Here is a 71,596-nt window from a genome sequence, read left to right on the forward strand (position 1 = left end):
CCTGTCTTTGAATGAAAGCACCATTGAACCCAATGAAACTTACTTCAGACTAAACATGCATAAGAGATTGGGTTTTGAGCCTTTGATTTGGTCTATGATTCTTTGAGGCACCTTCTGTTTTTGCTTTCTCCAGTGTTCCCACCATTTCTTAAAAGAACAGCCTCCTATTCAATATCTCCTCCCCACTTGTTCCTGATGTAGATCTTCACTCAACCCTTCTTCCCTGGGGGTGGGGAGTGCTATTGTGTAGTTTGCCATAGGTGCCAGCCCTAAAAACAATGCTGTATTGTGTTGCTGTTTGTCTTTCCGTGATCAACAGTAAAATGAATAGAAATCAAATTATAATATTAGCAAATGTTTTTCTTTATTTTAAGCAAAGAAGCCATGTCACCTAAAGGGGGGGGGGGAGAGACACTTAATATTGTATTGAAGCCATAGCTATTCATATCTAGTGTGTGTGTGTGTGTGTGTGTGTGTGTGTGTGTGTGTCTCAAATGCTTCCACCAGCATACAAAGTCATTGGGGATTATTTGAACAGTGATCAAAACATTGTTCAAACCCAATGTGTAAGGTAAAGATTTTCACCAGGAACTCCCAACCTTGCAGCCTGGGCTCCAATCAAACTTGGACACAAGCAAAGACCCTCCCCCAAGGAAGAGGTTGTTATTAAACTGCTGAAACAACCTTGGGGCATGAAATTTTGCACTTTGGGGCTCTGCTTGTTCTGGTCATGAGCACAAAGCAGGTCACCTTTCATGGGCATTCCCATTTAGTTTCTGAAACATCATTCAGTTGCCAGGTCTGTGGTTCAGGTAGCAACAAAGAACAGCAACAAAACCACACTGGGAAATGGAAGGTGAAGGAGCCGCCTTGCAAGTCATGGTTCATGCCTATTGTTGTTTTGGAGGCACCTTGATTCTGCTTTGAAGTCCTTCAGGCAGACACCTTGCCTGCTTTCTACAAAGCCTGAAGGTCATGATTTAGGCATGGAACAAATTGTTCAAAAGCAGTAGAAAGGGTTTGGCAGGTGGGAAGGGAAATTAAATTGCAGAATTTATTGCAAATTGTTTTACAATGGACATTTTCAGTTGTCCTTTATTAACGTATTTGAATTGAAGAAACAATTAGAGCAAAATGGTTGCTGCCTTTGATATCAATGTAGGCTGTTCAACATAAGGTACTGTGTTTTCCAAACATCTGCTAAGTGGGGCACACTTTTTCTGAGTTAATATTGGAGGCATGTTTTTGTTGTACTCCTTGAGAGCATTTAAAATATGAGCTCAAATGAGCCCATTTCCATTTGGCTTCCCTATGTGCTGCAAACTGGGCAACCAATGAATCAGACATGACTGACTGATCCAATATACGCACACCCAGAGCAGTGGCTCATACTTTCTTTGCTTTCCCCTGCTCTTCCACGTGTACTATTTTGTTATCCTGTAAATGAAGTTTCTGTAACATAGGTTTTCTACACACCTCAGTATGCAGAGGTATTTGCAATCCCATAAATTGGCAGGTGAAATATGCAGATAAAAGGAACCATCAGCTGCAATCCATGACACATGTTCCAGGAAGAAACGCCCAATGAACATAACACAATTTACTTCCAAGTAGACATGACTAGGGTTGCACAGTGAGTTTCTTTCCTTGATGTAACTCTTTATGCCCTGGGAAGTTGAATTGACAGAGAGGCACAGCATGGCAAAAAAATGAAATGTGAATTTAATCATGGAAAAGAGTACCTCCAGAGAAACAGGCATCATCTATAGCTCCACAAACAGTGAAGCCAGTCTGGACTTTGCATAGCACAGCATTTTGTTATGGATGTGATGTGCCCCTAGGTCTTTTAGTCCCCTTTAATCCCAAAATGTTAATTGACCAGACATTCTCTCCAACCCATCAAAGGCTGGGATAAACCAAGCTTTCTCTTTATATGACAGACATCCCTAGCAGTTCAATTATAGAAGGTAACGTACAGGAGAAAAAATACTGCCAGCATAATTTCCTTGAAAAATGAGGGATGGCTGGTTATTCATTTTAGGTATAAAAACAATGACTTTGAGCTACTTGAAAAGAGGTCACGTGAGACAGATGCTTCAACAAACACTCTAATCAGAAATGCCAGATTATCTGACATTTTGGAAGGTAACTATTGCCATTTTTAGACTAGGAATTAAGTCAGACTTATTCTTGGCTGCATATTAGTGGGGTGCGGTTGTTCCACACCACTGCATTTTTAATGAAGGTGCAGAACGGAAGGGAACGGCATAGTGGTAAGCACAGGAAGAATATATATGAAAGAGGGTTTGGTGGGGTGGGGAAATGGAAGGGGGGAGGGGAGCAGAGATCAGGAGACATATGCTGGAGCAGAATAACCTCTGGGATGCAGAAAAAATAAGCGGGGTAGTTGAGAAATGGTGACACAGACAGACCTGTGGAGAATTGGTGGGGTAGAGACTTGGTCCAGAGAGACACAAAGGAAAGAGGGCAAAGGCTGTGAAGCACAGAGAAGAGACCAGGCATTATGGGATGGGAAGAGCAGGAGGGATGACTAAGCAGAAAAGGGGGGCAGACAAACATTTTGTGAAGTAGTGCCGAGAAGGAATCAAGTGCATGCTTTAGGGTGCAGAAAGATAAAGAGGGGTAGCAGAATGGTTTAAAAGAAAACACAGAGGAAACACTGTATTTTTAAAAAGGTTTTCCAGCACTTAAAATATTTTATTTGTTTCATTCACAAATGTATACCCTGCTTTCTCTCTCCACAAAGGGGTTGCTTCAACCAGTGTACAAATAAAAAGCAGGCATATAAGCTCCAATGATCCAACCAGCCCTCTCAAGTTAGCTAAAGTACTGATGTGACTCTCTGGGTGATCTGAGCTGGGTGCTACTGCAAGTGCAATAAGCCATTCTTATGGCTCCAGAATATGCTTGACTATTATTCCTCCCAAGGAGGAGAGCAGGAAGCTGTCACAGAGCAATAATCTGATGATGAAATAGTAGCATGATTCCTTGTGGATCACAAGGACCTTGCGGAAAATCAGCCTTAACCACTAATGAGCCTTGCAGTCTCGCCCACAGTGGAAAAGCCCAGATCCTGCATTATATGGTCAACTGGCAGAAGCCAGAAGAGACTGTCATACACACTCCTAATACATTATCCCTTTGTGTTGAATTATAATTGCAGTGTGGTGCTTTGGGAGCTAATCTGGGCTGAACAGTGCGAGTGTAATTTAGGACTACAGCAAACACTTCACAGCTGCCTGAAGATGGCAAATTCGGAGCAGCCAGCTTGTTGCCTTGTCCTGGGGTATTAGGAACCCCAAACCAGTTCATGTGATGCAGAGGTGATTTCCTTAGCAGTGAGCTGCAGAAACATCTGCTTTTCTGTTTATTTAACATTTTAATGTGTGGTGGCAAGCTACTCCTATCTCCACTCCAACACTTTGAAATGAAACCGTGGCCATGTTTCTCCACTCCCCGTTATTTCCGCTCTCCCAGAGGATGCCGTCTGCTGCTAAGGTCATGCATCTCCCTTGCTCTACCTGAACCAGAAAATCAGTTGAGGCCAGCAGCACTTGCAATGGCCACCTACCCCTGTTTAGGAGGAGGGGGAAGTAGAGTCAAAGTTCTGCAGCAAATGCCAGCGCTTTTAAAAGTGCCCCCAACCTAAGTGTTCTCTGTAGAGAAAGTATTTTCAAACTTCCCCTCTTCAGAGAACCCTTTCCATACTGACTTGCCTACTGAAGAACCCCCAACACATCTGTCCTGTGCTGCCCAGGATTTGGGCTAACATTCTTAAGCACGATTCTTGTGAGATATTGGCCAGGCCTGTTATCCATGATGACTGAAACCTAGAACACACCCCAATCTCCTCCAAAGCTGCAGTTTGTGAGGGCAGATTAGTAGGGGTGGGCAAGCAGTTATTAAGGGAAGATTGTCGTTACAGGTCTTTTGATTTAACAGACCTCTAAAAGCTTACACACTTGATCACAAGATGCAGTGCGCAGGTCCTGGCCCACTCAAATATTTTAATGGGGGGGCAAAGGCACTTGGCCCCAAGGAGTTGGCTCCAATGCCCCTCAAAAACATAGTTTGGAAACCACTGCTTTATTCCACATGCTTTATTCACAAGGCTCTGTACCCCAAAGAGGCAGAAGGATACATGAAGGTATGTCATTTTGCTTACAGTATAAAACAGAATGTCAGCCTCTGTTAAGGAAACCTTTCATGGCTCTAAATGCACAGCCTCATCCACTGGCTCTCTACCATTCTCTTCAAGGCTCACAGTTGGAGACCCTTGAAGAGTTGAGTTCCTGACCCAGAAAGGGCCACATTGCCCAACCCTTAAGGCAGGGCAGCCTTCTGCCTGTCAGAGGTAGAACAGAGTTGCAATGGAGGCTATAAATAACTTGCCTAAGGGTTATGTAAAGACTTGTGCGCTGGAATTGCACTTGCATCCTCAAAGACAATGGGGCCGTTGCGGTTGATTCCATTGTGCTGGATCAAACCCAAAAGCCTGTGATCACAGACAAGCTTTGAACCTTTTATTTTCTCTGAAGTCCCAGGTGCTTCATCTGGAAGTCACGTGTCTTTTAAGAGATCTGAATGCATTTATTCCATCAACTGTGTTTGTGAATGAGCACAGTACAGGTTTGTTTTCATGAAAGCACCAACATTTTCAATTACTTTATTCATTTTCTTCAGTATCATTGCCACCCAGTGTAAGAGGGCAATAAAGTCCACAGCACTTTTTTGTTCCTGAGGCTTCAGTGGTGGAGATGGTGTTAATTCTTTTCTTTGCATTCTCATTACAAAGCTTGTCAACAAGCCAACTACCAAAACCACAATTGTGACTGTTTGTTTGTCCCCCAGGTTAATAGAAATGGGTTAAAATGGAGCAAGAAGAATTTTAATCATATTTCATATCCATAGACTGAAGGATTCTAATGGGACAATAGTGTTGTGTCAGTAGGGGTTGCTTCACTCTCAATTAGCTTAATTCACATTTAAAAAATGAGTGGGGCATAAGAAATGTTTTGAAGGAAGTGTCATTTCCACCTGCTGGATCCAGTTGATCTTTTCCCTTTCACTCTCTGCCCTCCCTCTTGATCTGGCCCTCTCATACCATTCCCTCCCCTGCAGCCCATCTCCCCTTGAGTTTGCCATTCTCTCTCGGTTGGATCCCCATTCCAGCCTTCTCCTTGTTTTGCAGTTTGTGTGGAAAACTCTTTTAGACTGGCCCAAAAACCAGAACATCCAGCTTGTCTTTCTAGGAGCTGCACAAACTTGTTCTATGTTGCATCATCCTAGAGAAACCAAAGATCTTTCCTTCCTGAAGAAGGGGAAGGGCTGTAACATGGAAGTGGCATTTGGTGCAGTGGAAAAGAAAAGAAAGATGGCAGGTCTTTCTGGTGATTCCTCTTCCCAGGCTGCACATAAATCTATGCATTGACTAGGTAAAATGTAAAGGTAAAGGACTCCTGGATAGTTAAGTCCGTCAAACTTGACTATGGGGTTGCAGCGCTCATCTCACTTCAGGCCAAGGAAGCCGGTGTTTGTCCACAGACAGATCCGGGTCATGTGGCCAGCAGGACTAAACCACTTCTGGTGGAATGGAACACCGTGATGGAAGCCATGGAAACGCTGTTTACCTTCCCATTACAGCAGTACCTATTTATCTACTCGCACTGATATGCTTTCAAACTGCTACGTTGGCATGAACTGGAACAGAACAACGGGAGCTCACCCCGTCACGGGGATTCGAACCCTTCTAAAACATACATAAGAGATTTGGGCTGTTCAGTGTCACAGGAGGTTTTAAGAAGGAATCACACCACTAGACATTTTGAGCATGAATTTGATGTAAGGATAGAGTAGAATTTTAAAAATAATAATATAAATAAGAAGCTTACTCTCCTCATGCCTCAGTAAATAAGCAAGTTTTGCCTTGTCATCAACTAGCTCTTTAGAATGATATGGCTGACATACCGGTCACATGATTTATGGCTTTATTTTCTACCTAACCCTCTATCAAAAATATAAATGTGCTGATACAGGTATCCTTCCTTATATTCAGGGCTCATAAATAAGCATGATCTTGTCATGACAGGATTAGAAGGCACACAGACTTCTCATAACTTTTTACATAAGTATCTATAAGGGCTGAGGCAGAGGGGATAATTTCTATATTCCATCACAGGGTTGAAAGGCACCTCTCCTTTCAGTGATTTCTTGACGTTTACTGTGAAAGGGCAGATAAGTATTCACTTATTCCAAGGATATCAGCATGGAGCAAAATAAGATTGGTTATGTTGCTCTGTTTCATCATCATCTTCACCATGTGATCTCTCCTTTTCTAGAATGGTGACCTGAGAAATGTCAGGTGAGAATTCAACCTATGTGTTACCACCAAACTCTGACTAAAGGAATGAAGAAACTGCAAGAAGACTAGCCATCTCAGCCAAGGAAAATCCCCTGCATAAACAGGCCTCAGCTGGTCAGGTGATACTTCCCAACTATAAAAAAACAGCTTCCAAATCAGATTGCCCCTCCAGCCTGAGCAGAGGTGCCAACTCTAAGAGGCCCCCAATGTTGAGAGCAATCCGTTGCAGAGGAGGCCTATCGCAGAGCCAAGTACAACAGGGAGAGCCTGGTGGCCCCTCCTCTTCCTCCTCCTGGCATGGGCTGGTGGTGGTGGCAGGAGGAGGAGGAGGAGGAAACTGAGCACCAGAAAAGACAAGCCGCCAACCATTGAAGCCATACTGCCCCTTGGCTCCTCCAGCACCTCTGCGTCCCTGCACATTGTGTGTGTCATCGCGCACGCGCATGCCCCCCATCTTTTTCTCAAGTTGGTGTTTGTGAATTTGAGAGACTAGACAAAGGGAGCCCCTTTTCAGTTTGCAACATGGAAAACAAGGGAGCCGGCCATGGAGGAAGATTCTTCCGTGGGAAATTTGCTGTGCTTCTGTGCTATGCGCTGAGAAAGGGGTACCTTTATAATCAGGCAGCATTAAAGTCAAATATGTGTATGCATGAGAGAGAATGTGATGTGTCTATGTATATGTTAAAGGGGGGTGTAAATTGAACAGTTACTAGTCATAGCAATGAGCCATTGTATGAATTCACCAAGCCTCATGGAGAAGGTGCCCTTAGTCTGCCCATGAAGAGGGAATCGTGCACATTTCCTGGTCAATATACATAAAGTGTTGTGGAATGTGCATAGCTTGACTGAATTTTGTACATGTGCTGGGTAATGTAGAGTGTCCATTCAGTATGTACAGTCTCAAAGAAACATGACTTTTTCTAGCTATAGTTCAGAATTGTGCTTTCTAGAGCAATGTTGGTTCCATCTTTGAGTTAGATATACATTTTCTCACAACCACTGTGACATTTCTCATGTGTAAGGAATGCAGGTAAAGCCTTCTATGACACATGGTGCATCATCTAAAACCAAAGTCTTGCTTCAGGACTATTGTTTTTACTCATATGCAATGGTGGAAATATAACTGAGCAATCCATCAGCAAAGCCGCATTTGATTACAGTGTGCTGCAAACATTCTCTCTCAGAAATCACATTGACGTTGCATACCTGTGCTAAGTTCAAAAGTCAGGTGTGCTAAGAATGGTACTCAAGACTTGGCCTCTTGCTGCAGTCCTTGACTGTGGAGCCATCAATGCCAATTCAGCTTACTTCCTAAAACAGAAAAGGCACATTATATCATAAGAAAGTTCAGGGGAACCCTTTTTTGGCAGTACATTTGAAGAAATTGAAAGTATAAATGCCCCATTAAAAAAGCAAAGAACCCCCCCAAAAAAAAAATCAGGAGTTTAATCTGCTAGCTGATGGAGGCGTGGCATTGGTAATGAAGCCTCTGGCAGTAACTGATTGGCTGAACTTCTCCAATCCTTAGATGATCAGAGTAGAGATAAAGCTCTAAGGGAAAAGAGGTACAGGAGTGCCAACTTGGCCCCACAACTGTGGGTGCCTGGGGCCGTGGGTGCCCAGCCGCTTCATGGGGAACTTTGTGGGTGCTCAGGCACACAGGCCCTCAGGGAGCTGGCACCTATGAAGGGGTAGAAGAAGTCAGTAACTTATTTCAGATGTAACTCTTCACTCACCCCTTCTTTCCTGGCCAGGGAAGGGGGCACCATTTTGTGGTTTGGCCCAGGTGCCAAAACGTCTTCGGCCAGTATCATGAGCTGCGGCAGGAACATCTTATGGAGTGAAGAAAGGAGACAGAAGAACATTTGCTTCTCTAAGCTTCTAACACCCCTTAACCATTAAGGGAAGGGAGCTAGGAGCATTGCAGTTGATACAGCCTGAGTATGGTTTTTGTCATTAACAGCACCGGGTAATCTGAAGAAGGTTGTTAAAGAGGCTGCTCATCTCCCTTGCTGCAAGAATCCTCTTGGATTAGCAGGATATTAATACTTCTCCCGTGTCAGGATATGTTTCATGGGATTTGTCAATCTCTGTCGTTACCCACATTTAACTCTGATCTTATTATTGAATGATATAGATTGTGTGGTATACAGATATTGTAAAATTAAATGCATATAAAACATCCACACCATAGTTTAAAGAATCCTGTGAACTGTTGCTTGCTCCCCTCCACAGCACTGCAGCACCCTTGACAAACTACAGTTCCCATTATTCTTTGGGCGAAGCTACATACTTTAAAGGTGCGGTGTGGATAGCCATAGATTCTGTGCCCAGTCCTGCCTATGCTAGCATGGAGCTGAAACCAGCATTCCAGAGGCCAGTCTGGCATGTTGACTATGCAGGGTGAGGCTGCTTTATATCTTCAGGAAGTGAGGGGGCGAGGCGAGTTTCCTGCCAAACCTGTTGATGTCCTTTCTATTAGGAGGGTTTCTTCCAGCCCCGCTCTCCAATCCTTTTAGAGCTCATATGGGTTTTATCTAGTTTAACCCGAGTGGAAATCCCGATTAAAACCCTATCCTGATCATGTTTATTAAACATACACTTGACTTAAGTGTCACCCCTAATTTAAACGCTGCATAACTGTATTTGCTCCTTTAATTCAATCATTAGGGACTCAGCAGTCTCTCATTGCCTCCTGTTTTGGAAATTAGCATCATAAGTAACTACCTATAAAGATCATCCAACAATCATTATGTCTGGCTAATTAAATGTCAGGAGATAGTTCTGCTTATTCTTCCTGAGAAAGTTCAGCAGCCTTTCTGAAGCTGATTTGCTTCTGAAGAGGAAAGAGTCATTAAAAAAAAAAAACCTGCAAAAATTAATATTAGATGCTGCCATTGGTTCATCACTACGGTTAGTATTATTAACTTGCAAAATACTATCACAATACACACCACAGAATTATAGCATTGTAGAGTTGGAAAATACGCCCAAGGGTCATCTAGTCCAACCTCCTGCAATGCAGAAATCTCAACTAAAGCATCCATGGTAGATGGCCATCCGACCTCATTTTGTTAGTTTTGGCCCAGTTCTCCAATCTGTTAATAGCATCTTGAATCCTGATTCTGCCTCTATGGCATTGTTACTTCTCCCCCCCCCCCCAGTTTGGTGTCAAATTTGATGCGCATCCCCTCAATTCCTTCATCCAAGTCATTTATAAAGACGTTGAACAGCACCACCCAGGACAGAATCCTACATCACCCCACTTGCCACTTTTTCCCAGGATAACGAGGAACCTTAGTGAGTCCTCTTTGGGGTCAGTCAGTCAACCAGCTACAAACCCACCTGACAGTGACCTGGTCCAGCCCACATTTTACCAGCTTCTCTTCAAGGTTATCATGGGGGACTTTGTCAAAAGCCTTAGTGAAATCAAGATATACTACATCCACAGCCTTCCCCTGATCCACCAAGCTTGTAACTCTAGTTTTCAAAAAGAAATAAGATTCGTCCGGCATGACCATCATGGCAGATAACCTCTCTGCTGCAGGGATGTGGGAGCATACATGTGGGGCAGTATATATTGCACTCCCCATGGAGTGTCTCTCAATGAATGCTGGACCTTGCATTATCAGCTATGAAGTGTGGGTAGGAAGGAGTGGGCAATGACTATGGGCCCTTCTACTAGTTAGAAGAGCAGGTTTTGACACAGTTTTGCCAAACTCAGATAATTTCGTCTCATGAAACTTATAGGGAACCACTAGGAATGAGGGCTGGTCTTAGCGTAGACATCTAGGGTCATCTTTCTTGTTCATGGTAGAGTGACTAGTATGATGTTCTAATATGGTCTCCCATCCAGGCACTTGCAAGATTAAAGTCACGTAACTTTAGCAGGGTTGCTACACCATATCCCTAGAGAGCATGACCTCAGACTGATTGAGGGATTGCATATTGTTATGAATGGGGGTGAGGTAACATCCCTCTAAGTATGGGCCATTAAGGTAACAAAGGAAGTGGCTCTGTGCCAGGCCTCCCTCAACTCGCTGGTAGTTAGCAAGAAAAAGGCCAGAGTTGAGAGTTGATTTACAGTATTTGTGCTAGAAGTTAGGAGCTGGCAGGCTGCAGGCTGGGCAGCTGGAGACAGAACTATGCCTGATTTCTGATGGAATCCAAGGCTGCGGCTATGAGAGAAGCAAGACCCACTTTGGGTGTTGACGTTGTGAGCTCCTCCATCATAGGTTGCACTATTGTGTAAATAAACCATATATCATAAAGACACCACAGTCTCTGCTGTCCCTCATTCTGAAGAAAACCAAACATTTATAGTACAATTCATAACTGCAAACATAATTTGGACATAATGCCACCAAATCAGACCATTAGTCTATCTAGCCTGGTGCTGTCTACGCTGGCTGAGGCCCCTCCACACGTCCGTTTGTCCTGTGATTTCAAGTGATTTCAAGTCATGGGTCTGAGGGGGGTTGCTTTTTGTTAAAACATGTATATGCAACCCTTCATCCTATTTGGATTTCAGAGTGGTGTACAGTGTAGATAAATACAATAAAACAGAATTCTTGGAAGCAAATGAAGATTTGCACAGATAAAAATGCCTAGTCAAATAAAAATGCCTTTGGCTGCCACCAAAGAGATTATTGTGATGCTGGTGCTGAATAAGCACACACTCTCTACTGGGAGAAGGTATAATTATTCAAAATAATATATAAAGAGAGACACAGCAAGACAATGGATATGCAATACATGCCGCTGTTTGTTGGTGTTTTTTGCTGGTAAAATCAATTTAATCTTCTTGTTTTTGGAAATAATGCCCAATCCCATGTACTTCCACTACACTTGATTAAATAAATAAATAAATAAAAATTCCTTCCAGTAGCACCTTAGAGACCAACTAAGTTTGTCATTGGCATGAGCTTTCGTGTGCATGCACACTTCTTCAGCTGAATCTTTTTTTTTAAATTTGTTTCGACTATGGCAGACCAACACAGCCACCTACCTGAATCTTGATTAAATAATTTGCGATGCCACCATCATCCCAAAACGGGTATGGTGCCTTCAAGGGACTTCTTCCTCCCTTATGGTGGAGCACCATATTACTCAAGACATGGAGCTGTTGCTGAAAATAGCATCCTTATGTCAAGCTCTCCTCCTTTCCCAGATAAGCGGCACATGTTAAGGTTTTGTTATCATTTCAGGTATCCCCCGGTCCCCACCAGCAGCAGTTATGATGTGGAGGGGGAGGGGGAAATGGTACCTTGCAGTGACATCACATGAATTATCTGCTATATAAGGAGGGAGAGAAATCACATTGAAATCCCCCCCCCCCCCCGCGCCATAGCAGCCTCATGTTTTGCATAATGTGAAATTCTGTCCTTTAGTGAGAGGAGCAAAGGACTTTGCTTCTAACAGGTTTCTACATGTGGATCCCCTTGATGAATGAGAAGACCCCTGCTCAGACTGGAGGTGTCTTCAGGACTACTCAGGATGTGGTGACAGAGACAGAGTGGGCAAAGATTTCCAGCCACATTGGAAGTGAGCATCCTGAAACAATGTCTTGATCAGTGTATGACTATATCTGGGTCAGGGCTGATGTGGGGGTTTTCAAAGCACTTTTAGAGATACTCCCCCCCCCCGCCCCCGCCAGCCAAGGAGCCTATCTCTGTGGGGGTAGCTTGGTGCTCATAGAAGCAGGGGATAACTGGAGATAAACAGGTGCTTTCTTCTTTTTAGAGGCACGTGAGGTCAGCTGTTAAGACACAGCAGAGGACAATAGGAGTTCTTTTGCCTTTCAGCCTTGCCTCCTGACCACCCAGTAGAGGAAAAATCCCTGCAGTTTCAGAGGTTTCGCACTGGAAAAAGTGGTGCGCAAACATTGTGTTTCCTGTGAGGTTACACATTGACTGAGAATGTTCAATTTGTTCACAGTAAATCACTCTCTCGTGTTGCTTTTAAAAAATGACTTTCTGCCTCATTCTACACTCATTCAAGTTTAATTAATCTTCTAACAAGCTATCTGGGGTTTAAATTTGGAGGAAGAAGAGCCCTATGTTTTTCACTGGTGTTATGCTGTAAAGCACTGTACATTGGTGATACTATAGAAGTACAGCTTTAAGGTCAAGACATGGAAACCTATACAAAAATCAGCACAAATGCTTCTTATGTTGGTTTACATGAAAGGCAATTTCCCTGGTTTTCATTCCACATAACAGATCATTAGTAGCTTTAGTATTTAAGCACTCCATGCAGATCTGACCAGAAATCAGATACTCAGTGAACTGGAAGTTCTGGACCAAATATAAAAAGCTAACACAGAAGTCAGACCACTTGCACAAGTCCACTAGTGCAAACAGTTCACATGTTACATTTTAAACTGTGGTTAAGAAAATACCAGAAAGAAAATAGCAAAATATGGTAACAACTATCATAATACTCACACGTAACCATTTACATAAATGTAAATGGTTGGGTTTCCCCAATTGTGGGTGGTGTACAGATACTTTCATTACTGTTGGTTCTGCATTATTGTGGAAGAATGTGCCCATATCACACTGCAGTGGCATTTTTCATGAAAAACAGCATATAAATCTTTTAACGTAGGGAAAATATGTAAATGCACACATACCATTCATTCACAAACAGGTGGCACTGTATGTGTACTTGGGACATTTACATTTTTAATACCCCAAAATCAATTCAGTTTTCTATATGTGAACCCTGTGTTTTTTATATAACCCTGTGTCCTCATGTATATGTATCTGTGGTAAGTTATTTTGCATATGTGGAAGCATTATATGTGAGGTATCTATAAAAGTCTGTGTGCATATATAAGCTATTGTGTGGGTGTCTTTTATGTGCTGGCAATTACTGAGCAGGAGGGGGGTCCATTTGACACCCTACGCTGCATGTTTCACACCACATATGATGATTATTCCTCAGGAGAATTTTATCTGATTGCCATATAACCACCTCTGAAATCTCTTCGCTTTTTCAATGAAGCACGAAATAGGGCACTGCTGAAAACCCATTGCATTCCTATTCAGTATGGTAGACTTGCATTGAAAGTGTTTTCCATCCTACAGACATTTTTTTAGCACTAAACAAAGAAAAATTAACCGGAATCTTGAGGACTTAAACCTGCAGTCTTATGCACATTTCATGAAATGTTCTGCAGAATGGGCCTGATCCAGCCCCAGGTAAACACTGTAAATGGCGGAGACTGTGTACTACTCACTCAAAATCGACAAAATTGATATTGCTTAATTTTGGCTGGAACACTAACTAAGCAATTTTAGTGGGGGATCTGGTTAAAACCTCTCTGTGACTCTTTCCATCTCTCTAAGAAAGCAAAGGAAATGGGAAGTAGCACAAATACGACAAGAAGCTGCAAATTTTTTCTTCTTTTTCTTTTACAGAATATAGTTCTCATTTCGGAGTGGGAAAATGAAACCTACATTTCAAAAAAAATAGGACAGGAACTTATGCAGCAAATAAATACAGTAAACATGAATGGAGACTTCTGTGAATAAAGCCAGGCCCAAAGTTAGCTGGACTCTCTGCAGCTGTGTTCTTATCTGGCCGAAGGAAGTAGAAGAACAACAAAAGAGGCTAAGAAGCCCTGGCTGATGCATGGGAAAGCCATTGGCCGGCAATTGTGGCTGCCCTTCTGCTGAGCAAATAGTTCAAACTGTTCACTCCCATCTCCCATTCTCTCCCTGGGACATTGTTTGTGTCCTTGCATTTCATTCTGCAAGGAAGATTGCTCTCTGGGCCTATAAGCAAACAGTCCAGAAAAAGAGCCAACTAGCTGCCTCTTTTCCCTGGAGAACTAGCATTTTTAGTCCCAGCTCCAAGCTGTCAATGAGCTGGAGAGTTAATGTCAGTATCCTGAATTAATTGCTTTAAGCTGCAGCAGCCAAAATGTGCGCCACCAAATGTCCAGAAAATGTTTTTTAATAATGTTTCCTTTCGTTTCTGTTTGGGGTTTCTGTTGTTGTTTTTGCTCCAAGCACACAGGCCCTCCCTCTCCACTGGAATTGCCTCCCCAACTATAGGTTACGCTGGCTAAAAGCAAAGCACTTATGGTGAATTACAGTGAATGGCTCGCAAGGTATCATCAAATGGAGAGAGAAACACTTACGTGTTCTGGGCTTGCAGCTGCCGTTGTCATCCTATCAGATATTTCACATTAGAGCCTTGACTATAGGAAGAAGGTGATGGATGAGAGAGTTAGGAATAAACAAGAGCATGTTTACATGTAAATATCTTTGAAAATTAACTTCCCAAAATGGTGTGGAAATTACAAAGGGAAAAAAGGCATATGAATGGTAAATCAATTTATGTTTAAACATGCTATATTTTAAAGTGCTCCCCTGTGCGAATGGCCCTCTTTAAGAGAATGAAATAATAAACCAATTTATATACCAATAGAGAGCTGAGATCCTGAGTGCCGTTGTGTAAATTTTCCCCCTTGACTTTTCATTATCTACCTGTGCAAAATCAATCTATATGTATGGGATCAACATACAATTGGAGAGATAAAAGGCGAAATAAAATGTGCTTTGCATATCCCCAAGATAACAGGCACGGTTCCTCATTCTCCTTTGGTTTCCAGGCAGATGCTTCCCCCCACCCTTTTTAAAAAAAAAAATCAGGTTGTAAAGGTAAAGAAAAATGAGGGGGCTGTGTGGTAAGTGTTTACTTCTTCCCCAGAAATATTGATTCTGTTAAATGAACTATGATTAATAAGTAACCAAGGAAATACCAGGTTAATTTTGCACATAATTTATTGTACTTCAGGAGAGTGAAAGGTATCTCGTATTTTAATTTTACAGGGTATGCTGCATGTGTTTTAAAGGAAATTTCTATAAAACACAAAGCAAGGGAATAAATCACTATTAAAAGAGCCCCATCTACTGCAACAAGAGAAGTTCGGCACATGCTTAAGTCACTATGCCTGAAATAGATTTGACATAAATCTGCACAAATATAAGATGGAGAACAAATATAAGATGGCTTGCCCATAGTACATGTAAAAAGGATCTAGGGGTCTTGATGGACCACAAGCTTAACATGTGTGATACAGCAGCAAAAAAAGCTAATACTATCAAACAGAAGTCTAGTGTCTTGATCAATGGAAGTAATAGTACCACTCTATTCTGCTTTGATCAAACCACACCTGGAATACTGTGTCCAGTTCTGGGTGCACAATTTAAGAAAGACATTGACAAGCTGGAGCGTGTGCAGAGGAGGGCAACTAGGCAACTAAGACGATCCAGGGTCTGGAAAGCAAGCCTTATGAGGAACGGATGAGCGAGTTGGGTATGTTCCAACTAAACAACAGGAATAACTTTATGACAGTAAGAGCTGTTCGACAGTGGAATGACTTTTAAACAGAAACTGGATGGCCATCTGTCATGGATGCTTCAGTTGAGATTCCTGCATTGCCGGGGGTTGGACTAGATGACCCTCCAGGGTCCCTTCCAGCTCTACAATTCTGTGATTCTATTCTGCTGGATTCTGTCCTCTGTTACCTACGCACTCACAGTAATGCTGTGTTCTCAGAGGTTGGGGAAGCACCATAGATCCATTGTGTCCAGGCTCCTAAATTTCTTGGCCACTTTTGAAGGTCCATTGGGCACTGGGAACAGGAAACACTTATAATCAGTTCTCACGTATATGTTCATGTTTGGTAGTAGTTGTTGTGTAAAAGAGCATTCACAGATCGAGCACCAGAAAGGAGTGAGTTAAGCTGCAAGGCAGCAAGCGTGCAATGGCTAAAAGGTACATCAAGAGGTCTATAAGCATTTGTGAACTATATCATTATTTGCCCCTTAGAGTGTGTATGAAAATAACTGAATGTGAATTAATTACTTAGTTAACACTCTTGAGTGTGTTTTTAACACGCCCCTTCTTACGGCTGGGGGAAAGCGGCTTCCTCTGGTGCACAATTCCCCAGCACTGAGGTCTGCATCTAGATATGAAGCCTCAAAGTGGAGTCAGTCATCTTGGTCCTTCCCTCTCAAACACCATCTTCCCTCTCAGCAGGACAGCATTTCAGAAAGACATGTGCAGCTGGTGGGTCCAGTATTGCAATGTACTCTGGCAATACTATATCACAATACTACATCACTGCTGGGATGTATGAATCAGGCGTAGTACAATCAGAGCGGTTAAAGCATGTTAAAAAGAGAGAGAGACCTTTCAGTTAAGAGGTAGGAATTGTTTGTTACATTTGTGTTAAGATGCAAAGGTGAGACCTTATGCATGTAGCCAAGGCTCCACACTCGTGCACCTAAAAATATTAGGAGACACAAACTCACACAGGAGATTATAAATATTTCAATAAAATAAATAATATAAAATAGAGTTGTGCCATTTATTAAGCTCCACGAGCCAGAAGTTGCCCCCACATAGTTTGAAGTCTGCAAATCTTTCCATTAAATTCTAATGGGCCTGAGATCTTTATTTTCAGTGGTTTCAGATTCCTCCTACACAGGGCTTTAAAACTAGAACACTACATGCATCACCCAGTACTTGAGCATTTGTGAAACTCCTTCCATCTTTCTTATTTGCTTCTTTAGTCTGCAAACCTGCTTTGTGTCAGTCTGGGGTGTGTGGATTGGCTCCCTGCAAACTTCCATCAGCCATCATCACTTCTTGGGCTTGGAGTTTCTCATTCCACCTGCTGAATGTGTGGGTGCAACTACAAAAATCTCTGAAGTGGGACATGGTTGGGAATGACTGAGCCATCACTTGGCAACATCAGTCTTCATTTGGGTCCTATTGATGCGCCAACTCCAGGATGGGCCAGCTATTTGCCTGCCCACTTACCTTCTGACCGGGCCGACATGAGTGACGGGGCTGCAGGCGTAGTAATTTCTCCACCAGTCCCCCATGCCCCACCACTGCAAGGCCAGGGCTTGGATTGCCCTGTCTCCTACTGAGGGTGGAATCCAACATAGTGCTAAGGCAATCATTCTATCAGCTCAAGGATTTCTGCTTGCACAGCTGAATGTTCTTCCCTTCTTCTCCTGCTGTGCAACCCCTAAATCTGTTCTGGTTGTTCCCCCAACCCGCTGGAGAAGAACTGGTGGTTTGGGGTGCATGTGCTGGGGGGGGGGGGAGAGACAAGGGAAGGTCCCTTTGCACAACTAGAAATCTTTGCTCTGAGGGAGCAGGTTAATAAAAGACCACCCTTAATTTGTCCATCAACATATGCTCTCTGGACCAGTGGCGTAGTAGCGTGGGTTATCAGCACCCGGGGCAAGGCAAGTAATTTGCGCCCCCTAACCCATGGATTTGCGCCCCCTAACCCATGGATTTCCCTAACCCCCAGATGTTGCGCCCGGTGCGGCCGGCCCCCCCTGCACCCCCCACGCTACGCCACTGCTCTGGACTGGAATGAGAGGCGACACTCAAGTACAAAAATACAACAGTTAAAAATACAAAGACAATAAAATGCAGCATAAGAACTTCCATTTCTAGTGAAGGGGGAAATAAAAGAAGCCAGCAGCTTGGATTATAGAATAAAACACAATGGGTGGCATGTTTGGTCTGCACAAGCATTTCAGCTTGCCAAGTGTAAAGATTTCCCCTCTCCTCCCTGTGCGCTTTTTGTGGGTTTCTCCTGACCCCGTGAGCCAATTTGGGTGGGACATGGAGAAGGAGAGGGGAGAGCTCCATTGCACTAGCAGAAGTCCTTGGGCAGGGCTTCCATTGGCAGGACATGTCACGGGAACCCAGTGGAAACTCTGAGAAAGAAGTTGTGTAAAAGTGCTAGGTGAATAAGAAGGTATTTGCTGAACAGTCCATGGAGGAGAGCCTCATGGGGGAGGGGGCTATGCAATGGCCAGGATGGCACCACGGAGACGGCCTCTCCCTAGTGTCTTCCTGCCACTGTGGGGCAGACAGATCAGGGCTTCTGAAGAGAAAGTATGGGTAAGCATATGTGGGAGAAGGCACCCTTTCAAGTAACCTAATCCTAAAATGGAAAGGGGCTTCAAGATTGAAACAACAGCACTTTAAACTGAGCCTGAAAACAGATTGGGAGCCAGCACAGCTGATAAATCAGTGGCGTATTATAATACAAGGTCTCAGTCTGCAAACTTTGTGGCTCCGTTTTGAACCAACTTGTGGTTTTCAGACTGCTTTGAAAGGCAGCCTAACATAAAACACATTGCAATAGTCTCAGCAAGGGATTGCCAGAGCATGGGTGACTATGGCCAAGCTATCTCCATCCAGATATGATTGCAGCTGGCGTGCAGCTAATAGAAGGCATTTCAAGCCATGATGTTTCTGCTGGAAGACCTACTGCCCTGACAATGGACTCAGTGGGCAAAACCCCAACAGAGTAATCTGGTTATCTTTTGAAGCAACATACACAAGGAGTCTCAGGTGTATTAAGGAAGAAGCTTTCATGGGCTACAGCTCAGCATCTGTTGAGGTGGGCTCTAGTCCACAAAAGCTTCTGCCAAAATAAATCCAGATGAAGTTGTGCTGGCCCCGTTGTGTGTGCCCTCCACTGCCTGGGGTGCACACATGTATTTAATGCATTTATTCATTCATGAAATTCATCTCCCACCCTTCCTCCCAAGGGAGCCCAGGGCAACATGGAGCCTTGTCAGACAATTGGCAATTGTGCTGGTCAGCTGGCTGGTGGAGAAGTGGGGCCAGCCGGGCAAAATCCACAGCTAGGCAAATGACTGCTGGTTTTCTGCTTGGAGAAATATGAGTGCAGCCGGAGCATCTGGGTGGGGATTTGGGGTGAACTACGCAGGCAAAACCAGTTTGCATATAAAGTTCCTTTTCCAACAAGGGATAAGCATGTCAAAAGCCTGCCTCACATGATCTGAAACTCAGGCAACCACTTTTACTTTCTATTGCTTTTTTACTGAGAGACTTACATGGGGGATGTGCTTCTCAGCTCTGCCCCTGATATCAGGTGAATTTAAAAGTGTCAGACTTTGCGCATTGTTCTATTCATGTCTATTTAGAAGGCAGACCTGTTTATAAATTTAATGGTGAGAAGCTGAGGCTGGAGAATTTTGAACCACACCATCTCAGTCTGCAAGTGAAGGTCACATTTCTGAATGCTTCTTCCCTCTGTAAAATACCTCTTGCCTTGACCAGCACACCAAGGAGACACCTAGACTAAGCCCTGCCTCCTAATTTTCTACATGTGGCGAGGTTACATTTTTAAAAGTTCAGCTCTGTATCTGTGGTCTGAAGTGGAATATTCCAGAATTCAACTACCTTATTCTGTATAAACGGTGGATATGGCTCTACGAGTAAATGGGCATAGAATCACAGCTTCAAAGGTCAAACCCTGCACTTTTAGATTCTCTACATAAAATAAAGGTTACCTAGAGACTCTCCTTCAATACCTGCCCCCCAAGCAGCCACCTGCCACATTATGGATCGGATGAAATTTGTAAACCCGTTTTCAAGAGCTGGCCCATTTTAGATGTTTCTTAAAATCTTATGCATCCTGCCTAAAAGACAGTGACTGAAAATCACCATGCCTTTATTGTAGTGCAGACCTGATTAAATTCATTCCTTTATTTATTTGAACTATTTATAGAATTCATTTAAGGGTTCAAACCTGTCTTTAAATTGTTGTATCGAAAGGTTACATAAATTGGGCAAGGGAGGGAAAGATATTTAGTTCCGGAATGGAAGGAGTTTTGCAGCTTCACAAATCAGACTGACGGGTTTGTACCATTTGAGAAATATTCCCATTCCAATCCAAAGCCTCAAAGGCAATAAACACAATATTCTCCTTCCATTCTACATCCTCTTTTGTGGTTATTTCTTCACGTGATCATGTGTATTACTGTGCAATTATGATCCTATTATGATCAAGCCTTCAGTTTTGTGATTTCAGAGTTGACACCCTAAAAATAAAAAGCCTAATCCAGCACTGCAATTTAACTTTTGGAAATGTGGCGTTATCACTTGTCCAAAGTGCTATAACAAGGGTTTGAGGGTTTTGTTTAGGTTCTTTTTTGGCAGTAATTCAAAGCTGAGAAGCTTTCAATGTGAAATATTATTCCAAAAAAATCAAACTGGAATGCTTTAGACTTGATGCATCCCTTTGTTTGTTTGATTTTGGCTGCTCCCAGTTAAGTCCTGACAAACCCCAAATGCTGCTGCCAGTTACATACAACTAGTGTATATTAACTATCAGATCTGGTCAAAATACTACATATCATATAAGGTATGGAATGTAGTTAGATGCTTGGTGCTATTGCATGTCAGCTATCAAATACGGGCAAGTGCTAAATAGGTAGTTAATGACGAGGCTGGAGATTTTTGAACTGCACCATCTCTAGGGTCATGGTGGTTTAAGGGCCTGACTCTGCAGAATGTCAATCAATGAGTTCTAGTTTCTTTTACCATTTACTTGCAACAGAGAAGATTACACTCTCATGGTTTTGCTTGTTTGCCCAATTCAGCTGAGTGGATGCGATCCTCTTCCTCTGTCAACCCAGCTACCAAAGCAGAATCAAATGCATCTTATCTGCTGTTAACTCAGGCTGTGTTTGCAATATCTGGAGCCACACATCCAAGACATGGGAGGGAGAATCAAGATACAGCAGGTGGGATTGCAGCCCAGAGATACAGCTAAATCCTACCCTCAGCTATAAACTGTAAGTTGCAGGAGGGGCAAGTTGTTCTATAGCCAACAGTGGGAAAGCCCTGGATGCACAGTTGCATGACTGCAGCCCATAATGCCTTCTTCACGCAGGGCTCGGACACACTTTCTCCTGGTTTATTCCATAATTTCTAGGCACAGGTTCAAGAAGTTCTCTTTTGTCCCACCACTTTCCCCAGGAAAACCCACTCCTCACTGCTGAAACAGAACATACGTCAATCCTCAAAAACCTGATTGTCATTTGTTCCAATTCAGCAGTAAACAGCAGGCTTTTCCTGGGGAAAGCGAGAGGACAAAAGAAAAACAAAAGAAATACCTGTGCCTGGAAATCATAAAATAAACAAATAAACAAACAAACAAATTATTATTATTATTATTATTATTATTATTATTATTATTATTATTATCATCATCATCATTATATAGAAGTGTGGGTGAGCCCTCAGTATACATTTTTTAACACTTTCCCAGTTTATTTAATTGTATTGTGATCCCAGTCTGGAACTCTTGTGATTCAGTAATGGGGTGTGGGATCTGTAACAATCCAAACCTTGGACTGCCTGATCCCTTACATCCCTGCCCGATCTCGTAAGATTTTTAGGGGAATCTCTGTTGGTGGTCTGCCATGCGTCAGAGGCATGCCGTGTGGGCCTGAGATTAGACAGGCCCCCTCTTTGCTGAACTTCAGGCACATGGCAAATATTTCAGCAGGCATTTTCAGACAGTATTCGGGTTCCTCTTTAGTTTTATGAAAAAAAATCATTGTTTTATTCTCTGTATGGTTTATTTTTATGTACTCCACTTAGAAATGCTAAGTGGTCTATAAATGCCTTAGCTAAATTAAAATAAACTGTTTTCCACAAAATTGCAGTTCCTAGGGCTTAGGTGGGAGCCAGCTGGTCTCAGACCAAAATCTGTGTCATAAGAGCTTGAATTTCTACCAAGAATTTTCAGCACCTTCAGAAAAACCACAATTTTCACTATTCTTGAAAAGGTGTCTGTGACAGTTACACTGGTTTCAAATGAGTTTTACAATTTAAGGTCTTACTCTTAAATGAGAACAGAACAATTTGTTAGTGAAGCTATAACAAATGCTAACCCTGCTTGTTGGTTTTTCAGTATTTGCATCCCACCTTTAAAACAAACAAGCAAAGAAGTAAATAAATACCATGGCTGATTACGATGCATCATAAGCACACAGCACACAGAGGAACTGAGCCATTGAGCAGGATTTATGCCTCCACAAGCACAGCCCAAGTCTGCAAGGGCACTTGCTGACAAGAAGGTCAGGCGAAAATGGGACACTTTTGATTAAGCAGCAGGTTCCAAAGTCAAATGGCTGATACCCCCTTCTCAAAGAGATGAAATAACACCAGCTTGCTGGGCATATAATTCAAATCAGAAAGATACCCCGATCAGCACCTTGTTTTAAAATGGGGGAGGAATGTGCCGATACAAATGTAGGGCTATGCACTGTGGCATCACCTCAATAGTGTAACAGGGTGGCAAATACCATATTTTTCGCCCTATAGGATGCACCGTCCCATAAGGCGCACCTAGTTTTTTTGGGGGGGAATAAAGGGGGGGATTATTTTTTTTTTCCCAGGCACGGGGCTGGGGCGGGGGAGGCCAGAGCTTCCCCCGACCCCAGCCCCCAAACAGGCAGCTCTCTGCAAGCCGTGGGAGCCCAGCGCTGGCTCCCGCTGCTTGCGGAGAGGTCCGCGAAGCCTGGACACGCTGATCTCAGCGCGCACAGGCTTCGGCATGAGGGCAACTCTCCGGAGAGGTCTGCGAAGCCTGGAGAGTGAGAGGGGTCAGTGCGTACCGACCCCTCTCGCTCTCCAGGCTTCAGCGAAAGCCTGCATTCACCCCATAGGATGCACACACACATTTCCCCTTCATTTTTGGAGGGGGAAAGTGCGTGCTATAGGGCGAAAAATACGGTATGTGGTGAACTGCCCTGTGATCATCAGATGAAGGGCATAATATAAATGTAATTGATTAATTAATTAATTAATTAATTAAACTTGCCAGGGCTGCAGGCCTTGAAGTTCCCTTCCTTCTTTAACCACAAGCATTGAACGGCACTCTTTCCCCCTCTCTGGCCATGCGTCTTGAGGAAACATGTCATCATAATATTATATAATACAGAGTAGTACCTTGGAGCAAGTAGAGAGTGCCTGTCCTTCACACTCGTAACAGAGGAGCAAAGCTTCCTTTTGGAGGTAGCAAGGTTCCCAAGAGGTCCTGTAACATCTCTCTTATTTAAAATGGAAAACTCCACTTGGTAGCCTTCTGCAAACACTGCCCAGATATTACAACTTTGGCTGCTGCTCTCATAGCACTGCGAAACATCATGTTGTTGCTCCATACCACAAGACTTGCCAGGGAAGGCATGGACCCCAGGCAACTCACCTCTGTGGAACAGCCCCTCTCTGACATGACTGAAAGCAATTTATTTATTTAACAATATAAAAGCACAATACATACCATAAAGGTAAAGAAACCCCTGACCATTAGGTCCAGTCGTGACCGACTCTGGGGTTGCAGCGCTCATCTCGCTTTACTGGCCGAGGGAGCCGGTGTACAGCTTCCAGGTCATGTGGCCAGCATGACTAAGCCGCTTCTGGCAAACCAGAGCAGTGCACGGAAACACCGTTTACCTTCCCGATGGAGCAGTACCTGTTTATCTACTTGCACTTTGACGTGCTCTCGAACTGCTAGGTTGGCAGGAGCAGGGACTGAGCAACGGGAGCTCACCCTGTTGCGGGGATTCGAACTGCCAACCTTCTGATCGGCAAGTCCTAGGCTCTGTGGTTTAACCCACAGCGCCACCCGCATCCCTCAATACATCCCATAGTAACAAACAAAAACAATACCATGGCGGGGGGGGGGGAGCGGAGTTTAAATGGCTCAGGATGACAATACATCAAAAATCACTTCCTCCATGAAAGGCCCAGAGGGTGGCAACAGGAGATTAGGACCTTTTCTGCATTGGCTCCCTGTTTGTGGAATGCTCTTCCCAGGGAGGCTTGCCTGGCAGTCTCGGAGCAACATGCTGCAGCCCCCAGAACGGAGAACAGGCATAGGCGTGGCTGGCGCGCATCCCGGGGGCGTGGTGTGTCGCCTGTGGGGTCAGTCATGGTGGCACCCTTTCCCCAAATTGTTCCCAGTGCAGGTCGCTGCCCCACCCCCTTCGTACGCCAGTGTTGCCTGGCACCTTTGTTACACAACTTTCGGCCAAATAAATAATCTATGACCTTTATCGTTGTTCTTGTTAAAATTTGTATCCAGCCCTTTATCCATAGATCTCAGGGCAGTTCACAGCATAAAAATACAAGATAAAAACATAAAATATATAGTAAGAACAAGAACAAAACAATAACACCCCCCAAAAAAAACATCCTACAAACACATTTAAAGGGTATAAGATGTTAACCAGCCCAAGGCCTGGCTGAAGTGGAACATTTTTACCTGGTGCCTAAAGGTATACAATGAAGGCATCAGCTGAACCTCTCTTGGGATTGTAGAATAAAGTGAGAATTTGCATGCTTTAAAGCTTTGGGGTGGGGACCACCATGGGAGGGGAAAGAGGAAGTACAAGGTCTGGCTTACCTGGTAAACCCATGCCTAGGGTGTAACTACTTCCCCATTTCTGAGAATCTAGTTCAGGCTACTGATACACACACACACACACACACACACACACAAACACACACACCTGCACATAAAAATTAGCACTCCATGAATGAGCTTTGGCTTACTTGCTAGTTCTCTAAACAGACCTGGGGGTTTTTATGGAGGAGTATTTATTTGTGTGAGACCTAAAGTAAAGGTAAAGGTACCCCTGCCCGTACGGGCCAGTCTTGACAGACTCTGGGGTTGTGCGCCCATCTCACTCAAGAGGCCAGGGGCCAGCGCTGTCCGGAGACACTTCCGGGTCACGTGGCCAGCGTGACATCGCTGCTCTGGCGAGCCAGAGCCGCACACGGAAACGCCGTTTACCTTCCCGCTGGTAAGCGGTCCCTATTTATCTACTTGCACCCGGAGGTGCTTTCGAACTGCTAGGTTGGCAGGCGCTGGGACCGAGCAGCGGGAGCGCACCCCGCCGCAGGGATTCGAACCGCCGACCTTTCGATCGGCAAGTCCTAGGCGCTGAGGCTTTAACCCACAGCGCCACCTGTGTCCCTTGTGTGAGACCTACCTGTAGTAAAAAAAAAAAAAGTAAAGGTAAAGGACCCCTGGGTGGTTAAGTCCAGTCAAAGGCAACTATGGAGTTGTGGCGCTCATCTCGCTTTCAGGCTGAGGGAGCCACCATTTGTCCACAGACAGCTTTTTAGGTCATGTGGCCAGCAGGACTAAACTGCTTCTGGTGCAACGGGACACCGTGACGGAAACCAGAGCGCATGGAAACGCCGTTTACCTTTCTGTCACAGCAGTACCTATTTATCTACTTGTACTGGTGTGCTTTTGAACTGCTAGGTTGGCAGAAGCTGGGACAGAGCAACGGGAGCTCACTCCATCGTGGGGATTTGAACTGCTGACCTTCTGATCCGCAAGCCCTAGGCTCTGTGGTTTAGACCACAGCGCCACCCACGTCCCCTTCTACCTATAGTATGAAGTGATGACCCAGCAAAACCACAGTAAGAACTAGGCCTAAGCTGAACCTTTCTCCCCAGCCTGCATTCCACAAAACCTCTCTGGAGAAGCACTATAACCATGTGATGCTGCCTGAAAAGGGATTTCGCTGCTTGAATTCAACCATGCAGCCTGATTCTATGGACCATGTGTAGCCCCCCTGCGCCCTGCTCTCTGGGCAAATCAAGTCTCACACTGAAAAGAGATGCAAAGGGACTGCATAGAAAGGGAGGGGCATGAAGGCAGGGCTGATCCTGGTGGCCTATTGGAAAATGATTGGGGTGCTGTAGCTCACTTGATAATGGAAAGCACTTTTATATTCCATTTTTATTTTTTAAACTCTGATGGTTTGCCATAGTGAAACTCCTGAAGCAGCTATCCTAGGCGTAGCTTATTTCAAAATAAAGGACTCGAGCAGTTTTTTGCTAGCCTGGTGCATCTTAAGGGGAATTCAGAGACTGTATTTTACCATAACAAACTTCAGACATGGACAAAAGGCACAGAAGGGTGGGGACCATCTCCAGCAGACCATCTACAACCAGGTAAGATTTATTGCAAAGAGCACTGTCCTCTCAGGTCTTCCTGCACCTTAAGCAAGAAAACACACTAAGGAACACTTTAGCACAGATTAGGGAGGCCTTAATTGCTTTTGCTTTCTAAAATTGAAGCACCTAGGTAGACAAGGAGGTTTCCATTTTAAAATTAAATAAAGTAAACCTGGCAAGACTGAAATCACACCACCCCTAGAGTAGACCATAAACCTGCTACACTGAAGGCACACCCCTAGGCATATTTACTAGGATGCACGTCTCCTTGGATTCAGTGGGGCTCCCCCTCCCGCGCCCCAAAGAAGTCTGCATAGGATTGCAGCTTTAAACAGGTATTGTCTTTCTTTTCTTTTTCTAAAAAAAAAACAGGGATCGAAGTGTCTGCGTGAAAACTATTTAAGCCCGTGCTTAAGTTTTCGCTCGTGTCATCCTTGGTGGAGCACGTTCGCGGATGTCAAGTCAGTTACTAATGAGCTAAACAATTGCGCCTAGCAATTAGCCTCCCGGTAATTAAATCGCATTTATGGGATTAACGCCCCGCGGTTCGAAACAAAGCTGAGACATGATAGGGAAATGCGTGCGTCCCGAAGCCTCGGCTGGATCCGAATCGCCTCTTGTTTGCTTTGAAATCAGACAAAGGATGCGGACAAGAATGTCAATTTCCCGAGACGCCTCTCCTTTAAATGCCGCGCCGTTTCCAGCGAGGCCAAGCGCCGCTTTCGCCTCCTTCTCCTGCGACCAGATACCAGAGGCGATGGGGGGCAATAAACCGGGAGATCTCTGTTTTGCAGGCTACTTATTACTTCTTCCGGCTGATAAAAACTTTTACTTTCCACTAATTTCACGGCGGGGACCGCGAGGGAGGCTGCGGGGGGAGGGGGCAAGAAATGTCAACACAGAACTTCCCGGGAAGACGCGAAAGTTGATTCAAACGGAAAACGAGGAAGTTGGGATTGTGAGAAAGAAAACGGTTCCACTGTAGGAGGAAGAGCGATAAGGAAAGGAGAATTAACAGCGGCTGTTTCTCCGGGGAGACAGAGCCTCTTTCCGATGGACTTCTTGCCCAGTATCTCCAACGATCTCCGCTAGGATGGAAGCAATCATTTAAAGCAAACGACTCTTCTGGCTGAGAAATGAAGGGTACGGTCCAGCCATGGCTGAGCATTTTCAATTGCCGAGGCGCTCAGTGGAAGAGAGAAGCAAGCGTCTCCGTGCCTCCCAACGAAATCGGCTGAGACGTGCAGCCCGATCCTATGCGTGTCTCTTCAAGCAAATCTCGCCGGATTCCACGCAGGTCGCTCCCAAGTTAGGGTGACAGGACGTGGAGAGTGTTGACTTGCGCCCCAAAAGGCATTGCGATTAAAACACCATAGAACTCTAATAACAAAATGGTGCGGAAATCTAGACGTCATTAAACCGTTCTCAATTCAGCCGAGATGTTAGGTTTCGTTGTGAACTTTGAGCGCTGTGGAGGATCTGTCTGAATCCCTCCCAGGCCCGTGTCAAAGGAGAGCCCAAGCTTCCATAAGAGATGCATGGATCGGGAAACAGCAGGCCGGGAGGAGGGCTTTGGCACTTCCTCGCCCTTTCCCAGCGCAGGTCACGAAGACAGATGGAGCCAAAGCGTGGTTACTGGGTTGCACGAGCGCGAGCGCTGCAGAATGCGGATTCATTGACCCCTGCACACCTGGGCCTTGACCCGCGCGGCCTTGGCTCGTCATTGAGTTGCGGGGCTGGTTTTCAAAAAGGGAATTTGGAGGATAGGTTTATGGTCAGTTACAAGTCACAGTGGTGAGTAAAGGGATCCTGCCACAGGCAGAGGCAGAGCCAGACTGAGGCAAATGGCAGGCTTGCCCGCTCATGGGGGGCATCTGATGAGCCCCCGCTGGAAGAGCCAGCAAAGCCACCCCTCTTCTGCTCCCAGGGTTAAAGGAGGAATAAAGGACAACCTTCCTTCCCCCGCGGGGCCTTCCAACACCTTCGTCTGAGTGCATTCTAATCTGCGTGGAAGACTGATTCACACAACTCAGGGTGGGCATAAAACCGATTAATTACATCGCAGGAAGAGAGAAATCACCTCCTAAATGCCTCTTCCTGGGGCGACATTATGCGTGTAGAGCAGTCTTCCTTTAAAACAGGGGTGTCAAAAGAGGGCAGACGTTCTCTGGCTTGTAGGCTGCCGCGCATGCGCTGAAGAGGCGGCTTTCTTGTGTCAAAAAAAAAAGCGAGAATAAAAGGTGAAGGCCGGTGGCGGCTACACGGGCCACATGATGAGGTCTGGCGGGCCGGATTCAGCCCACGGGCCTTGTGTTTGACACCCGTGCTTTAAAACTATATTAAGGCAATACCTTAATGGCTATGTCAGCTGTTGTCAGCCCTCTTTGTTGGGCTCTCCAAGGCTTAGCAGCTGGAGACGTGTGTGGAATAAAGGGCAGGTCTGTAACAGTTTGCCAGTCCTGATAGAACCTCCCTGTACCCCTGAGCAGGGGACCCTGAGGACACCGAAAGGGTGGGCTTTTACCTCCATGCAACCCTTGTAGGCTTCCTAGAGACATCTGTCCTCCTTTGAGAACAGAATCGCTGCTTGGGTGGCCCTTGGCTCTGACTCACGTGCTTCCGTTCATCTGTAAACTGCCAGAGATCCACTGACAGTCAACTGATGTCCTTCAGCCATGTGGTCCCCACTGCCAACACAGAGCTTAAGGTCCACAGAATTATGAAAAGCCTCATCCTGCAAAGCAACTACAGATGAGGCAGTCAACCTCTACTTCGAACCTTACATGATGGAATGTCTCCTTCCCTGGCAGATGCATAACTAGTATATCTGCTCAGAAGTCTCCCTGACATGCTTATTTTCTACCTACAGGGAGTCGCTTTCCAACACAAGTGCCTCACCTGCAGTCTGAAGTGGTATAGCCCTGGCGGGGGTTGCCAACACCCTCCCACCCCCAATCTCCTAGTTGTGAGAACAGGGAGATAAAATCCAACCTGTAGAAGTAAATCTAAAAGATTAGCACTGTCACTCAATCTAATTTGACAAGCAAATTGAATTAAAGTGGACTGTGATTCACTGTCGCCAGTTAACAGGCTTGGGATGGCAAGAGAATTGTTGCTCTCTGGGGGGCAGTGAAGAAAAGGAGAAAGACACCATAGAAGAACTTCTTCATCTAGGCGATTCCCCACCCCCTTTTCCCTGTGTAGTATTACTATTTCCAGAATATTCATACCCTACAAGATACGGTACTTAAAATTCCTTATTCATTTAAACATGAAAGGGATCTTCTTATTCCAGATGCCAGAATATCTCCCATTTGTTGTAATTTCATCAGGAGATCCTAAAACAGTTGTATACCATCCTTCATTGTTTGGGGGATATCAAAGTGGTATACAATCAATAATCATAATAAAAATCAATAATAAAACAATTAACTACAGCCTCCTTGATAGCTGTAAATCAATAATGAAACAATAACCACAGCCAATCAAAACCAGCCTAGAACAAAAGAAGGTGTCTGCATCAAGGAAAACTGGTGCTGGAGGGATTAAGTGGACATTACAGTATTAGACTAATACCCCCACTTTCTTCTATGGAGCTTAAGGTGGCATACATGATTATCTCTTCACCAGTTTATCCTCACCACAACCCTGTGAAGAAGGTTAAGCTGAGAGTCAGTGACTGGTCTATGTAACCCAGTAGACTTTTTTATGGCTGGATGAGGACTTGGACCCCATCTTGCGATTACATGGCAGCTCTTGAAGGGGTGGTCCTAAACTGGGGTGCCACGCCTGAAAAAGCACCCTCTTTTGTTGTGGGGCACGGTTTCTTTTCCGATAAAGGACGTACCTAAAGCAAAGCTGCAACAGAAGATCTCAAAAGCATGTCAGACAAACCAGAAGAAACATGCAGCTCCAACCTATACAAGGCCCTTTTTGTTCAATGCAGCTTATCTCAAAGTGTGGGTAGGATTGCAGCTGTAGGAAAAGGAGCTGTTTGATTACTCCTTTCCATCAATGGCACTCACTGAGCATTGGGCTACCTTGGAGACAGCATGGGTCGTGGGTTCAAGCCCCATGCTGGACAAAACAGCCCTGCATTACAGGGAGCTGGACTAGATGACATTCACAGTCCTTTCCAACTCTACAATTCTGTGAAAGGCTCCTTCCACCCTGTTACTGATTAGAGAAAATGATTTCAGAACATCTTCTAGCTATTTCCCAACCTTATATTACAGATTAGAGTGAAAAAACAATAGTAATGAGCAGTTAACTTCTCCTGGGTGAACATGGTTTTCAGCTATAAGATTTTAATTGTGGTTGATCCTCTTTTTGAACAGAAAGTGGAAAAGAACCATTTGTTTTATTAATCATTACATTTATATCCCATCCTTTTCTCTATGGAGCTCAAGATGGCATACATGATTCTCACCATCCTCTTTGAACACCCACAACAACCACCATGAGAGGTAGATTAGGCTGGGAGGCAGGGACTGGCCCAAGGTCTCCCCATGAGCTTCATGGTCGAGTAAGGATTTGAACTCTGGTCTCACAGGTCTCCAACATTCTAACAACTACATTACAAACATCTGCAATGCAAATGGACATTCTGGGGATTATTTCCCCCATTTTCATTATAAACCATATTATGTGATGGCAGTGCACATGTTTGCTCAATAAGATATATAGACCACAAAATATGTTGGTATTAAGCTTTGTGTGAGAATACACATTTGTTTCCAGCATGGAACATTTGGGCCACCATCCAACTCTGTAATATTATACACAGTAAGTCCAATTGGGAATGAAGTCGAAGCAGACTTAGGGTTCCATTGTTAGTTGCTCTCTTTTCTCCCACGTGCTTAATGGAAGATGTACACTCATGAGAAACTTCAACACACAGGTGCAAAAATAATGTTGGAGGGCATGTCAGGTGTTAATTCACCCTAAGGTGGAGGAGCTGTCTCTGTGGTCCATCAGAGGTGCTTGGACTGCAGCTCCCAAGATCCTGAACCCTGGCCACTGGAGCTAAGGGATCCTGGAGTCTGACAATCTCTGGAGGACCATGTTAGCTATTCCTCACTAAGGGCAGGGCCGGCCCACCCATGAGGCAGGGTGAGGCAACCACCTCAGGCAGCAGGATCCACAGGGACAATAGTTCCCACTGAATATCATAGAATTGTAAAGTTGGAAGGGACTCTGAGGATCTTCTAGTCTAACACCCTGCAATGCAGTTGTCCTATAAGGGGACTGAACCTGCAACCTTGGCATTATTGCCACCGTGCTCTAACCAACTGAGGAGCTATCTTCATTCTCCCTTTGTTTGATGTGATCTTCATTCCATCTTTCTTCTCTGGAGGGGAGGCACCATTTGGTGGTTCACCACAGCTGCCAAAATGTCTTGAGTAGGCCCTGCCTAAGGGATTGGCCTGGAGGCTTTTGGGAGCAAATGCCCTGGAGATATTGGCAGCCTGTAAGTGAGCTAACATTTTTAGAAACATCACTCAAGCCCCCAGCCCAACCCTTGCTGGTCGCTCTCCCAAGGGAGACTATAAAGGAGGCAGCTCCGCTTTTTAAGAAATTGAGATCCTGTGCACACTTATTAGGGGTGGGGGTGGGGGTGCGTTTCTTTTGCAAACCATGAAAGTTAACTGGTTATTTGCAAGTAACTTCCTTATGACTGCTGATCTCAACTACCTGTTTCTCGATAGACTTCCAGAACTTGGCTTATGGTCACAATGAGCAAGAGGTTAAAAGTCTGTCCAAGGGAGTTAAATTAGCTTCGTTTGACCTGGATCATCCCATGCTTAGTTTTAAATAGACTTTTCAGAGCTACCATTTAACATTTAACTTACTCTTGGGGACGGCGCTTCTCAAACCTCATGAGCAAAATGTCAACGTTATGTTTCCTTTCTCGCGAGAGCTCCGCTAGGTTGCTACACCTCTAACTGGGTCCTCCCTCTGCGGCTTCAATTGGATTTGCATTTGTTAAAAGAAATGGTTAGCATTCAATTTCATGCTTGATTTCTACTGTAAATACTGAGCCCCATCTTCGCTCCCCCTCCGTGCTCACTGGGCCTGAACAAGCCGAAAAATGCTTTTCGGAAAATCACGTTTCGGAGTCTGCAAACGCTGCTATCAGCAGACTCCACCTGAAAAATAGTTTTGCAAGACGGAGCACATCCCCAAAGACATAGTCCTCCTCTCGAGCGGAGCTGCGCGCGGCACTTCTGCGCAAAGCACTTGGCCGGCGGGGGGGGGGTGTCGGGATCACTCTTTTTAACCCTTCGATCGTCTACGGCTGGGATTGAGTCCGGTCCAACCAGTGGCTGCAAATAAACCTGGATCTCTCCCTCTTGCCAGCGCTTGTCTACGAAAAACTGAGATTTTAAGGTTGAGTTTGCTTGGAAGGAAGGGCCGGGGACACCACGAGAACCTTACCTCCAAGGAAGCTTAGGAGCGCCCACTTGAAGCTGGTGAGACTTCATTGGCAGCAGGGGTGCCAACTTGAATAAATAAATTAGCGGGGGCAGGTAAGCTCCATCCCGCATAATTGATCACATAATTATGCACACGCACACTATTTGAATGGCAATGCCAATCAACTGGGGGGAGCGGGCCCCTCAAATATTTTATTGGGGGGGCTGGGTCTTCATAGGAATTGGCTCCTATTCTGCGCAGTAAACAGCACTGCCCGCTCGTCGAACCTTTCCACCTGGCACAGGCGAGGCCTTCGCCACGGTCAGCACCAGCCTTTGCCCGGGGGCACTTCCGTCAGCTCTAGCTGAGCGAGCCAGCTAACAATGCACGACGGCAGGATCCCCGCTGCAAACATTCTGGAAAGGAAGGAGAGGACCTGCAGCGGGCAAGCGTCGAAACTGACGAGACTGTGCCTGCGCTTTAGGAGGGGGGCCCGCCTTTTGAGAAGAGTAATAGGACGTGGATAGGATGGCAATTTCTGTGCATGCCATTAGTAGTTTTGGAGGAGAGGGCGTTTGGGCAGGGACGACCTATCTGCTCCTCAGCAAGTTGCGGTTGCGTTTGGTGTTATTTATGCCCTTTCTAGACAGACCGTCGATCCTCAGATTCCTCTGGGAGGGGCTCCAGAAGTCGATAAACCACACAGATCGAATCGACGAAACAGTGTGGAAATGTGAATGTTCAAAGCGAAAAGACCCTTGCCCTCAAGTCCAGACGAACCTTTTCCTACTGAGAACGAAGTGCATTTCGAAGCCTGAGCGCCGCAATTCATCCCTTGAATGGAAGGGGCTTCCGAGCTGCCCCTTTCCACCCACCAGCGAGAGCTCATGCAGTAACAGGCCACGGAGTACCCCGCCCTTCAGAAAGGACTCTGCAGCAAGTTCACTCTGAAGGGGTTGGAGAGCTAGCGGGGACCAGTGATGCAGCTGGAGCTACGCTGGGCAAGTCCAGGCCGCCCTCAGTCAAATGACCTCCCAGAGATGCTGGGGGCAGCCGCCAACACGCCCCGGGGCAGCCCTTGAGCTGGCCATGCCGGGGCTGACATGATTCCTGCAGCACCTTTTCTTCTTCCTCTTTAAAAACGCTTCCGTTTTCAGTGGGCAGCAGACAGGGCACGTCCACATAGTTAGAGATGTCCGTCTTATTATGTTTGCTTTAAATATACATTTCCTCCTGCTTTTCTCCAGCAAAATGGTGATTCTTCCCAATAACAAAAACCACCAGTATGGTCCTTCAGCCCTTGTGACACCGCCTTCTGTGGGTCTTGCTTCAATAGAACCGAACAACTCCTTTTTCAGTCCGTTGAAGACTGGCGGAGAAGGAAATGAGCACCCTAGAGCGAAGAAGCAGCTCGGCCTGAGAACGCAGATGTTAAGTCCCACCGACTTCCATGCAGGGTCTTCGCCTCCCATAACGCCCACCGTCAAGACTGGATTCTAAACCATTGTTCATTTATTAAATTTGTATACCGCTCTTCATCTGGAGATCTTAGGGCTGTTCGCAGCACAAAAGTACAATATAAAAACACAAAATACATAATAAAAACAAAACCATCACCCCCCACCCCCACGGATGCTTTGGTTAGTTGTCATCGGTCTGTCTCGGGAGACAATGGAAGAAAAGTGCGCCTTCCGGGGTGAAGTCCAACTGTTGGAGAGTTAGGGCGCTTTAATGGGTCGATTAATCAGCTAAATGTCCTGATTAATCGGAGGAAGCCAACCGGCCAGGACTAATTTTAATCCATGGTTCTCGGAATGAAGCGCATACCTCTGATGATCCCTGGATTCTGTTGTGTTACTTGTGAAAGGGAGTGAAAAAGAAGACACTAAAATGATTTTTAAGCTTTTCCCTGATAAACAACAAGCTCACCCACACGTGGCTTAATATGCCTGAGGCACCTATATTTTATTTTAAATGTTTGCGTACCTTTTCTTTTTAAACCTTTTAAAGCTGTATTGATTATTGGGATTTGAGCAATATGCTGATATAAAAAAGAAAGAAACAAGCAAGCAATTATTATATTGCTTTAATAAACCGTAAAGTATTTAGTTGTTAAGAGCCCTGGAACACTTTGACGCCTTCACAATCCAGATAACCTCCCCATACAAAAAGTTCCACATAAGTGAGTACCCAAAATGCTTCAACTATTTTTTATCATCATCATCATCCTCATCACCCTGCTACAGTGGGTTTGGTTCATCCTGACTATTACAGCTCCCTCCCTGGGTTAGCAAGACCCGTTGGGATTCAATATACGTAACAGGGCTGCAGAATTGTCCGCTTCTCTGGCATCAGCACGCGCGTGCAAAACACGCGGAGGACCCCTCATTTTTGCTTTTTTTCTGGCTGCAAACGCTCCTTTTGCAAACCTGCGGGCCCGCTCCCCAGCCTTTGGAAGTAAGGTGGAGACCCCATGAACGTAACACCTGCCAGTCAGGTGACAGAGCACCCGCAGCAGCTCTAAATGCCCACCTGCTGGATCTCTCTCACACACTCGCACATCCATGCACCCCTCTTTGTCCTTAGGAATTCGTCGCGAGACGTTTTAAGAGGCAGCGGCCTCTCGGATGAGGGGAGGTGTCGCTTGCTGCAAGTGGCTCGGTTGGGGGGGGGGGGACGAGGCCAGCTCCTTGGCGATGTTTACCCAGAGAGGGTGGAATCTAAAGGACGCTCTCGACAATCAATGGAGCCTTGTCTCAGGTTACCGAGCTGAGCTCCCCTAAATGAGTCCAGCAGGCTGATAACCGCAGGTTAAAGGCACCTGAGATAAACGGCTTCCAGTGGCTTGATGTTAGAGAAGATAAGCAGGGGCGGGGGGATGTGCTTTTTATCTGCTGGAACTAGAGCAGGTTTCATTCACCGAGTCGCGATTAGAGAAGGATGAGAGTCTTTTGTAAGGTTGCATAGGACGGAGGCCAAGAAAGGATAGCATCGCAATTCTCCCTTCTTCTTGGGGCTTCATGGAAGTGAGGTGCTGGAAAGAGTGGGGCTGTCCTCCTGAACTACAGCCCCCACTCCCTGCCTACTCCTAGGGGCCGAGGTCCCTTGCTCCCCCAGTAGGCGACAGTCCCATGGGAAGACCCTGGAAAGCGCCTGCCGGTGGTGCGAGTAAGTGAACTCGATCAACCCTTAGTACAAGACAGGTTCATACGTTCATGATCTTTCCGAAAACCATACTATGGAGCGCTTGGAAGGAAGGAGATGAATCTCTTGAATCACCCCCATGAAGTGTTCAGACCTGCTCCAACTAGCCTAAGGGTGTCACACTTTTAGATCTCGCAACGACCTGCTTCAGCGTTCAGCAAACAGTACCTGCGTGCAATCCTATGCATGTTTACTCAGTGATTAATCTCATTGGCTTTGATTGGGTAAGGGCTTGATTAAGAACCCTTACCCCAAAACGTTGTGGAGTTTTTTTGCCTTCTGCTCAGGGTTGCAGATGGCTGGCTACTGAACCGGCTAGCGCCTGCTATTTACTCCGAAGCAGACTAATTGACTTTGCATCAGACGTCACTTTGAAATGAATAGCTTTGCGCGTTGGCGCTTAGCAGGCCCTCTATTATAAAGTTACGCAGACTTACATTACTTTAAAAGATTCAATCAAAACATTTATTTCCTCAATAAATATCTGAACTACAATAACGGTAGTAGTTATAATAGCCCACCAAATATAAGAATTGTTAAGGCTGTAATACTATGCACACTTACTTGAGAGTAAATCCCAATTGATCTCACTGGAGTTTACCTTCCAGTAACCATGCGTGTCCAGTTTATTATAACCTTGTGTCCAACTCTTATATAATTGTATCAAATAGACTGAAGATGCTTGTTTTGGGGTGGGATGTGGCCTTCAGCATCTAAACTGCAATCTTGTGCACACAAACCTGAGGGTAAACGTCATGGGACTCTGTGAAGCTTACTTCGAAGTAGATTGTTGGTCATAATCTGGTTTGTCCTGCGAGGCAAAACTCACTTGGCTTCAGGAATTTGTGTCAGATCCACATTTGTGGATTATCTTCTCCCCACCAGCCGAATTTCGAATTCTAGTGAAAGTCAGCCAGATAGGGGCTGATGTTTTTTCGGAAACAAATCCCGCTGAGATCCTACAAGTCTATAGGATTGCTGCCGGTATTGTTTGTATATACCAAATATGGTATGAAACCTACAGAAAGATGGAATGGGTTTCACACACCTAGGAGCTAAAGCATAACTTCGAAGCGATCCATTGATTTCCACGAAACATTCTTCCCTATTAACTTGCTTAAAGTCTCCCAGAAAGGCGAAGGCCCCGCGCAGGTGGAAGAGAAAGTGAGGGACAGCAGAGCCGAAGCTGGATCTAGAACGCAAATGAATGAGTGGATTATTCATTCTGAACTGCATTGTTAATTAAGGCTTCCAACTTAAACATACTTTACCAGAAATTAAGCCCCACTGAACGGCTCCTGCATGCGACTCAGTCCACAAATCTGGACTGATGCTGCGGCCACAGACTACATAATATTTCATCGTAATCGTGTGTGAGGATGCCAACCCTTCAGCGGGCATCTGTACCTGCACTTTTAACAGCAGTTCCGTCTGCAGCAAATTGAGATGAATTCCTCTCACCTCCACGAAAGAGGGTTGCAGATCAAGCCGCTGTTAGAGGCACAGCAACCAGATCTGATTGCAAAGTTGGCTGCCATTTATATATGAGATTAATTTTGCTCTAAATAATTCTTGTTCTTTGGGTGCTTGTTTGGCAAGGCCTATTCCCTGCTGGTAGGAGAATTGCTTCCCTTCTGAATTTTAGCTTTTCAAAGATTTGGGGAAAGCAATTAGAATGAAAAAGTCAGGACAGACAATCATGGCTTTGAGTGCAAATTAACCCAGCGCCTCCACCTTTAAAAATGGTATCAAATTGCACATGGCCCTTGATTTATTGTCTCTAGCCTGGGGTTTTTTAATGCATAGCTTACTATGTTTTAATTTTGCACCTGTTTGTTTGGGGGTCTAGAGGTCTTAATGCTGGAATGCAAACTTTTTATTTTATTTTCGTCTTCTATCATACCAAACTGACAAAGCGAACTGGCAAGAAGTATCAGTGAAATGAAATTGCTTTTTTGGTATTGATAAGGATTAAGCAATTGGAGGGAGCGAATAGGTATTTTCATTATTTACTTTCTAAAACATATGAATTTCTATGTTTTTATTGCCAATTTTGCTAAAAATAGTAAAAAAAATCCTTTAAAAAAATCCTCGTAGCGAGTTCAGTATCATGTAGGCATGTAAAGTATAACTGCTGAAACCAGTTGGCCTTACTTCCGAGTAAGAGTAGGAAGGATCAGACTTCAAAGCTAGCTGACCACTTGCTTCAGTGGGATATGAAGGATTCCTAAACCTGGACTGGATAGCAGGGTGCGAACCTACATACACTTCCCAAACAGTAAGTCAATGCGGCTTACTTGCAAGTAGACATGGGTAGGCTCGCACTATTGCAATACACTCGTATGCATATCTACTGAGAAGTAAAGGAGAATTAAGTTCAATTAGACTTACTCTCAGGTATATGCGTATAAAACCAGCTTTACAACGCAGCTCTATTTATCTGTTCAAAAGAAAGGCCGATAATTTAGTCTGCCAAATAAGTCTGCTTACACCAGTTGCCATGTACACTAACTCAGGAGTCAGTCTCACTTTGTTCAAGGGCGCGTATCCATTTATTTTACTAATTAGATACATCCAAATGAATTATTATATTTTCACTACACACGCGCGCGCGCACACACACACATTAGTAGCAAACTGCTCAAGCCCTTCTCAATTGACAGAACAAGAATAAGGCTATCAAAAGAAAAATTCTCGCTTCGTTCATATAATAAAATAACAGAGCAAGGAACCATAAATCACCGAACGACATATCTCCCCGTTTAATTTTTACTTTTTCGAAGGTTAGACGTTGCCGAGGTAGTTAAACTGTGGGGGGAACCCCTTTTCTTTCCGCCCACCCAACCCACAATTATCCGGCTTCCTTCTATGAAGTTTCTAGATTAATATCGGTGGAGCGAAAGGCGAGAGAATTCCCCGCTTGAACGGCAGGATTAGAAATATTTCTAGAAGAAAGAAGAGGGTGTGAATTGACTTTAGCCTGCAATCGTCTAAAGCGGAATTACAGCTTGTAAAATAGGTCTCCATCAGTCTCCCGGGAGACGGGCTCAGTTCGACTTGGGTGTTCCAGCTCCTTCTTACCCCTCGCAATAATTAGCTCCATCTCGGTCCCAAGCGTGTGTCTTCCCCACCCCCACACCAGTGTTTCCTTATCCCCAATAAATGTTGTTGCTGTTTTGCCCGGCCCCCAAGTCCAAGAAACTTCTGGGGCACCCAAGGGACTTGCCCTGTTTACGAAAGGGTGGCGGCAAAAGATGCAAGATGCGAAAAGGAAGAAGGTTTTGGGTGCCCAACTCAGAGCTTGCGGCCGCCCTTGGGGGCTGGTGGGTTTGCCTTTAAGAAAGGAGAGAAGGGAGGGGGCGAAAGTGAGGAGTGTGACTTTCTTATCAAAGTGCGGGAAATGTCATTTTCTTTGTGCTTTGATGTCTGGTTGTCTTTCAGCCCATCCTTGCATGTCATTACCAGACTCCCAACAGAGAAAGAGGTGTGGGGCTTTTTTTGGTTTGGTTTTGTTTTGATGGGAAGTAAAGAAAAGAGTTGGTGGGGGGAGGAGAAGACGAGGATAAAATAGGGATGCACAATTAGATGATTTCTGCCCTTCTATTACAGCGGTGAATGGCAGAATTCTTGACAGAGTAGCGAACCGGCGGGTCTATTCTTAACTGGTTGAGTTAACATATACGGGTGTAAAGCGCCAGGGGCGGGCGGGCGGGCGGGCGGGTGAGGTTTCTTGTTATTTCCCCCCTCAGGTCTTTTTCCTTTAGAGAAAGTCGAGTTCTGAAGCAATTTCATCCGTTAAAAAAAGGAAAGGAAAGGGGAAATAGTCTGTTAGATCAATATTGAAGCAATGTTGCATGAAACCAAGTCAGGATTAGTCCAGGGAGCCACGTTGTTTCTGTGGGTCCAATTCAGCCACCCCAAATCCCAAAATATTGCTAGTCTCGCAGATTTCCAAAGAACTAAATCCCCTCCAGTTGGGTGCAAGTTTACCCGATCAAAACCGTGATGAATTTCAGTTCAGATCAGTGGAGCTGACTCCTCAGTTAGGACACTTGCTTGGGAGTAAACTCGGTTGAGCATAGAGGAGTCTACGTCTGCGTAAGCATGCATAGTATGGGGCTGCAAAGCTGCAGTCCTTCTTCACCCACTAACCTGCGACTATTGACCTCAAGAGGCATTGCATTTTTGAGTCCATATGCTTACCTGGGGCTAAGCCCAATTCCACGGGGTTTCCTCCTGAGTAAACACGCATCAGTAGAGGCTGCGTGTCAGTTCGACTTCTCTTTCCAGAAAAGGTTTTAAATGTTCGAGACTGCAAAGCTGCCTAGCTAATCCCCTGACAGCCGAGCTTTCTGTATACATGGCATTAAAACACATTGAGGCAGCGCAGCCGCAACGCTCTTTTCTCCTTCAGGATTAATAGGTGTTCTGGACACTTGGACTTAGGGTGAGATGTGTTGAAAAGGAAATAAGACTCATAAACCTCTATGAAAGTTTGAATCGCTGGATAATGAAGAGAACAGGACTCCTGCACCTTCAGTTGCTCCACAGAAAAGGGAAATTTACTAACTATAGGTTGCATGATAAACCATAGCAGCTGAAATGTCCTCTCTCATGCAGCAATTAAAGGGCACGAGCGCTGCCTTCTTGGTTCACCTGACCATTCTTATTACTAGGGAAGTGCATCCCACTGAAATCCATCTAACTTGCCTCGAAAAAACTGCGTTTCCCATCTGGGGTGCGTCTTTTGTGATTCAGGGAACTCCTTCTTTGCCAAAATCTTCCGCCACCTTACGGTGCCGCGCCGGGTCCTCAAAAGGAGATTCCTAGGGGTGTGTGTGCTGTGGGGGTTTGGGGTTACCCTGAACTGTTCATCGAGGAAAGTCTCCAGGCAGTTAAAGAGGGTCAAACGCTGCTTACACTTGTGCCACCTAAACAGAGAAGAGCAGGAGGCCGAGGGGCATCGGCCGGGAGATGGACAAGGAGGGGAGTCCTGAGGACGGAATGGACTAAACTGCCCTAAGGAGGGAGGCGGTAGCTTTCCGCTTTATAGACAATGCTGGACACGGTTGCCATAGCGGCGGCCAGGACGCCTCAGCGTATGGATGCTTCTTAACGCAGCAACAAGGGCGCAGGGGGGCACCGAGGAGGAGCGGGGCCGGGGACGCAGAGGGGAGTCGGGGGGCCTCGTCCTCCTATCCCATCTACGGTTAGCTAGACGAAAAAAGGCGCAGCGCGCTTTCTGGGTCTTGGTTGATCCACGTCGCCTTTGCAACTAAGCGCCCTCCGCCTCTGGAATGCAGCGTCGGATTGTTCCTTTGGTGGATGGAATGGAAACGTTTCTTTACAATCAGCCTAGACGTTCCCACCCCCTTCCTTGTTCTACCCCCCTTGCAAAATGCTGCCTTGCGAGCTCTTAACCCTCATTGTATGTCTTCTGTGCCTGTCTTGCCCCTCCTAGGCGCGCCTCGCGCCTCTCGCCTCTAAATTTAGGACAGGGTTCAACTAAAGATAGGCTCCCGGATCCATCTTCTACCACAGCAGGAGATATTTGAGAGATCTGGTTCTCTTTGGCTTGAATGGGGCAGAGGCGCAGCATCCGGTACTTGTAGGCCCCCTGGCTATCTCCGCCGCCCCCCACCAAAAATGCTCTAAACTGACCTCTTGAAGCCTCCGTGCTTACAAGTGCTTACCTTTGGCTTGGAAGTAAAATTGGGGGGAGGGGAATGAAATTTAGATGGTAAACTCCTTGGGGCGGGGACCTAATCCCCTTTGCTTATGTGACTCTCGGCTATGTGACTCTTGGTCGCCATCACATTATGGCGTAAGGGTTAAAAGGACGTGAGGGGGGGTGCCGAACCACAGTTTGCTTTAGTTCCCTCCAGAACTAGAGGGGATTTCTAAAATGAATAGCTCTGTGGTGTCTTCTGCCTTGACAGCTCTGCCTACTCCACCTCACGCGCCAATCCTCGGTATGCTAGATGCTGGTTGTGATTATTCAGTTCCTAGAAAAAACAGCACTCTGAACATACCCAGAAGTGATGTGAGCATGTTCCAGAGCGGAGCCGTGAGACTGGGCCCAAATTCAATAATTCGCTGAATTGTCCGAATTCCATTTTATTAATAATCATTAAAAAGGCCGGTGGGGGGATGTTGCCAGCCCTGCTGCTGTGCGTTTAAACTGCAGCCTGGCGCAGTGAATTTTAGCGAAGTTTCTTGGTCTGGCTGCACAGGAGCAGTAAAAGAAAATGTTGGCAATCTTGCTTCGAAGGGGAGATTGGTTTCTGCCTAGACGAAGTATGTTTACTATTTATGCACTCATTTTCCTTTTTAAAAAAATCTGGCCAAAAGAAAGATAAGGATCGGAAACACAAAATTGCCCTTTTGGCAGATTAAATCTATTTCCAAGCGTCGGCTCCTGGCGCTTTCTGCAAGCCTCTCGCCCGACTCTGAAGAAGCTGCACCTTGCCTGCCTGACCGCCTATCCCAGACACTGAGCGCCTCTTCCAGCTGAGATCAGGCTGCCTGAGCTTCGTGGAGACGAGGCTGGAGGTGATTTTCTTCCCTCAGCCCTCTATCGAAAGACCCGAAGGGAAGGACGTGGATAGACACTCATTTAATGACAAGTAATTGACAAATCCGAGAGGCCGCATTACGAGTGGTCTAGGGGAGTATTAATTATTGAAAAACCATTAGCCTCTGTGTGTGTCCTGCAGAGATCCCATCTTGTTCGGGAAATATAAGCTGTCACGTCAGTTTAGATGGAGGGGAAATCAGATGAGGAACTCCTCCCCCTCCCTCTCTCCGCCGCAAGCCCCACCCGGAGGGAAACCGAGACGGCAGCGCCAGCGCACAGGCTTCCCACCGAGGAGACCTCTCGCTTTCTTTCCCGAAGTAACTCCTCTGGCTCTGCTCGCCTTTCCCCCGACGCTGCCTTGGATGGCGTTAAAGAGGGAGGGGGAAAGGCCTTGCAAGAGAAGGTCACCGAGGCAAGGAGAGTCAAATCCACGGAGGAGATATGGCGTGTCGCTCCACTTTTTCCTAAAATGCCGCCCCCCCCCCCAAATAGAGATTACGATACAGAAAACAGCTTATCCCCTCTATATCTGATGTTCTGAGGGGCAGAGATTGGTCGACCAATTTAAAAGCTACTGAAAGACGTGGGTCCTAGCTGAGGTTTTGGGAGAACATTACGACTTCACTTCAGTTTTGTATCTGTAAAATGGGGGGAGGGGTCTTTAATAAAGATATATGATAAATGGGCAAAGGGAGCAAAAGCCGAAGTTAATCTCCTTCAAGTCAACGTTGCCTGAATATGCTTGGCTGGGCTGGACTGAATCTCGCCCTTGTTGCCCGAGCTTTCCCCCGTGCTCAAAGCTCTTTACCACTCATCTCTCCGTTACTACACAACGTGCGACCTTCGGGTGGTGTTGTGGGGCAGAAATAATTCCAAAGCACTTTTCACACACGCACACAAATTGAAAAATGCACATTTAACTCTCTTTTTTAACCAGAGCTACTTCGCAAAGTGGTGTAGAAAATTTGGAAATGCAACCGCCCTGCCCAGGGATCATGGCGGCTTCGCGCCAAAGGTTCGCTTCTCTGTACTGTATAAGAAAGAACACGATCCAGCGGGAAGTTCTGAGCAAGCCGAATCGGAATGAATGAGAAATGGGCAAAGGTAGCGCAGACAGGAGGACTTCTCGGTGCGCAGCTGAGAGTCACAGTGCATTGCAGACTACGCATTGCCCCAAAGGCCCACGTGTCCAGGGGTTGCGACCTCAGGCTTCCGCAGCCACACAACTGTCCCATGAGCCGCCTCCATCCCGTTCAAGTCCTTTGCAGTCTTGGGAATTTCGGCTTAAAAAACCCAATTTTTAAGAAGTTTTGTAACTCTTTTCAAGCCATTTCCCTGCAGTGTGATCCTATGCCGGCTTACTTGGAAGAAAGTCCAAATGTCCTCATCTGGGCTCACTCCCAGGTAAGCCTGCACAGCGTGGCGTCCTGCTGCTTCTGAAGCATCAAGGAAGGGAGGAAGGAAGGAGTCGGCGGAGGGCGGGTGGCTGGCGCAGAAGCCGAGAAGAAGAGCACAGCTGTTAAGACCCGCCAGCTGCTCCGAACGTCAACAAGGTCGATTCCAAAAAAGGGAGAGGCGAGGCGGGTAAAAAAGCTCGCATCTCCCAAGCAAAAGAAAAACCTGCTGGATCAGGCCCAACGGCCCGCCAGAAAGCCCACTGAGCTCAGTGGCACTTGCTTCCGAGTAAGCCTGCATACTCATGCTGCATGATAAGCCAGCACCTCTCTCTCATCCACTTTTTCTGTTCCGCACCCACTTCTTCCCACAACTCCAGCCAGTAAAACTTAAAGAGCCCAGGAGGCCGCTTGAGAATCAGCTCGCCAGGACCTTTAGGGGACGATCCCGGCTTCCCGATAACTATGGGGCAGCCCCCAGCTCACATTCCTCCGCTGGGGAGGAAGGTTTCTCGTAGCCACGGGGAACCTAACGAACATTTTTAATCTGCGGTTCTGGGGTCGGGGGAGATGACCCCTCCCCCCCTCCTCTAGGCCTGATTCTGACCGGGGATCAGCAGCAGGTAGGAATCAGGCAAGACTCTCAGCTGCTTCTCCCGCCCGCTGCCAGCAGCGCAAAACAACAACGACGCGCACCAGCACCACCAAACTTAAAAGTCCCTACCTGATGCCCTGGAGCTGCCGGTGGCAGAAGCGACGGCGACGAGCCCAGACGCCCCGCTGACTGCAGCTCGGCGGCAAGGCATCGCGGCATTTATTGGAGCGACTGTTGACTTTAGCACAAAGCAAAGATTTCACTGCCCGCTAGTTTAAAAATGAATATTTTACCAAGATATCGATCAGCGTTATAAAATTCAGTTAAGCACAATGGCTCGAAAGGAGCAGAGAAAACACACGCACACGCATGCACGCACACGTACACACAGGCAGCAGCATTCCTAATATCTGTGTAAATTTGCTGAAGAATGACGTGCTGCGTGAAGTATACCTCCTGGAATTTGGCGTTAAATATTTATTTATTTTGTTGTTGTTGTTGTTAGTTTACTGGTTTTGCCTATTCGCAGATGGCGGGGACTTAAATCACCAGCGGTTCAAAAAAATAACGGAAGGTGGGGTTGAATGAGGAAGGCAGACCGTGTGGTCCTTTGCAAAGCGACCCGGATCGAACGCGTGAAGAGGAAGTGAAGAGACCCCGACTCTAAAGGACATCTACACGCGCGCACACATTCCTCCCTCTCTCTTTTGCTTTTTGAAAAGGTCTTTTGGCAGAGGTATACATCTTATCGCTCGGGATCAACGGAGTGGGAGACAACTAAGTAGTTTAAAACGACCGCAGGCGCGATGGGACCGGCCAGGTTAGAGCATCACATTCGCGTCCCATTGTCCGCGCAATCGCTGCCATTCCAGGCCTCCATTCTTCTGCGCGACGGGAGCCTTTTATGTGGTAATGAACACACATTTTCCGCTTTGCTTCACAACGTGTGTGTCCTCGCGGGACACAGGCGGGCGGCGGGGAAGCGCGGCCGAATGGGGCCTCTCCACCCACAGGCCTGTTTTTTAAAAGGTGCCTTTTGGGGGCCCCCAGTCTTCCCGAAAAAACAATGAGGGGGGATTTGAGAGGGATTCGCAAGTTTAGATCACTTCTTAAATCTATTAAAGTTGTGCGGGGGGTGGGGGTGGGCGAGGAGTGGACAGACTGTTGTCCGGAGCGAAAGCAATTGATATTTTATTTAAATAAATACATATGTCTTCAAATAAACAAACAAACAAATAAATAAATAAATAAATAAATAATAACTAACTAACTAACCAACCAAATAAAGCTGCTTCGACGATGCAGCCTGAATTAATAAAATTAGAATGTGGGGAAAAGGTTGGCCGACGGGCCAGCTTTCTATGCCCTAGAGAAAAATATTGACGATCACATTTTAATTTATTTTTGGATTTCAAAAAGCAATCGCGTCGCCTCCTGCAGATGGAATCTGAGGCCTGAAGAGGGAAGAGTCGAGAGAGGTGTGATCACTAAGGTGCAGATGACCAAAGTTTTGATATGATATGACGGATAGACAGGCAAATATTAGGGCAGAAGAGAAATTTACTAGTAGTCTTCAGTCTGAAGGTTCCCTTCATTCCTTTCATGGTAAAAGAGCATTAACCAGGTTGTTGGAGTAAATGTAAGAAAAAAAAGTTTATTTCTCACATTTCAGGCTAAGCCTTCTACAGCCCTAAGACATTCTGCTGAATATCAGGATTCACCATATTTCTAACAGTTACCTTAAATGTACCCGCATCTATAGATCAATATCTATAAATTTGGGCAAACAACTACACAGGTGGAAATACAAAACTTCACAAACTAGCATCCAGGTAAGAGTGGCACTTTCCTGACAAGGTATGGCTTGCTGCAGCCATCCAGGTGGGCCTGGAGCACCGAGAAGGCTACATTTATGAGAGCCGGGTGAGGTTTTATGGGCCGGTTTTTGTTTTGTTTAAATGCAACTGTGTTACAGTATTTCTCAAGTTTGGGTTCATGGTGTCAAGTCATTTACACCTGCTTTGCATTTAGTCAAAAATTCCAGCAGTAAAACTGAAGCACTCAAATGTCAAATCTTCCCCAAAACAGGGAACCTGTGCACCAACTGGGCTAAGCCACTGAAGGTCTGCCAAATTCCCCTTTACAGTCAGCTTTCCTGCAGAGTTACTTAGAAGAAGTTGGTCATCACCTCACTGGAAATAATTTGTTCAACCAGGCCTTGGGCTGATTAACACTCTATGGTTTTTTAAAATGTGTTTGTGGGAGGGGGTGCTTATTTGTTCTTGTTTGTTTTATTGTGTATTTTGTATTTTCATGTTGTGAACTGCCCTGTGATCTTTGGAAGCAGAGGAGTATATAAATTTGATTAATGATGAGGATGATGTCAATTAAAACAAGTAGGGGCATACTCCCCAGAAAGTTTACTGGCAGATATATGTATATTGTTCTGTCTGCACTGGAAGGTGAAAACAAACAACTATTACAGGTTATTATTTGTCTATTTATGCCAGGGTGGCTCATAATAATTTTGGGAGGTTAGGGCAAATGAAAATTTGACTCCACACAAGTTAAAAAGTGATGGCGGTGGAAATCTGTAAATTACTTGATTCTGTATGTTGGAGATGTACACTAGAACAACCTGGATCCATGTGGTGCTGTCACATTTGGTGGTACTGCAAAAGTGTGAGCAGGCTTTGGATTGGAGTAAAACCAGTGGGACTTACTCCCAATGGCATTTTCTAAAGAGGGTCATAATCCTCCACAGGCTAAGAGCAGACTTTATGTATAGTCGACTTGAAGACTATGGAAGACTACTGGAACACCAGCCGCTGGCGTGTCTCGACTGGCACCATAGAGGTACATTTCCAGGGGTTAGGAAAGTTAAATCTGTGGTGTTTGATTTGCAGAGGTTCGCAAATATGAAGGGGTCCTCCCCACTTTCTGAAGAAGAAGACGATTATTTCCAAAAGGCGATCTTATTAAATTCCGTGAGAATTACTTCCAAGTAGAGATGTAGCTTCCAAGCCCTGAGAAAGAGATGCTTTTTCTGAAATAGTTCTATGCACCAAGTTTGCTACTGTTCGTTCTCTCGTGTGCGCCACACATCACTGTCTCCTCCGACGCCCACACATTTGTCAGGGAAGGATTTCACCTGCAAGTGAGTGTTGTATATGAAACAACCTTTAGCGAGAACGCAATCGGATACTGATCTTTCAGAATGCACTCCGGAGGAAGCTGGAAGGATGCTATAGAGCTCTCATTTGCTTCCCATCCATTTATTCGTGCAGCAAATGACCCCCTGCGAAATGAGTTTCCGGATCCTAAACATATCCAGTTTAAAAGCCACATGTTCTGTTTATACATCCCACTTTAACCAACCACCTTTAGACTCCCAGCCCTATAATTACCGGTACCTACCTGGAAGACCCATTGAACTCAGTGGGATTTGACATATGTAGGATTGGAATGCAAACGTTCAGCAGAACTGCATTGTGCGAAGCGCTCTCTTTAATGAATTTACGCGGCGCCCTAAGCTTAATTACTCGGAGGACGACTCATTTCCGTTAAAAACTGAAATTCTATGCATGTTTCTTCTGATGGCGTTCAGACTACCGGTAACTTCTGAACAAACATGCAAAGGGCAGGATGGGCTACAATCCTAGCAAGACTTTCTGGTAAGTCCCAATGAACTCCACGAATGGGGTCGGGCTGCTCTGTGGGAAGGGGATAAACGTTGCCAATTGTGTATTAAAATAGCACCTTGTCCTAAATCGTATTTATTCACGTGAAGAACGTTTCACCAAATTCAGGAGAGGGGTTCTTCTTTCTCTCTCTCTTAAAATAAGTTTGCAACTCTAAAGACTGCAGGGACCAAGGCTTCAAAAACTCACATACTGATCTGGGAGCAAGTCCCACTGATTTAAAGGACACTTATTTGTAGAAGATGATATTTAGTGGCGCTCTCTTTGAGTAACTGTGCTTAGAACCTTTGTTCATCTGAGCTCCAGTCAGGGAGCATTGGAAGAAGATCTCAACTGGATTCACGCAAGCGCTTGCCTGAATGCATGTAATGGAATCTTTGAGGTGGTAAGAAAGAGTTGCTGTGGTCCGAGTGGAGGCCACAGTCCGCACATGCAAGTCGTCACATGATGAACGGAATCAAAGCCAATCCTTCACTTCTAAATAGACGTCTGAGTAAAGGTTTCCGTACGCTCTGTGCATCCATCCATTAGGCTGCCCTATTTTGCATTTTCCTCCTTTTGTTCGCGCTCCAAGTGAAATGTCTCAGAACATCAGTCTCGCGCCCTACAGATGTGGCAGAGGCAGAGCACAGTGGCTAGCAAAAAAGAAAAAGAAACAAAAACCCCCTCAACCAATACGTGTTTATTCGGTAGCGAATTGCCTGACATTCAGTGGACCTTACTCCCCGGTAAGTACTCATATCCGAGCAGCCTGAGGTAGGGATGAGGACCTCCCCTCTTATTTCTGCCCTGAATTCCTTAAGTGGCAACTTGTGATGTTAGGATAATACTGACCTAGCTTGCCAAGCTGGTGTGAGGATTACAAGACAGAGTATTATGTGAACTGCTTTAGAAACTCTAAAGTTCTGCTAGAGGACTGGGGTTAAACTATTGAGTTATGCGCCACCGGCGGTTTCTGCCGTTTGGAGTGTGAGTGCCTTGGACGATGGCCTGGGAGACCAGGGCCAGAATCCTACTCAGCCGTGAAGCTCCCTGGGGGACCTTGGGCCAGCCACTCCCACTCAGCCTAACCTGCCTCACAGGGTTGCTGTGTGGCCAAAGGGGGGGGGGGGAGCCATGCTCACCACCTTGAGCTCCTTGGAGGACAAGGTGGCATATGAATGTAGTAAATAATAATAAATAAGAAACGAAGTTTTGTTTGACTTCCGTTGGCCAGGTAATCTTCTCTACCTGAGTCTAGTTGGAAACCTTAGGATTCAACCGAGGTTAGTTCCCATGAACTGACCATGAACCCTACACCTGCTTCTTGGGAAGGATGCCCCGCTTATTCCAAGTGGATCGATTCCCCATCCAGTGAGCCTTCGCTGGAAGCCGTCCCTCTCCTAACCAGGCTCAGTGCTGCGTCTTTGAGGTCCTGCTAAGCTATGCCCTCGAAAGGCCAACACAAAAACCCCCTTCCTAGGGGGGAACGAGCATCAAATGTCTTCCTTCCGGATGAGCCTTCTGAGCAATGGCGCGCTGCAGCCTGGCTAGAGGTGCGGCACAACGCGTAGCTCGCGTACTCAGAAGTAAGTCCTCCGCAATTCAATAGGTCTTACTTCCAAGTAAGTATCATAAGATATTCAAAAGCCATTGAAGACCTTACTCCTGAGTAAAATGTGCATAAGGTGACGCGCATCAGTTTCACTGAAAATCAGTGAAATTCTTACAATACTCCGAAGTTAAACTTACCGTTTTCAACTGTTTTCAGGATCGGTGTGAAAGGGAAGAATATAGTTGGCTGGTTCGAGATCCACCCCCGTCCACCACAGGACTGCGCGATAGTGCTTGTAGTCAGTCGAGAAAATCCACTCTGGAGTTTCATTTGGACTCGGCAAGCGAAGGGAAGCTCGTAACTCCCCTTCGCCTTCTGACCAGCTCCTGCCACAGGCAAGGCCTCTCGTGTGTATGTGTTGTCACTGTTGCGTGTGTGTTGTGCGCAGATTTCTGCATGAGCAAGATGGGGACTGATTGGAATCCCATTTACTCATCCCGGTTCTCGCGTCGCTAAGAGTCTCCAAAGAGGAGCCCCGACGTTTATCCAAAGACGACTTAGAGGAAGAAGACAGGCCTTCTCAGTGAATACGGCTCTGGAGGGCGGACAGAAGAGGAGGAATATAGGAGCATCGAGCTTTCAAACAACTTCCGAATTGCCCAGCATTAGGTTAAAGCCGTCCTTCTTGCTAACTGCGTTTCAAGTAAGCTAGAACCCAAATCTTTAAAGAAAAAGAAGCTAGAATTCATCTAACCAATTTGTTTTAAAAGTCCCGAAACTCTTAACCCAACTAGGCGTGTTTTGGTTTCCACTAGGCGCTTGAGGCTTCGCGCGCTTTCTCTGATGCAGAGAAAGGTTCTAGCAAGCCACACTCAGTTCATTATGAAAGGCAAGAGTAGTCTCGGTTGATGATAGTCAACGTTCCTCGTACTCAAGAGTAGACCCACTGAAACCAATGGTTTATGCTTTTCAAGCCGCCACCTCCCGCTTGGAGTATCATAATGTGGCTTTAATAGTAGTTGTACTTCAGGATTGCTATATTGGCTGCGATTGTGTGGAACGCGAGGCTGAATAGCAGGTACAGTCAAAGATGAAGCACTTTTAAGGCCGGAGATTGAATGAGATATGCGGTTAACATTATAAGTGAAATCAATGAGTCATAAAAATACTTTGGCTGAATACTGTGCTGTTATGTAAATGATTCCACCATTATCATGATGCCCAGATGTCGAGAATACCCCTTTTAACAGAGGTTGCAATCCTAGTCATGGACGGGAGTCAGCGGGGATGTCTAGGCAAGTATAACTCGTGGGAGCCTACCCGATTGCAAATGTGTAAGGTAACCGATGGGCTTTCCTATCAAGTAATGTTCACAGGATCAAATAAACAAAGCAATATTTAAAGTCAAGCAGGCAAAGCAATCATATACATACATAGAATAGGCAGCATCTATATATATAGGCCTCGACTAAGAGCCTAACAACCCAGTAACAGAATCATAGCATTGCAGAGTTGGAAGGGACCACGTGGGTCATCTAATCCAATCTCTGCCAACAAGAAAGACCCTATTTTCAGTCCGACTTGTCCTAGGACTTCCATGGGCTGCAACTCAGGGAGTTGGCAGACTTTAGGCTTTTCTGATCTATTTTGCTTTTTACTAGAATCCCAAGATCTATCAACCAGATTCTAGTGCCTCTGAGCCCATTCCGGGCCTAGGAGTTGGTCTGCAGTATCAGAACTGAGCTCACAACCCCAAAACAACCCCCCAACCCCCTTCATTTCAGCAGTTTACTTTGGACGAAGCAGGAAGTAATTTTGCTAAACAGTTGGGAGTCTGAAACCAAACTGCTTGTGAATCTAGTGCATGTCAGGCAAAGATTTACCATAGATTCAGCTCTGTCTTTACTTGAGAATAAAGTGTATATTTGGGAGTAAGGTTGCAGTCTTATTCACAGTTTAGACGAGGAATGGTAAGCGTGCCAACAAGATTTGATGATGTATGAAACATGATACTCCAAGTTCATATGTGCATTTTAAATACGCATGTTATTCATACAGGCCATCTTGGAGAGGGCCTACTCTAAGCACAGTAAGCCCATTGGCAAGCAATATCAAGAGCTAAAATTAGTTCGTTATCTTTCCCGCATCTCTTTGCATTATACTAGAAAATAACAGACAGGTATTATTGTTTAAGTTAAGAAAGGGGGAAAAAATCTCCAACAGCAATTTAATATATGGTTTGTGAGAATTTGGTCGGTCCTTACCAGAATACACATCTATAAACCATAAATAAAGCGTACAAAAACGATAAATTAATTCGATCGGAGTCGTTTACTCTCCCGGTAACATCAAAACTTCCTGTGTCAAATTACAATCTAAAGTCCATTTTTGGGTACCCCCCTCCCCCGAGTTCATACAGCCTTTTTGATCCTCAGTTTTGAAATCTAACACCGGTTCACACACACACTTATTTCTGTGTCACTTTCACACCCAAAAATAGATATATTTATAACTCCCCGCAACAAACAAAATAAAGAAACAGACAAGGAGACTCCTAAAAGGAAACCTCCAACTCAAATAAAATTTAAATCGGTGTCTGAAGAAAAGTGACGGTGGTCAAGAGCCGAAGCCCACGGAACTGGATGTTTTCCACGCCCCACGGTTGTTGGAGATCAATCCTGTTTTCCCGACGCCGGCGAGAAAAGAGTAGAAGAAAAATGAGCTTTAAATTACACAACAGCAAACGTCGATTGAATATTACGGGAGCCTTTTCTAAACTAGGAGCGGGGCGCGAAGTCCAGGATTCTTTGCCAAAAGTGGTGCGCGGGAGAGATGGGGTCAGTGCGCTCCTCATAGAAAGTTCTCTTTTTCATTTAAAAAATAGGGCTAGAGAATCTTTAGTTGATACAAAGGCGCCGGAGCTCCCAGGTAGTGGGTGGAGGCCACCGGATTGTTTTAGTCCGATGGGCTTTGGATATGGATTGGGATCGGGAGGCGACGCCGTGGAATAAACTGACCTGGCTTTGGATTCTTTCCAAAGTCTACATCATATCTCAAATCTCCTCCTGCCCAGAGAAGTCTCGGGTTTGTCCTGGGGAGAGAAAGAGGGCATTGGCCCTTGGGGGGTGGGATGCCCTTTAGGAAGAGTTCATGATGGGCCTGGGGTAGACCCCTTGGTAATAGGAGGCGTCTCCGGCCAAGGGCGAGGTCTCCAGGGCGCTTTTGTTCGTGACGGAGCCCATGGCCAGGCTGCCGGGCACCGGCGAGCCGTAGCTGCTGTAGTGCATCACCTGCTCATAGGCTTTGAGGTCCATTTTGTGGTGCGGGTGGTGCGGGTGGTGCGGGTGGGGGTGGTGCTGGTGCGGATGGTGCGGATGGTGGGGGTGCTGCTGCTGCTGCTGCTGCTCTGTGGAGGACATCAGGTTGGTGATGGAGAAGGGGTGGTTGAAGGCGTAATGGTGCTCCGCCTTGAGGTGCGCCTCGTGGGAGAGCCCCGCGTGGGCGTGATGCTGCGCCAGCAGGTGCTGCTGCTGCGCCGGCGACGGGGCAGGCTCCGGGTGGCCCTTCAGGTCGGCCAGGGCGCGCTTGTGCTCGTGGCAAGGGGAGGCGCTGGAGTGCGGCGATTCCGGAGCCCCGTTGGGCAGGTCGCGTTCCTGCGGCGCCTGCGAGGCCGCCTTCTTACCTTGCGACGGGGCTCCCGCCGACGAGGCAGGCGAGGCGCCCTGATTCTGCTGCTGCTGCTGCTGTTTGGAGCCCAGCGGCTTGTCGCACTTGAAGCGCTTCTGGCGCCGCAGGTAGCAGCCGTTCTCGAACATGTTGCCCGAGTCCGGGTGCAGAGTCCAGAAGGAGCCTTTGCCCGGCTTGTCCGGCGAGCGCGGCACCTTGAGGAAGCAGTCGTTGAAGGAGAGCGAGTGGCGTATGGAGTTCTGCCAGCGCTGCTGGTTCTGCCGGTAGAAAGGGAACAGGTCCATGATCCACTGGTAGATCTCGCTCAGCGTCAGCATCTTGTTGGGCGACTGCTGGATGGCCATGGTGATGAGGGAGATGTACGAGTAAGGCGGCTTGGCGTGCGTGTAGCTCCGGCGATAGCTCTTGGCGTCGCGGGAGCGGCCCAGGCCCGCCGCTTGTCCGTACGCGCCGCTGCCGCCGGCCCCGACGGGACTCAGCGCCGAGTAAGCGCCCAGCGCGCCCCCCATCGAGCCGGCCTGCGCGCCCAGCGGGCTCAGGCTGGGGCTCAGGTGCGCTGCCATGCTGGCCATGGCCCCCGCGCCGGGAGAGAGGTTCATGCCCGCCGGGCCGGCCGCGTAAGACATGCCCATGGAGCCGCCGGACGCCACCGTCGTCATGTTGCCCGCCGTGCCCATGGCTGGCATGCTCATGTAGCTGTTCATGCCCAGCCCCGCGTTCATGGTGGAGTAACCCTGCAAAGGCGACAAGAGCGGGGAGCCCAGCGGTTAGAGGAGGTGGCCCACCTGTCTCCCACCCGAGACCCACAACTCCCTGGCCACGGGATGGTGGGCAACCCAGCCCTCAGCCCCAACCACCGCATATTTCGAGGGAGCTTTCTTTGGTGTAACGGTCTCCTTCGGAGTCTGTGTGATACAATGGAAGGTGAAAGTACCCAGCGCCCCAGTGAACATGGTGCAGGCACTCTTGGCCCCTTGAATTTAAATGGAAGGCTACAGCAGGTGCTTGAATCTGGGGGGCAGTTAAATTGAAACCGGTCAGATTTACATCCGAGTAAACACGGTCCGGAAGCTGTACGCCGGCTCCCTGGCCAATAAAGCGAGATGAGCGCCGCAACCCCAGAGTCGGTCACGACTAGACCTAGTAGTCAGGGGTCGCTTTATCTTTACCTTAAACACGGGAGAGAATCGGCTTGTAAATCTCGCCAAATACAATTTAAAAAGTGGCAGGGGGAGCGCCTAACTTAGACTCGATCGTGTCTATGGTTAGGATAGGGGTCCAAGCATTGCAAACTTGGATACCAAATGCGCTAAGCTGATACAGGTCTCAGTGAAATCGATGACATACAAAACAACAACAACAACAACAGGACAAAGTCGACCAGTCTGGTCATAACAGTATTCCTGCACCCTCATTTTAAAAATTCCCGTTGGCTTTAATGAGCCTTTGCCCAAGTAACGTGTTTCTTATTGCGATGGAAGAAAAGTAGGACCCAGGTGGGTGTTTAAAATATTTCCTTGTTCGTTGGCCGGGGAATTGTTCCTGTTAAAACCCAAATGCTAATGCAAATCTACCAGAAAGCAAGCCCGCTCTCTACCGCACACACTTTCCGGGTCTAACCGTGCAATCCTATGCTTGCTTACTCAGAAGTAAACCCCACTGTGTTTCGCGGGACTCACCCCCAGCTAAGCGCGCAGAGGATTAGAGCCTCAGACCCCCATATCTGACTCCCCCGAAGCCTTAGCGATTCTCTTGGGTTTCAATGCAATTTACTTCCCAAGTCACTTGTGTTATAGTTTCTTAACCCAATAGAAGCCGGGTCCATCAAAACGACTCGATAGAATTTGTGTTTCGTTTCGGTAGGATTCGATTTCAACCCGAATTTCTCATACACTGTCTAGGGAATATCCGTCGTGATCTTCCGACAACTTTGTTTCTTTACTGCGGGGGAGGATTGCATCGAAATCACTCGGGGGTCAAGACCTCAGCCCTAGGCAGAATTAAGCGCCATGGAAATCGGTGTGGGGGCTCTGTTCAAAATCCAAGGCTAAAAATGGGGCTGACGGCTCCAGGAGGGAACCTGAAATGTGATTTGACTCAAGGAGGGAAAAGATCTCGGTTGTCAAGATCCGGCTGGTTTCTGGAGCAAAGGAAGGAGGCACGCAACCTGGAGAGCGGCAGGAGCTTGTGCGTAAAGCTTTGCTCCGCTCATTCAAGAAAGAATTCTTGTCCGGCTTTGGGTTTCATTTGCCCCCAGACTCCGAGCCCTCCCAGGGCGAGATTTCGAGCAATAAATGCGCCCCCTCTTCCCCAGGTTCCTTATAGCTCCCCCCTCAAACGCCCTTCCTCTTCCCCCCCCCCAACCTCTCTCTGCCAAACACAACTTTGTTAGGATAGCGCGGCTAGGCATGGCAAAGGATTTGGAGGCTTCGCAAGTCAATATTTGATCACAAAGTTAATATTATCTCAAGGCTAACACAGTGTTGTATAAAAAGAGGGCGAGAGGGAGAGAGGGAGAGAGAGAGTCCTGTTTTTTAGCGGAAGGAGGAGGCTTGGGGATTGGGTGGGGGACCCACACACAAACAGAGAGAGCGAGAGAGACACCCACTCACGCAAACAGACAGAAGTTGCCATTTACCTCCGGCTCGCCGTAGTAGTTGCTCCACTCCGTGTGCTCGTGTCCTTCCATTTTCACGACTCCTAGCATACTGGAAGCGGAGTGCATGGCAGTTTAAAATTTAACAGCCACAACAAGCGACGACAGAGGGAGAGAGAGCAATCCAAAAAAAGGGGGGGGGAGAGAAAAGGAAAACACCCTCCTCTATAGCCCTCCCTCCTTCTCCTTGCCTCGTTCCCTCTCTCCCTCTCCCTCCCTCCCTTCTCCCTCCCTCTTTCCTTCCTTCCTTCCTTCCCTCCCTCCCTCCCTCCTTCTTCCCCCTCCCTCTATGTGTGTTTTGGGGGAGGGGGAGGGTGGGCTCGCTTTGCGTGGGGTTTCTCCCTGCCCGCTATTGCTGCTGCCGTTGCCGCTGCTACTACTACTGCTTGGGTGGGTTTCGCTGAGAAGAGTTGCCCGGAGGCGAAGGCAAGGAGGAGGAGGAGGAGGAGGAGGGTGGAAGGAGGAGGAGGAAACGAAGTGGTGCAGTGACGTGGGTGCCGGAGTGATATAGCAGCCAGAGGCCAGGCTAGCCTCCAATCCCCAGGACCTAGGCAGGCGATTTGAATAATCAGCTCCCACCTAGGGCTCTCCTCGCCAAGACGCCGGCTGCTGCCCTTGAGCACCCGTGGGCGCAACCTGGGGGGAGGCTTTTTGCCCCCGGACTAAAATCACCTTCTTATGCTATACCCTGGTCATGAATCTGGAAGGACTACCTCCCGGTTTCCTACTGACTTGGATAGTTTCAGTACTCTAGTTCACCCATCCGCACGCCTCCAGGCCGTGCTGCTGAAGAACATTTCTACGGTTGCTTTCATGTTTTGCGGTGGATTGCTCAGAGGGGGCTGACCCTATATATCTAGGGATTTTATGTTACGATCGTCATCAACAATCACAACAAACATCTTCCTCCAAGGAACTTGCGAGGTTGAATAGAAATGCTTTAAATGTATGTATGCACACAATATAGTCAAACCAGGCACGCAGTTCGTTGATTACTATGGGGATTTAGACGCTTGCTTAAGGTTGCGCAGTCCTATGCACACTTAGTAGGTGGTCCTATTGGAATGTGTAGAATGTATAGGATTGAAATCAATAGGGCTGAAAAGTGCATGCCTTAAACTAGATCGCACCATAGGCAGAGAAAAGAAATAAAGTTGATGCTTTAACCATGGTCTGTTTCTTCAGAAGGTAACTAAGGAAACCTCCGGCAGCCACAGTCCAGACTTTCGACTTCGGTTGAAATGCTTGGATTTCAAAAATTCCAGAGGAACTAGGCTGATAGTAATCACATTGGCCTAGCCATCCACTTCCCAAACTATTCGCTTGGCATAAAGGGCGGACGGGGGTCGTAAGGAAGGCATTTCATTTCCCCAGTTCTAACTCTGCTAAAGATTTCAATAGAAGATTGATTGGTTCGCTGACAGCTAAAATGGAACCTCTGTGCTCAAGAGCAGTATATCTTTGAGTACCTACTGCTCTAGGCTAGACAACCAACAGGAAATGGCGTCAGAAACAGAATGCAGCAAAGCAGTTCTGCCGCGGCCCCCTTGCGCTCCTGGCCATCCGGAAGGGCCTCGCGCCCTGGGCATCCACCGCCGCCCCCGACCTGCCTTCAGAGCAGGCGGCCAGCAGGAGCTCGCCGGGTGTACCCGGCACCCTAGGGGTGACCCATCGCCAACATTTCCTAACTAAAACAAACCGCCTCACGCAGCTGGGCTAGTGCGAAATGTTCCAGGCGAACCGCTGAAGAAAGACTGGCAGGGACTCGGTCGGCCAACCGCACTGAGGCGCCTTGGCAGCGAGCGCCAGCGCAGGAGCCGGCGCGGGCGAAGAAAGGAACAGGCAGGCGACCCCAGAGCAAAGGGCTTCAGCGGATTGAGGGAACCAGCTTTGAGCCGGCAGGTCGGCCTCACGGAGACCTTAGCCCGGCGACGTTCAAGGGGCCCGAGGCTCCAGGATCGCCACAGTCAACTCTGCTGGCTTCCAGGAGAAAAACTCTGTTGGCTTTCTAGAGAGCGTGACTCCCCCGGCCAGATCTGTTGAAATTGTCGGGACGGGAATGTGCTTCGGAGCTGCGCCATCGTCCCGCACGTTTCAGCGTCTCTCTACGTGCGTCTCTCTACGTACAAAGGTTCCGTGGGACTTGAAAATGCTTAGCGTGGAGTTGCACCCTGTGGTGGGCCGCCAGGCAGTGCCCTCTCTTCCCCCAGAAGCAGCTGAAATGCCCTTTTGTTTCAGCAGGAGAGAAACGCTCCATCCCTTTCAAATCCGAGGCCTTCAAAGTACCTCGTTCTGGCTGGATCCCGCACTAAAGCATGTAAGCTCTCAAGGAGAGTTGGGGAAACGGATGACCTCCAGGTGTCTGGACTCCAGTTCCCACCATCCCTGACCATTTGCCGAGCGGACAGGTGCTGATGGGAGATGGAGTTCAGTGTCACCTGCAGCGCCACAAGGTCCCCTCCTTTGATCTAAGATGAAGGCCTGCTGTTCAGGCAGGTCTGGTAGTTTATTCCAGAATTATGATCAAGAGCTGCTGTCGCCGAGCAGGAAATGTATTGCTCAAAGGCGCTTTTTTCTTATTCCTAGGGAAGTACTACCAGAATCAAGGCTGCGCATGGAAAAGATGCTGGAGCTTTCTCGGATGAAAGGAGCAAGCGATCCAGGGTTTGCTTTAATGGGGAAATGTTTGCTCTCTTGTTTAAAAGATGGCATTCGTGTGAGCAAGCATGCCACTGGGAAGTGAACTCTCCTCGAATGTGACATTAGCGCTTTCTTCCCTTCAAAGCGCTTCGCAGGCGCGCGATCTCAGTCAGAAGTCACCCTATTATAGCAATGCTTCCCCGGCGGTTTTAGTGGGCAGGAGGCTGGGTCTTGGCGCGGACCTTTCCCGAGCGCCACCAATCGAGAACTTCCTGGCTCGCTGCTTGATCTCCCATGCATTCAGTTGGACTTAACTTCCAAAATCAACCTACAGTATTTGGGTTCGTGCGCAAGGAACTTCGGACGGGGGAGGGATTCAGAAACTCACCAAGCCCTCATCAAAGGGAACTAGTGTTGTTCAAAAATAAAGCAACAATAAGTATTTGTTGCCTTTCTGTTATTTATTTTTAAATACATCACAGCAAAGAATAGACTAAAGGATACCAACTTGACTAAAACATTGGGAGGACGCGACGGCAGGTAAGTCCCGCCCTGCCTAACCGATCACAAGACTCGGCGCAAGTACACCATTTGAATGGCAGTGCCCATCAACTTGGGGGAGGACGGCCACCTCAAATATTTAAGGGGGGGCTGAAGGAACGTCGACCCCCTAGGAATTGGCTCCTATGTATAGACTCCACTGTGCAGTTCTCTTGCGCGAACCCTTTAAGTGTGGTTTGAAAAGAACAACTACACGTGCGCCGACGTTATCAACCACCTATTGGGGGATCTTTCCTTTCCTTTAATAATAGGGATCAGTATGTATAGGACATGTGAGCAGCTCCGAGATTTTGATGCTCCTGAAGTGGAATAATTATAAATTGTCTGAAACACTCTGAAAAGCGGATCTCCCCCCCCCCCCCTCCACCACCACCACCGCGCGCGAAGCAGAGCCACTGGATTGGCTGGCTTGTTGGCAGGGCAATTCAGCGGTTGCATCCATGGGCAGGTGCTGCTTCTGTACCGGGAGCACCGGGAGCTGCAAGGAAAAGGGCGATTCTTCAGAGAGGAATCCCATTTGCCTCCTTCCATTGTTCAGACACGGCAGGGCAAAGACGGGCAGGCAAGCAAGCAGCGCTCACTACAATTTGCCAGGTGCCGTCCACTGAAAAGAAGGGAGCCCTGTCTTTTTCCCCTTACCTGAAAAGCCAGGTCAGTGCCAGCTAGCAAAGGAACGGAGTCCCCCTCTGGTTTTTCTGAAAGGGCCCCTCCACCTCCTCACTCCCTTGCACATCAATGAGACCTGAGGAACCTATAGCCTGTAGCATGGCCCTGCCAAAGCAAGCCTCTGAAACTCAGGGGTCATCTCCACATTTATTTATTTATTTCATAAAATTGACACACCCCTTGATTTCTTTTTTTAAAAAAACACTCTTCACAAATTGCCTCAGTTTTCTGAGCAGCTGGGTAGGTGCCAATCCCATAAACAATTTTTTGTTTTTTAGGCCAAGAAGTGTTTTCTTTTGTCTGGCCTAAACTGAATCCCAATTCGCTTCCCTGGTGACCCAGAGCTCTCCTCTCCCAAATTGCCACTGTTGCCTTCATGTCCATACCACCCATGTGGCTTCCTGCTGGTTTTATTTATAAAGCCATAAGTTGTCTAGTACAGGTGTGGGCAGAGTTCAAGTTTGTTGGAACTACATTTTTCCCTTCTTCCTAGAACCCTAGGATCTACCAACCAGAGCCAAGTGTAAAAGAACAGGTGCCTCTGGACACATTCTAAACCTGAACCTGATCAGTCTTTCCCAACAGAAATCAACTCCTGGTTAGCTCTCCTCATTTCAAGCAGCCTAATTTAGATGGGAGAAGTTATTCAAAAAATTAGTAGCAAGAAACTATTACCAATCACTCAGAGATCTACCAGTAGACCTAGATCTACCTCCTGCCCAACCCTGGTCCAGAACCATGAGGGTACCTGGGGGATCCTTACTCTCTTATGAACCAACCCAGGAGCTAAATTCTTCAATGACAGTCTTCTCCAGATGCCACCAGGGACATGGCCTGTTCTGGTTGTGAAAGTCCAGTGGCTCACAGCGACACACTTGAGAACTTTATTGTTATCTTTTAGGTGCCAAGTAAAGGCTCTCTTGTTTCTTTGGGTGACCTATTTGGTTGCTGGATTTTACCACATCATGATGGTTGCATTTTGCCTCTTTGTGACCTGTTGCTTTTATGGTTTCTTCTGTACTATAGTGTGGTTGCAGTTACGCAATGTGTACTTTTGTGACATTGATTTTCTGAAAGTGCTATTTACAGCAGGGTACAAGTGTTTTCAAACAAATAAACCTGTATCAGCTTCAATGAAAATTTGGAACATTTGTAGCTGAGGCTGGCCTGGGAATCCAATTCCTTTTGTAGATCCAGTGAAGGTTGGATCCATTTGTATTCATGACACCACTCATATCCTTTTCTTTAAATGCATGTGAAAGTTTAAGAAGAAAAGAAAAGAAAACGCCCTGAATTTTCTCAATCAAGAAAATGGATCTCTGGCAGGTGTGAGAAACAAAGCAATTGCAGCAGGAAATTTCAAGCCAAGCCCCCTTTTTTGGTAGAGGAAGTGCAATCTTTCAGAGTCCCCAGGGATCCTCAGAGGTGTTAATCTCTGTTTTCTTTCCAGTAGCTCCATATAGTGAATCTGAGATCCACATCTACAGTGTAGTGTGACTGTTCCAGGGAGTCTCTTTTGCAAAGTGTAAGAATCCATAATGGCTTTCCTGTAAATGGTACCTAGGGACTGATTAATCCTGTTATAGCTTTACACTGCTGTTAGGTCCCAATAAACACTTGTGGGGGGAGGTTTAGCTCTCTCTTTCAAAAAGCTAGAACATCACAGAGTGGGTGGAAATTACATGCTGATAGGCAAACCTTGAGCTTGTCCTGAACTTTGGAAGAAGAAAGGAAAAGGAAACTATGGGGATTAATATACAGAAACCACTGATTACACTGGATTGTGGAGTAGCTTCGATGAGCAAATTGAGGTTGTATCTATTAGCATTCATCTCCTAATGTCTTGCCAGGAAGCTTTCTTTTCCCCTAAAGAAAGGCTACCAAAGGCTAGTGGAGCCCATGAATATCTTTACAAATGCTTCAAAGCTCTTGGGCCTGACCACAACAGAGTTTCAGCTGCTTTAACATCAAGCTCAGTAAACAGATTATTAAAAGTTTGAGATTTAAGAAAAGTTTTTTTTAATGATGTTTTTAATTTTAATATTCTTTATTTAAAAGAAAGAGAAAAGGCAGATAAAATTCTAGCATGATATTAAAATAGCATACAAGGAGTAATGTAACCTCAATAGAATTGCCTTGTACCTTCTCTCTGATACCTCCAAAGGTTTGCTCCAAAACACTGCTGTTGAGCAGTTCCTGTTCCAGTAATATATATCTGAGAATTTAAGGGGTTATTCCTGAGCTGACATGACCCCTTCAAAATACAGGGACATGTGTGGTGTTTTTAAATCCCTATAGTTTAAACCAACAAGGGGCCCGGCTGCCTTTGCGTTGTCATCACGGACCCCTCGGCTCCCCAAACATTTGCCTGATCAAACTGATCAGCTCACACATATCAGTGTTGGCCCACTCAGCATAGAGTTCACCATTATAACTCCATCTTAGTTTCTTGTAACTCGGAAACATTTCTCATTTTCTGACAGGTGGAACAGAAGGGGAGTGTGACCAGTTTGCCTCAGGGGTGTCGCAGGGGGCGCTGCAACTATGATGTAGAATGCAAGGTGAGAGGCAGGGTGTGCACACGCCGAATTTTGGCATTGCACAGGTTGCCACTGAAATTTGAGACCCCAAGGTCTGCCACTGCATCCAATGAAGCTGAATGTTGGAAGATTTAGGACATATAAAAGAAAGTGCTTTTTCACACAATGCATTGTTAGACTATGGACTTTGTTTCCAAGGGAAGCAGTGATGGCTTCAAAATGGGATTCAACAAATTCATGGAGGTAAAGGCTATCAAGGACTACTAGCCAAGGTGCTTCTGAATACCAGCTGCTAGAAGCCACAGGAGGGAAGAGTGTTCTTGTGCTCAGGTCCTGCTCCTGGGCATCCCACAGGCATCTGATTGGCCATTGTGAGAACAGGATGCTGGGCTAGATGGACACTGGCCTGATCCAACCGGGCTCTTCCTCTGTACTTATGCATAAATGGTCAGCTGCTACCATAGTTTTTTGTCCTGGATGTTCAGTACAGAGGAACACAGGAAATTGCTTCATACAGAATCAGACACAGCGTTGCATCTATCTCAGTATTGTCTACGCTGACTGGCAGCAACCTTTTCAGACAGTGAGTATGCCCCAGCCCTACCTGGAGATGCTGGGGACTGAAGACGGGACCTTCTGCACGCAAGGCAGACGCTCTTCCAATGTGCCCTGGCCCTTCCCTGAAAAGAATGTCATAATGTAGTGAATGCAGGGTCAAACAACTTACATTGTTACATTGGCCTACACCTTCACTGCATGTTGTGATGTTCTGTTCTGTCCTCAATCTGTATTCAGACCATTTCCCTTGCATTTAGGATGTTCCCTATATCTTCACCCACATTGTAGTGAACCCAGCTCCTCAAGGTTCTGCCCTGAATGGCTGGTTTAGATGCCAAGGGTCCAGAAGTGGCCAATAGCATTGGGAAGCCAATGATGGCGTTGGTTGCAGGAGCAGCAGCTGGGGCAACAGCAGCAGCTCCATGAAAATAATTGTAAACAAATATCTGTCATTAATGTAAATCAGTCTCTTGCTCCTCATCCTACCTATGGGACAATAACTAAAATCTGAATGCAAGATTTGTGTTTTATGGGCAGGCAGTGTTTGCATCCTGCTTAGGAGGCCAATTTTTCATGGAGCGTAATTTTTTGTTTTCTAAGACACAAACCCAGTTAAGAAGAAGACAATTAGAAAATACCCATTTCTACACTGAGAGAAAGAAATTCGGTGACCGTCTAATTAAGAGACAGATTTCTGATAATAGAAATCATATGGTAATTGTCACAATAATACAATAATTATTTCTTAATTATTTGAAGAACTCTACAGCTCAGTCTTTTTTCTTAAAAAAAGCAAATTTCATGTTTAATGGGTCATCTTATTTTCGGAACATATTTTCGGAAGTTGCAACCATTATGATCAAACCATCATTTTTGCAATTTGCACAGACTGGACACAACGGAACAAAATTTAGTCTTGGCTAAGTACCACTGAAAGCAATGGAACTGGACTTAATTGTGATTAGTCAAGACGACTGATTTTAATGGGTCAAGTTTTAATTTCATAGTTTTGGGAGCAGTATGAATGCTACATCTCCATGGCTTCTTACTGACACAGTGCCCTTGAGCCAAAGGGGGTAGACTGACCATTTCTAGGGGGTGGCTTCATGGTCTCAAGAGTGCAATATCCTTCTCAGGATTTCCAAGGGAAGATCAGCAAAACCTAAAGGGGTGAGTTATTTTACACAAACAAGGCCCATTACCAGCCTTCGCGCTTATTCCTTAAATTTACACACCTGCTTTCTACAATACATTCTTCCAGTCTCTGAATTTTTTCCTTTTTTCTTTCTACAGGAAAGATTGCCTGAGAGGGGAACACTAACGTAATCAGTTCAATTTATTGTATGTAGACAAAGGCTGTGAACAACAGAGGGCAAAAATTAAGACATTCATCTAAATCACACAACATATCTTTAAAATTACACAGCATAAAATTTTGAAATTACAATTCATTAGCATAGCTGGAGCAAAGCTTCTTAGCTGCCAGAGCAAATTTGGCCACCAGATGTGAAATTCGCAGGTATTTATCAGCTAAGAGTTCAGCCATCACTTCGGGGGAGGGGGGTTATCTGAGCCTGAGTAGGGAATAGAAGATAAAAATATTATCTGGGTGCCATATAGAGATAAGGACATGAAGACAAGTGTAATAAATATATTTGAGGCCCCACAGAAAAGGAAATTAGAACCCTGTTGTGAGGCTACCACCCTAAAATCTGCCAGACCTGCCCCGCTCTTCTCACTAACACCCCAGGCTCTGTTCCATCTTGAGCTGGCAGTGCTGTCACTCATCCCTCCTGCGAAATGTTAGCACTGGGATTTCATTTTTCAATATTTTATTTCTTATGAGAAAATATTGGCAAGCTTTATTCATATTCATATTATTCATCAATCATTGATTAATACATGTTCTACTTATAGAGGAACAAATCTTCGAAAACAGGAGCAAACCATAAATGATTATGAACATTGCTTCAGGAAGGGAGTGCCAGAATATGTGCGGCTCTGATGTTGAAGTGGCTGCCAAACTCCATTCTATGCTCACCTTGGCACACGGGGCTCTCTCTCTCCTGGAGTTGTTCCATGGACTGTCGGTGGCAGGCACCCAATGGTTCTACTCAGTGCTTTTTTTCCTGGTATGCATACCCCTAAACATTTTGTGAATCTTTGTACTTTTGTCCATTTACTGTATTCTCCCCCCTGATTTGAACTATAAAATGGTGATTTTCTTGAGTCAAAATGTGAGTACCCCTAAACATTTTTTTAAGAAAAAAAGCACTGGTTCTGTTCCTTCTTCCAAGGCCATTTATAGAGAGTAGCAATAGAGGGATTTTAGCAATGGGAAGTGACATGCAGGATATCCCTCCTCGGCTGCTTAACATTTGCCTGAAGCTACTGGATGACGAGGGGACGCAGGTGGCGCTGTGGGTTAAAGCCTCAGCGCCTAGGACTTGCCGATCGAAAGGTCGGCGGTTCGAATCCCTGCGGCGGGGTGCGCTCCCGCTGCTCGGTCCCAGCGCCTGCCAACCTAGCAGTTCGAAAGCACCTCCGGGTGCAAGTAGATAAATAGGGACCGCTTACCAGTGGGAAGGTAAACGGCATTTCCGTGTGCGGCTCTGGCTCGCCAGATGCAGCTTTGTCACGCTGGCCACGTGACCCGGAAGTGTCTCCGGACAGCGCTGGCCCCTGGCCTCTTGAGTGAGATGGGCGCACAACCCCAGAGTCTGGCAAGACTGGCCCGTACGGGCAGGGATACCTTTACCTTTACTTTACTGGATGACGACATCATCAGGGGTTTTGGAATGAGGTGCCATAAATACGCTGATGAAACCCTGCTCTTTCTCTCTACTGCATCTGCATGTGGAGAGGTGATTCGGGCACTGGAGCATTGCCTAAGGCTGTAAGGGGCTGGATGTTGGATCCAGACACAATGGAGGTACTGCTGTGTATTGTTGGTTCCCAGGTGCAATAAATGGGAAGATAACCTGGTCTGAATGGGTTGCCCTCCACTTGAAAGAGCAGGTACATAGCTTGGCCTCAGGACCTATCTTTGTTGCTTCAAATCCAGGTAACTCCAGTTGTGAGGCATGCCTATATGCAGCGACAGCTGGTTCACCTGCATAAATAAATTCTTGCCACAGTTACTCATGCTCTGGTCATATTGGAATGTGCTTTTCACAGAGCAACCCTTTGAGACAGTCCAGATGTTGCACCTGTTGCATTGTGCAGCACCCTAAACACTGGTGTGCACTGTTGACCAGACAGCACCGGTTCTAAAAGATCTACATGAGTTTGCCAATTTGCTTTCAAGCACAATTTAATTTGCTTAGGGTTGACACAAAGAGCTTTCAATGTCTTGTTTCCAAATACCTGAAAGAGTGCCTTCTAGCATATCAACCAGGTTTTATGATTGGCAGGGGAAACCGTACTTGTGATCCCACCCCCAAGTTAAGCATGGGGAGGGGTGATGGTGTTTGAGAAGGCCTTGATGGTGGTGCCCCCCAGATTGTGAAATGCCTTTCCCTCTAAGGTGCATTATACAAGGTGCACCAACATTACTTTTCAATGGTAGGGAAAGATGCATCTCTTTGCCCAGGCCTTTGGGGTGGGTGAAGCAGTCTGGGCATATGTTTTGAAGACAACCACCTCCTTCTGCAGAATGTGGCTTTAGTTGTTTTACTACTATTTTGCATGTTTAATGTACTCAGACCTGGAATCATTTAGTGAAGGGTAGGTTATAAATGTTGTGATTTAATTCAATTTAGTTAAATACAGGTAAGGCAGGGGAAGCTGGGCTCACTAGGAAGAAGAATAAATTGTGCTGAATTGTCTTTTCGAGTTACATCTGCAGAAACCAATAGAATGGTAGCTTTCAATATTAGTAGGCCATTGCAGCAATTTTTAGTCTTTCTACCATCATGAATATTCCACATCAGCTTATCTTCTGTGTAAAACACACACACACACACACACACTCGAACACTGAAGAGGAATCTATAGATCACAAGCCAGCACTGTTTGGCTTCATAGCCAAGTCTGACATGACATAAGAAATCCCAGTCTCCCCGGATCTTTCCCTATCCATAAAATCACCTGTGGGATCAGAGGTGTAACAGTGGGGAGGGAGGAGTTTTGAGTCTTTCCCTCACATTGTGTCTTCATTTGAAACCACATACAGTACACAATCTGAAGCTGTACCCATCATGGAAGAGCAGCTGATAGCAGCTTTGGAGCGGGGTTTAAATCTGAAAAGTAACGTGGGGGAGGGTTAAATAAATACCTCCCCAAGCATTCCATCCTTTCCCAAAGTGCCTCTGCACAGATCTTCCACATCACATCTGCTTTGGTCCTCATCCTCACCATTCACAAACTGAGATTGTACCTGAACACACCCAACACTGCCCTTTATGTGTGCAGTGCAGGAGAAGATCAGTTGTGGTAAGCAGTCGGTCTTTCCAGGGAACTAGTTCACCATTGCCATTTTTCTCAGGTGCCTGGCCAAGTTTATAAGGCAGCCAAGGGGGTTTCACACACTGTCTGGAACCTCTGTGCCAGTACAATGCATTCAGTTTGCTTCCAGTAGCAGATGCCTGACACATACTAGAATTTCGGAAATAAGCACAGAGGGTGTGTGCGTGTAAATTGTCTCTGAGTTAGCCCGTAAGCAAAACAACCATTGGAACTTATGAAAAATTATGAAAAGCCTCCAAAACAAAATAAATAGCATCCATCTGTTGGCTGTTTACTGTATCCCACATGACTTCCACATGTCTGATGCTCTCATCTCACACATTTAGTTAGGTAAACAAGAAACGCAGAAGGCTGGTGCAAGGTCCGGAACAAAAGATTTGGTATTAAAAATGTAAAGTTAATACACTCATCTCGGGACTGTGTTATCTCACCCAGCATTTTGAATGTTAAAGTGCCACATCCTTGTGTGGTATGAGAGATGTTTTGTCCTTCTAATCCATGCTAAGAGCTAATCACAACAACATCTCATTTCATTCGCCTTCCTTCCTCTCTCATTTATAGCTACTTTTCAAGTATAGAAACTTTTCATCCTCTTCCTTTCATTTTCAACTGTAATCTTGTAAACCCGATAGAGTAATAACAGCTTTGGCTTACAGTATTCATATTAGAAATAATTTGAAGACAAACAGGAAGAAGTTGAAAAATTCCAGAAATATAGCCATTTTGGATGAAAATCAGCAATGTATCTCCTGCAGTCTCAAAGACTGTGGCTGTGTCCCTATACATCCTTAGCCTAATTTCATGTGAGTCCACAGGGAGAGGAGGAGGGCAGAACGGAGGGAGAACTGGAATGGGGGAGCAATAAAAACTGTGGGAGAAGCTGCTCTGCAAGTGATCAGTTCGGACCTCTAGCAAGTGGGAAAAGAGAAAGAGGGAGCATTTCAGAAATAAAGAAGAAGTGTAGCCTCACCCACATTTTACGCCCTCCCTTCCCTACAGGTGGGCGGGGTTTGCGGCACCGAGTGGGGGCTTACCTGGATGGGTGCCTCCCACCTGCTTGGGTTGGCCTTTGACCTGCCCTCAGCCAGGGAGGACAATGGATGGCCGGCTGTGGGTGGGGCCCGGCTGGGGGTGGGGCTAGGCTGACCCTTTTGTTCAAGCCTCACTTGGTTTTCTTCCTTCCAGGATCACCCACCCACCCACCCTCCCTCAAAATTAATAATTTCTTCCCTCCAAATAATTTCATCCTAGGTCAGCGGCCATCAAGTTAATGAAATTTTTTTCTTTACAGAGTAATATTTTGCATTCCAGGTCAGCAGGCGCTGCTGCGATCGTAAGATGGTTGCTGTATTCAGAGCTGGAAGGATTTTTTCCTGCATTGGCAGGTTTCGCCTTCCCGTGGCATTTCATCACAACTTTGGCAGTTTTAGGCCTTGGCAAGGTATCCTTTAGTCTATCATCAAGTTGAGGGGGATGCATTCATGCTCCCTTCCCAAGCGGCAGCATTTGCAGGGCCTGTTAAAGGGCAAAAACAAGGGGTCCCTGGCCCTAGAGCAGCGGCATGTAGGTCAAACTCCCGGGACGAGGTTAGTGGAAGGGCATGCTGTGTAAGTTTGTGCTTTACAGTCCCCTCTCACTGGGCCTCAACTGCCTGCATATCCACAGCCAGACAGGCTGAGAGGGTTACCTGCCAAGGCCTGTGCCAAGTTTCCCACTCCCAAAGCTCAATAAAGTTCTGGCCAATTTGAACCCATAGTCTGGTCTCTTGTCTCATTCTTTGGGGGAAAGGGTAAGCACCACAGACAGGGTTTAGCGCGTGTGCCCGCAATTGACTCTGGCTCCACCACCAACTGGTTTCAACATCACCTGCAACTTGTACAGAGCCCCCAAAAGATTATCCCCAAGGTAACTGGATGGAACATGCTACCTCATGATGTGGTATCAACTCCAATGCCTTCAAAGAAAAAGAGGGTTGTACAACTTCATGGTTTGCCAATGGCCACCAGCCAATAAGTAGCTAACTGGAGCCTCCATGTTCATAACTGATTGGCAGAAGAGGGGAGGGGAGGAGCTGTGGCCATCTTCTTCATGTTCCACTTATGAAGCTTCCCAGGGGTATCCAGCTGGCCATTGCTGGAGGCAGAACACTGACCCAGACGGGATGTGCTAATCAAAGATGGGCATTCTTATATCCAGATGGCTTTCTAAAGTAGTTTCCCCCTTTTAAGCCTTTCTTGAATTTTTACACACAAACTGTATCCAGGATTAACGACTAGCAATGGAAAAGTAGACAGGGTCATTTGCTGCTATGCCAGGGCAGTCCCTGGCTCTGCCACATGTTCTGTTAACAGTTTGTAAAAACAGCCAAGATAAACTGGAGACCATCTGCCCTTTCACAGTTAAAGCCAGCAGCACTCAGACTGTCATTAGTTATGGTCACAAATGTAGTCATATAACATTCATATTGGCTGCAGGAGTGTCCCCCTTTTCCTGACTGTAAAAAGGTAAAGGTAAAGGGACCCCTGACCATTAGGTCCAGTTGTGGCCGACTCTGGGGTTGCGGCGCTCATCTCGCTTTATTGGCCGAGGCAGCTGGTGTACAGCTTCTGGGTCATGTGGCCAGCATGACTAAGCCGCTTCTGGCGAACCAGAGCAGCGCACGGAAACGCCGTTTACCTTTCCGCCAGAGCGGTACCTATTTATCTACTTGCACTTTGACGTGCTTTTGAACTGCTAGGTTGGCAGGAGCAGGGATCGAGCAACGGGAGCTCACCCTGTTGCGGGGATTCCAACCACCGACCTTCTGAACGGCAAGTCCTAGGCTCTGTGGTTTAACCCACAGCACCACCCGTGTCCTTCCTGACTGTATCCTCTTGCAAATACTTCTCCATTAACTTAAATGAAGAAAGGGCAGGGAAATACAACAGGATCTACAGGTGGAAGTTCTCCTCCACCCTAAACACTGTCATCCCCACTATCTTGTGGGTAGGTGGGTGGGTGGGTGGGTGGGTGTTGCAGGGAAGAAATTGCCCATCAATGGCTCCTTTGTCTTGTTTCTTCTCATCTCCACCTTCTTGCTTCTGCTAAACTACTTGATGGGTGTCTGGAGTTAACATGCAACTTGAAAGCCTAACTGAATACCAAATCACTCATTACCCTGCATGTAATCTCACAGAGACTCTGAGTTTGGAAAATAACAAAGCTATGTTTATTAAAGGAAATATATGCTTGATAGGAAAGATCCTAGTCCTAGTTGTGTCAACCTAAAGTGGAGATGCAAAGAGCCATGATTGCTCTTTCATTTCTGTTGGAGACACACACACAAATATATTTCCCCTCCCAAGGTAAGGATGAAGAAGCAGGAAAGTAGGGTCAGCATCCCTAACGCTGGTGCAGTGGTGCCTCGCAAGACGAAATTAATTCGTTCCGCAAGTCTTTTCGTCTTGCGAAGCACGGTTTCCCATAGGAATGCATTAAAAATCAATTAATGCGTTCCTATGGAAACCGCCTTCAGACCAGGTCCGGGGACAGTCTGTCCCCCGACCTCTTCTGAAGGCCGGTGGGGGGCGAAAGTCTTTGCTTCCCCCCCGCCTGCCTTCCCGGGAGAGCGGAGAAACGCAGAGCTGCGTTTCTCCGCTCTCCCGGGAAGGCAGGCAGGGGGGAGCAAAGACTTTTGCCCCCCACCAGCCTTCAGAAGAGGTCCAGGACCTCTTCCGAAGGCGGGCGGGGGGCAAAAGTCATTGCTCCCCCCCGCCTGCCTTCAAAAGCCATCCGGGATAGCGGGAAGCGCTTCCCTGCTATCCCGGACCGCTTTTAAAATGCTGGCGGTGGGGAGCAAAGCCTTTCGGCCCCTGCCGGCCTTCCTGGACCTCTTCTGAAGGCCGGAGGGGGGGGAAGGCTTTGCTCCCCACCGCTAGCATTTAAAAGAGGTCCCCAGAGATTTCCCTATGGGCTTTCTTCTTGCGAAGCAAGCCCATAGGGAAATTCGTTTTGCGAAGCGCCTCCAAAACGGAAAACCCTTTCGTCTAGCGGGTTTTTCGTCTTGCGAGGCGTTCGTCTTGCGGGGCACCACTGTACAGTCTAACACTGGAGGCAACATTAGCACAGGTTAAAGGATAGTCTAGAGAAGTTGGATGTTTCTTTATCTCATCTTTCTGACACAGACATAT

The 71,596-nt window shown here is 46.4% G+C and overlaps 1 protein-coding gene and 4 long non-coding RNA genes across 5 annotated transcripts; 3 read left to right on the plus strand and 2 right to left on the minus strand.

Annotated features, from left to right (window-relative positions):
• Window positions 1–6,494: 6,494 nt before the first annotated feature.
• On the minus strand, window positions 6,495–44,619 carry LOC310848991. Its single transcript, XR_014566712.1, has 4 exons — window positions 44,547–44,619; window positions 14,532–14,591; window positions 8,119–8,214; window positions 6,495–7,693 (listed from the first exon to the last, which is right to left on the minus strand). It is a non-coding gene; the product is annotated as an uncharacterized lncRNA (long non-coding RNA).
• On the plus strand, window positions 34,705–51,964 carry LOC310849003. The gene is made up of 2 exons (XR_014566727.1): window positions 34,705–35,815; window positions 49,869–51,964. It is a non-coding gene; the product is annotated as an uncharacterized lncRNA (long non-coding RNA).
• LOC310849002 lies at window positions 45,343–46,840 on the plus strand. Its single transcript, XR_014566726.1, has 2 exons — window positions 45,343–45,446; window positions 45,837–46,840. It is a non-coding gene; the product is annotated as an uncharacterized lncRNA (long non-coding RNA).
• On the minus strand, window positions 51,192–56,398 carry FOXA2 (forkhead box A2). The gene is made up of 2 exons (XM_083748652.1): window positions 55,978–56,398; window positions 51,192–54,073 (listed from the first exon to the last, which is right to left on the minus strand). Exons 1-2 carry the CDS (start codon window positions 56,062–56,064, stop codon window positions 52,790–52,792), a joined length of 1,371 nt encoding a protein of 456 aa, XP_083604778.1. The 5' UTR covers window positions 56,065–56,398; the 3' UTR covers window positions 51,192–52,789.
• Window positions 56,399–57,542: 1,144 nt separating this feature from the next.
• LOC310849012 lies at window positions 57,543–59,121 on the plus strand. Its single transcript, XR_014566735.1, has 2 exons — window positions 57,543–58,312; window positions 58,582–59,121. It is a non-coding gene; the product is annotated as an uncharacterized lncRNA (long non-coding RNA).
• The last annotated feature ends 12,475 nt before the right edge of the window (window positions 59,122–71,596 follow it).

This window comes from Podarcis gaigeae (assembly GCF_964106915.1).
Source record: "Podarcis gaigeae genome assembly, chromosome: 7".
Taxonomy (NCBI): Eukaryota; Metazoa; Chordata; class Lepidosauria; order Squamata; family Lacertidae; genus Podarcis; species Podarcis gaigeae.

Coding starts and splice junctions, on each gene's coding strand:
- FOXA2 (XM_083748652.1), bottom strand. CDS start 56,064: ATGCACTCCGCTTCCAGTATGCTAGGAGTCGTGAAAATGGAAGGACAC. Junction 54,074..55,977: donor ACTACTACGGCGAGCCGGAG/GTAAATGGCAAC, acceptor TCGCCTTTGCAG/GGTTACTCCACCATGAACGC.